Source organism: Zea mays, chromosome 2 (assembly GCF_902167145.1).
Source record: "Zea mays cultivar B73 chromosome 2, Zm-B73-REFERENCE-NAM-5.0, whole genome shotgun sequence".
NCBI classification, from domain to species: domain Eukaryota; kingdom Viridiplantae; phylum Streptophyta; class Magnoliopsida; order Poales; family Poaceae; genus Zea; species Zea mays.
The window spans coordinates 210866600-210937312 of NC_050097.1; the positions used below are offsets into that span (position 1 = coordinate 210866600).

Below are 70713 nucleotides of genomic sequence, written 5' to 3' on the forward strand. Positions count from 1 at the left end.
TCTCCAGCACGGCTTGATCATCTTTATACAACGTCACCTTTCATTTCTACAGAAACGAAATGGCATCAGGTAGGATCACAAAAGGGTTGCACGAGAACTCTCTCGAACACCATCTTGTTTCTATTATGCCATAGGGCTCAGACCATGCCCGTAAGCAGAAATAAGCGAAAAAGATAAGCTTTCTTAGGCTGCGCTTCCATCCAGAAGCAGAACACTTCTTTCACCGGACTGGGAATGTTGTTCCATCCGAAAACATGCCTCAAACAACTCCAAGCAAAATTAGGCAAGGTACAATGAAAGAATATATGATCAATTGTTTCCCGCTTTTTGGCATAATGAACATAGATCGCAGTCCTTCCATCTTTTTTTAAGTGTCACGCCTGTCTAAACTTTCTAGTTGTATAATTGCCAAAAAAAGACTTAACTCGCAAGGGCATCTTGGACTTCCAAATATTTTTGTATATATCTTTTCTAATCCCCCATCAGTTATAAACCTATATAGAGATTGAGTATTGAAAGTCCTAGATTTGTGTAGGACCCATATCACCTCATCTCTCCCATGAGTGAGTATTTGATCGTTAAACTCAGTTACAAAATCATAACAAACCTGGAAATTAGCCACCATCAGGTCCCGCATGGGATCAGTGTCCCACTCCCCGTCCTCACAGTAGTCCACAACCCAAACATTTTTGTCCCTGCAAATGTTAAAGAATCTAGGATCTTTTATTTTTAAGGGCACATCCCTGAGCTAGGTGTCCGTCCAAAATAGGGTACCTTCCTCATTCATAACTTTATTAACGGCACCCCATTTGAACAAGTGTTTAACTTTGTGCAACCCTTTCCAAAATTGAGATGTGCCTCTAGCAGTTGACAGAAAAAAGTTTCCTTTGGTCATGTATTTCGCTTTGATAAGTTTGAACCAAGTATCCTCGGACCCCTGAGACATTTTCCATATCCATTTTACTAACAAGCATTCATTCATCATTCTGCTGTCTAGAATGCCTAGACCACCTTAGTCTTTCGACCTAGTCACCATCTCCCATTTGGTCATGTGGTACCACCTTTTCTTTTCATCTCCTTGCCAAAAGAAATTAGATCCAATCGAATTTATTTTATGATGACACTCTTTAGGAAGAAGATAAAAACCTATGGAATACATAGATAGACTACTAAGATAAGAGTTAGTTAGAATCAATCTCCCACCAACGGAGAGGTACTTGCTCTTCCATGGGTCCAACCTTTTCCTCATTTTCACCAAAATAGGATCCGAAACTACCGAGTTAATAGCGTGGTCAAAGATAGGGGTACTCAGATATTTCATAAGAAAGGATCCCAAGGAAAAATCAAGCATATTGACCATCTCTTCTCCATCTTGGTGACCTGCTCCAAACACGTAAACCCCGTTTTTATGAAAAATTATTTTTAGACTTGATAACCATTCAAAGCAATATAGAAGTAATTTCAAATTTAAAATTGATTTTCCTGTCCCATCGATCATAATCACTGTATCATCCGCGTATTGAATATGCGAGATACCTCATGGTAGAACATCAGCTAAAACACCAGAAATGTGGCCTTTGGAAACCCCTGCATCTAGAAGCACAGTAAGGGCGTCAGCCACCAAATTAAATAGGAGAGGAGAGAGCGGTCGCCCTGCCTAAGGCCCCTAAAAGTCTTGAAATATTTACTCCTCTCCCATTTATGTTAACACACACTTTCCCATTCTCTAGTATTTTCATAACCATATTGATCCATTTGTCAGGGAACTTCTTAGATTTTAAAACCTCAGCTAAAACTTCCATCTAACTTTGTCATAGGCTTTCTCAAAATCAATCTTTAAAACCAGACCTTTTTTTATTTCAAATCGTGTATGACCTCGTGTAGTCCCACCACGGCACCACCCCTTCCAGTATATTCTTGTTTTTTATGAAGCCCGTCTGATTGCCTATATTTTTTACAATTTAAAAATGTAATATTTATGTTATTAATTAACCTATATCTTTTCAGACTAGTTGTTTGTTGCTTGACGCGTTGACGGTCACACTAACAACTCCCTAAGTCTACTCTGTAAAAGTTCTTGTCACCTTTATGATCTTGCGCATTTTTTGAATCTTAGAAAAGAATGCAACAAATAGTGTGTGGACCATTCGTGTTACTAGCTGCTTTTGACCGCCCTGGCACGGTTGATCATGGTCATGGGTGAGCCAAGTTCTCAGGAGCGTGCTAAAGTTCGAAGTTCTTAGCGACACTGTTTCGACGCCATAGCCTTTCTAGTTGTGTTTTTGCCATGTCTTGTTTTTTAAGCCTATTTAACTGCACGCATATATTAGATAGATATGAGTATAGTCCAGTGACGAAGCTAAAGCAAACTTAAAGTGGTTGCACTTGTCTTTCTATGAATGCATAAATATTTGTTGTACCAATGCATAAAGATTTGTTGTACTAATACATATATGATGAGATTTTGATCAAATCTATAGATTTTTGCATTTATTTGGGGTGCATTTGCATCCCCTATGAACAACATGTCAACATAGCTCCGCTCCTTGTGGCTGGTACGGTCAAACAAGATCTTAGGGCATGTTTGGTTCCTTACCTCAATTGCCACACTTTGCCTAACTTTTTTGTCTAAGGTTAGTTATTCAATTTGGATGACTAACCTTAGGCAAAGTGTGACACATTTAGCCACAAACCAAACATGCCTTAATGTATTGGTCTATATCACTTGATTGTGTAAAACTCGCTAGTATACAAAACACTTTTTAAAAACGGTTAGAACAAATTTATGGAGGCACTAGAATTGAGATTCTACTAGGAACGTTGGTAACATGACTTGTTTCTAGAAATTATTTTAGGAACAATTAGTAATGTGACCACTCAAAAAAAATCATTTTCAGAAATTTAATACCGCCGACCGAAAGAAGCAATAGTTTCAAATTCTGAAACAAACCCACTAGCTAAAAAAAGATGAACCTACAATCTTGAATCATATACAAGAATGACCCGTGCTTCAAAATGCCATAATATCATCGTTCAAGGGAAGTTTCTATTCTCGTTGCATGATTCTTGTGACACCAATGGCTCCGGACAGAGCTATCGCCCTATCACGTATAACTCACTCTCCTCTGTCCGCTTCCCAGTGGCGGGCCCCACGCCCACGAACTGGTCCGATGTCACCGTCTTATCTTTTCTTTTGCCCGCTCCCGATCCCGATCCGACGGCCGAGACGCCCTCTCCCAGGCCGCCGAAGCCATCCTGCACGAGGCCCCTCCGATCCCAAACGGACGGCCCCGGAGCTGTTCAAATCCCATCCACGTCAGGTCAAAGGCGAGACCGCGTGCCCGCTCGCCGCGCGTCAGGCGTGTCGTGGGCTCGTGGCCCCAGCGCCGCTCGCCGGTCACGTGACCGCCCCCACGTCCCTGCGCCGGTTGCATCTGGGCCGTCCGTTACGGACCGGACGGTGTTTGGACGGACCAGGGGCTGGCGGGTGGGCCCATCATGGCGACGCGGGAGCGCTGACCGTCCGGAGGAGCGTGTCCGTGACGGCGTGAGGTGGGGCAGTAACGGTCGCCGTCGGGGGAGGGGGGTATATAATGCGCGCCACTTGGGGCTTCCCTTTTTCTCTTCAAGATATATAATTATTATTCGCAGCAAAGAGGGGCACAAGCAAGAGAAGGATTAGGACACAAACGCTAGAGAGAGAGAGAGAGAGGTGGTGGCCGGTGGGACGTCCGTGGTGGTGGTGGAGTTAGATCGGCTGTGCTTGTTCCTCGCTCCTCGCTGGTTCAGAGGAGGTGAGAGCTCTAGTCCTCTTTCCTCGCTGGATTCTGTGCTTGCTGTCGCGCTTCTGGTTTTGATTCCTGCTGAGTTTTCATTTTGGGGGAATTTTTTGGGGACTGTTTGATCAGCTTGGGAGGGTGGAGATTTGGGATTTTTTGCGCTACTGCGAGTTGAGAGATGCGAGCATCGGGTAGCAGATGGGCTCATTCGGCCAATTCGGCTGCCGCGGCGACGGAGCGCGCGATGGGACGGACGGTGGTGGGCCCATCCGTGATCCGGCGAAGCAGTGGTTGCGCGACTGAGAACGGAGCTGAGGATGGGGTTAGGGTTCGGCGGGAGGGAGAGCTGGAAATGGGTCACGAGGACTGCTGTCGATTTTTGACGTGCGTAGTCGGTGAATTGGCGCTAATTCTGCATCGTTTCGTACTTCACTTGGTATAACTGCGCTGAATGCTTTTTTCTGTGTTTAGCTTGGCGTGTGGTTCACCTGATAGAAATGAAATCTAACTTGTGGACTTAGGGAATCATACAGTAGCTTGCCTCTGTAGTAACATGTACTTGATTCTGAATGACAAATAATTTCCGCTGATGGGACTGAAACTTAGTATCCATCTACGTGCTTGATTAGGACATGGCTTAGAAAATGTCATCTTTCACCTGAGTAGTCAATTTGACTTACCGTCGATGACAATTTATGCAAGACTTGGTTCGCTGAGTAAAGTAACCCATGGGATTGTGAAGAACATACCGAGGTTCTTCTTGGATACGGGGGGATTTTAACTATGATTTTAGCATTGTCAAACATGGTCCAGGATCCTACAGGTTTCGTACCTTCTTACTGGACAGAGTAGAGACTATGCTAATTGGCTTCTTGTTTTAGTGACGAAGTTGACGTTGATTCTGCTCGGTTGATTGGTCAAACTTCTTGCTGGGAGTTCTTTCTTGGGAATTCAGAGTGGAGAAATTGACCGGCAGTCAAACAACAGAGTTGGTCAACCTCCTTCAACAAATAGAGAATCTTAGAGGTTGCTTAAGTTTGGTCTAGAGGGTCGATTATCAAATAGCGTAGTAAATCATTTTCCACCAACTAGAGAGTGTTTAAGTTTGTTTACTTATGATCGGAGCAGTCATGGTTGTGCTGAAGTAGGTGCAAGATGTTTTGTGATATTTGGTCTCTACTCTCTAGACTCCCTTGTTAGGTTGGATTTCTTCTATGTGATGATACTTCTTTTTCCTGAGAATATGACAAATTGGTACTTAAAACCACCCTTCGTTTCTTGTGTTCCTCTGTAAAATCTAGTTTGATGCTCTGTTGCTTGATTTTAGCATTCTGTATATACAAAAAAATTAATTATAAGGATGCTTTGATTATGAGCGTAGAATGGTGGATCCACTGGCTGGAAAGCAGTTGGGATATTTTGCAAACAAGGTCCTGGCTGCTTGGCCCTTGTAGTTGCATGATACAGATTGATGATCTAATTAAATAGGGTGGCTATCTCAGTAACATGAGAATTCCCGAGATACAAATGTATTTTACAATGATGGCCCATTAAGATTTTTTCTATATTATCAAAACAGATTTACTGTTCCTCCTCTGCTAGCACTTAATTAGTGCAACATGATATGTAGGTACCTGTTTGGAACTATCTGTATGAGTGCATGTGCCTGTAGTAGTATAGTCCTATACTTTTTCGAAAATTTATTGTTTATTAGTACATTTGACTGATCTGCTTCTAGCATATTGGGCGCAAGGAAACACTGAACTTGTCATTTAAGCTCATTTCATATATTCTGATTATTGTCATGGAGGATAACTTCTTGGTAATAGCTATTAAAGGTCTATCGATTTTGCTGATATACCTAGCAATAGTTCAGAGATTCCAACCTAATATGCCCTGTTACATCTTTTGCATGAAAACCACATAACCTGCTATCTGCATGCTGATGGTGTGGTTTTACTTGATCACCTGAAGCAGTAGTAGATCATGAATTGTCTTGTATGGAGGATTTTGGGAATTTGATGCTGCATATGATTTTATTAAGCTATGCTAGTTGTTTGCACTTTTTGTTGTTTTTTGTCTGCACCTTCTTTTCATTTTTGGGTTTATATTTTTGAAGTTGAACTGCTAGACCAAAATGTTCTTATTTGAAATATAAGTTGCTCATACTATCTTATCTTCTGCTGTGTACAGGTCATGATCAACTAATGCCTATTCATTTATTATGGACTTGCACCAGTTGTTAAAGTACAGATTAACTGGTGCTAACGTCTACTACGAATTTCCTACAGAGAACAACTTAGCAAACACTCCTTGGCCAGCTAGTCCACTGAAGTCTGAGTTCAGCAGCTCATCATACACTCCTCTTTCATCCCAGCTTGAGTGTGATAATTTGTCTGCACTCAGCAATACTCCAGATAACCAGAGCTCCACAGAAACCATTTCAGCACAATCAATATCACCACTGGAAGTAGACAGCTCATACAAACAGGCAGCTATCCTTCGGGAGAACACCCAAGTGAGACCTGATCCATTGTACACAACATCAAGGCATAATATGCAACACGCTTTACGAGAAATAGAGACTGTTCTGATGGCACCTGATGCTGATGATGCAGCTACTAGCACCAAGCATGAATTTGAGGAACATAAACCTGCTCAGCTGATGAGGCAGCGGTCAAGGACATGGAGTCATGAATCTAGGCAGCCATCACCAGGAGTTGTACGGACACAACTTGCATCTGGATACCCCACAGCAAGCTATGAGTTCCGCCCAGAGAAACGGCTAAGGGAGTTAAGGGAGGATCCGCAGAGCATGGTGAAGCAGCTATTAACCAAGTGTGCTGAAGCATTAAGTGAGGAGAGGATAGAGGAGTTCCTTAACCTTGTTCAGCAAGCTCGTGGAGTTGTATCAATTACTGGGGAGCCAATCCAGCGGTTAGGTGCTTACCTCCTTGAGGGTTTGGTTGCTAGACATGCAAACTCAGGTACAAACATATATCGTGCCCTGAAGTGCCGTGAGCCAGAGAGTAATGAACTCTTGTCTTACATGAAGATTTTGTATAACATCTGTCCGTACTTGAAGTTTGGCTATATGGCTGCCAATGGGGCAATTGCAGAGGCATTAAGAAATGAGGACAGGATCCATATTATTGATTTCCAGATTGCCCAAGGGACACAGTGGATAACACTGATACAAGCGCTAGCTGCAAGGCCTGGGGGTCCACCACACGTGCGGATCACTGGAATAGATGACCCAGTGTCAGAGTATGCCCGTGGTGAAGGTCTGGACCTTGTAGGGAAGATGTTGAAAAGCATGTCTGAGGAATTCAGGATACCTTTGGAGTTTACCCCTCTGCCCGGTATTTATGCAACTCAAGTTACAAAAGAAATGCTGGACATTAGGTCAGGCGAAGCACTTGCTGTCAACTTCACTCTGCAGCTGCACCACACCCCGGATGAGAGCGTGGACGTGAACAACCCACGGGACGGGCTACTCCGGATGGTGAAAGGCCTGTCTCCGAAGGTGACCACGCTTGTGGAGCAGGAGTCGCACACCAACACGACCCCGTTCTTGATGCGGTTCACCGAGACCTTGGACTACTATTCGGCCATGTTCGAGTCAATCGACACGAACCTGCCACGGGACAACAAGGAGCGGATCAACGTGGAGCAGCACTGTCTTGCCAAGGACATCGTGAACATCATCGCCTGCGAGGGGAAGGACCGGGTGGAGCGTCACGAGCTCCTGGGCAAATGGCGGTCGAGGCTGACCATGGCCGGGTTCAGACCATACCCGCTGAGCTCGTACGTGAACTCGGTGATCAGGAAGCTCCTTGCCTGCTACTCGGACAAGTACACCCTGGAAGAGAAGGATGGCGCGATGCTGCTCGGCTGGAAGAACAGGAAGTTGATATCTGCTTCTGCTTGGCACTGACAGTAACGTTTTCAGAAGACCGGAAGTACACGTCAACTCTTACATATATATATGTATGTATGCATAATGAATTACCTGGTCTGCTTTCCGCAAAAAAGGACGCCCTTTGTTGTACATGTACATGATGCTGTACCCTTAGTTTTCCTGAAGTGCAGACCAGAGAAGAGAACATTGACATTAGATTGTAGCTGCTAAGCTGTATGGTAATTACAGTTTTCTTTTGCTCTCATGTATTCACCCCTGTCATGGACTTCTCCAAGCGTATTCTTAGCTAATCAGCATGCATACATGCTGAGATGCTTCTTAGTCTTTCTTTCATGCTCTTGAGCGTGCAATGATGTCAACAAGTTAACATGCCCTGATGCCCCTCCGAGGGAAGATGGATCTCAAGTCTTCCATCTGCGAGATCCAAGTTTGGGCAGGCAAAGTGTGCTGATTTTTATCATCTGACTGTGAACCATCATCATCGTTGAAAAGGTGGAGCGCATAGGCACCATTCCATTCATCTCTCTTTCTAGTTTCTACAGAGACAATGTCAATACGCTCCGGTGCTGAGACGAGGTACCGGACAAATCCGGCGTTTGCCGACACACAATTGGTCATTTTATATCGTACGCTGCTGAAGAAGCTGAACCTGGCGATGGAGCGTCCCAAACCAAGCGACAAAGCTAAGGCTCTCTGCTTGGCACAACAGACAAACGACGCAACTCCAGAGTCTGAGCTTCGCTTTCGCTTAGCTTATCCGAGACCGAGAATGAGTGTTTCCCTGAGCACGGGACGCGTAAGGTTTACGTTGGCAGTTGGCACGAACATTGTACGGCCGACAAGGCCCCCACAGCCACGCAACCATGCTATGATTATTCCTTCTCTCTTTCTCGCTAGGCCATGACCCCTCGCGTATTCTGACAAACAAAAGTTGAAAGCGAATGTTTCTTTTTTCAGAAAAGTATTAAGAATCAATGAAAGGATTAGCTGATAAAAAGGGATTCCACGATAAAAAAAGGATGTGATTCGAGGTTGCTTCTGCAAGACAGCTGAGCGTCGTAGGGGGCGCTTAAGGTCCGTTCTGGTCGGCGACACGTACCTCGCTGATCAGGATTGTGCCGGCGACGAGCGGGTGAAGAAAATTATAATTTGACTTTTAATTTACAATCTTTCGTCTCGCTTGATAACGTCTAATGATATTATCATCGGTGAGACAAAAAAGAAATAAGAAATAGTAACTAAATAATAATAAGTATCGGTCCCCATCCTATTTCCCATCTTGTTCTTCACAAACACAATTGCAGAGTGTTGAACACCAAATTTAACACGCTCGGACGGTCCGGCTTTATGTACCGGGAGATCCGCAAGTGTATCTGGGATGGTACGCGATTAGATTAATTTAGACTAGAGCCCTTATCACTTACGTGGTTATTCTAATAACCCACGAGAAAACTGTTGGGATCTGCCTAAGAACTGCTCCAGATCACCCCTGTATATATGAAGACGTACGACCGATTAAGAACACACAATCCAATCGAACCAATCTATTTATATTATTTATCTTCATGCCTTAGGTCAAGATGTAGCGTAGCTCTAGTTATAGTTTCTCAATCTCAATCTCCACCTCTTTTCGGCTCTACATCGTCTAGACACGCTTTGGGTGGTCTACCGATCTCGATGCAACCTTATTATCTCTTCTCTCCGACGGGGCCCGTCTTGAGAGGCGATAGCAAGCTTCTAGACAAACCCCACTATGCCATCACGAACGGTTCGTCGCCTACACACGGACGATTAGTGTACCTGCACAGAAGAGTGTAGTTATCTGCTCTAGGTTCAGTGAAAACCCACGGATCGTTCGGTGCCTTAATACAGACAGTCTGATGACATATTGTGGACCATCCGACATCTCGCAAAGCTAACCTCTAGGTTTTACATGTCGCTTCACTCTAGGGTTTGTTAGTATCTGACCTAAAATGACACCAACATACTTTTTGGCGACTGCGCTAGAGATGAGTAAGTTTAGATCTATTAAATTCGGCCGCAAATGGTTGATTCCAAGGATCACAACGATGTCTTGTTGATCCCAAAGCAACACTACAATATCTCCTCCCCAACGGGGTCCCTTCCAGGAGACAAGATCTAAACTCATAGATATCACGGACAGTCCACCGCCGACAAGCGGACAGTCCGCTTACCTGCAGATAGGGCTATATGAAATACTCGTGGCTCGTTGGCTTCCTCGGTTCGTGGTCAGCTCGACTCGACTCGTTTGAATTTTTTCATGAGCTTAGTTGACATCCTAACTCTATTTGTTAATGAGTCTGCGTGAAATTGATAAGTGATGAGTTGTGTTAATCTGGTGTTGCATTGATGTGATATGTGAAACCATGAGTATAATTACTATTTTATGTTGTTAAATTGGTTTGTAATTAACTAAAAATTGGTTTATAATTATTATTTATGTTGTGGCTCGCAAGATAAACGAGACAGCTCGAGCTCGTAAACGAGTCGAACCATCTCGTTAGCTTAATGAGCCAACTCGAACTTGACTGAGTCGAGCCGAGTTGGCTCGATATCCAACCCTACCTGTAGAGAACAGTGTAGTTACCTGCTCCACGGTGGATGGTCTGGTGCCTAACTGCGGACCGTCTGGTACCCTACTATGGACGGTCTGGTGACCTATCGCGGACCGCCAGGCATCTCGCAGAGCCGACCATAAGGTCTTGCACGCGTGAAGGCCATAGAGATTTGAAAGGATCACGATGCCCAAGAGGGGGGTGAATTGGGCTTTTCTAAAATTCAACACTAATTAAAAGCTAAGCAAGAGCTAAGCAAGAGCCCAACTTCACCCCAGCAACTAGTACTAAGATAACAATACTAGAAATACAATAATGCTAAGACAATACTTCAAATACTTGCTAAACAAATACACAATGTAAAGTGCTTGAATTAAGTGCAGAATGTAAAGTAAGGTTTAGAAGACTCCTCCAATTTTTCCCGAGGTATCGAAGAGTCGGCACTCTCCACTAGTCCTCATTGGAGCACCCGCGCAAGGGTATCGCTCCCCCTTGGTCCTCGCAAGAACCAAGTGCTCACTACGAGATGATCCTTTGCCACTCCGGCGCGGTGGATCCCTCGAGACCGCTTACAAACTTGAGTCGGGTCACCAACAAGATCTTCACGGTGATCACCAAGCTCCCAACGCCACCAAGCCGTCTAGGTGATGCCGATCACCAAGAGTAACAAGCCGTAGACTTTCGCTTGACCAAGAGAAGCCTAATGCAAGTGGTGTGTGCTCTAGGTGGCTCTCGCTAGCGCTAATGAGGAACAACCGCGGATTAAGATTCTTTAATCTCCTCACTAGGCTTTTGGTGCTTGCAATGCTCTAGCAATGTGCTGGAATAAATGTGGGGTGCAAGACATTGAATATGGTGGGTGGAAGGGGTATAAATAGCCCTCACCCACCAGCTAGCCGTTACAGGCATCTCACTGCGCACTGGCGCACCAGACAGTCCGGTGCGCCACCGGTGCGCCAACGGTCGTTTCCAACGGCTAGTTCTGACAGTTAGCCGTTGGACTCATGGCACACCGGACAGTGAACAGCCACTGTCCGGTGCACACCGGACAGTCCGGTGCACAGTCCGGTGCGCTGTCCGGTGCGCCACTAAAATTCAACTCTGAAACCTGCGCTCTCGGGTTTCTGCGTGGGAAAGCCTCTTCCCCGGGCCAGCCTGGCCCCACCTGGCAGAGGGTGCACCGGACAGTCCGGTGCACACCGGACAGTCCTGTGCCCCAGGGCCAGAAACCCTAACTCTTGTTTTTCAGCTAATTTTCAAATCGGTTTTCGTTCTAACTTGTGAGTGAGTTCTATAGTGACTAGCACTGTATGTGAGTGTGATTGTGCACCAACACTACACTAGAACTCTCTTGGTCAAACTACTCATCGACAACCCCTCTTTATAGTACGGCTAAAAGAGAATAAAAGACCTAACTAAATCACGAGTGTCCACATCTCCTTGACACTCGGACTCCGTAGTCCACCTTTTGTTTCGTCGTTTTAGCCGTCGCTTCGAGTTCTTATCTCCGGGATTGTTTTCACCGTTGTAGTACTTCTACCTGTCATGTGACCTAACTTACCATTTGTCTCTGCAAAACACACGTTAGTCACACATAACATTACGTTGTCATTAATCACTAAAACCAACCAGGGGCCTAGATGCTTTCAATCTCCCCCTTTTTGGTGATTGATGACAACCCTACAAGATTTGTGAGAGTAGTTTGTTTTGAAGTTTCTGTCAATAGAAAGGATGGTTAGTTATACTCAGTAATCTTTGACAGAAAGAACGTGTACCATAATAATAAGAGTGAGCGCATACACATCATAAGATTCTTGTTCATATAAAAGTGAAGTTAAATCAATGAATCAAGAACTAGAAGACTGGTGATAAAATATAAGGTGAAAACATAATACACACAGTCAATCATAAGCAACGAGAGTATATATAGAGTTTGTGAGCCAAAAGCACCCAGCTAGTACAGAGAGTAACAAGCACATATATTACATCAAAATGACTCTCTACTAACTCTCTAACTCCCCCTAGCTCTCACAACTCATATCTCTCCCCCTTTGGCGTCAAACACCAAAAGGGAGCCCGAACCTAAACATCTGAAGCGGGAGGAGGCGGCGGAGGCGCATCCGGTCGCGGTCGAGGCAGCAGAGCGAACGCCGGCGGGGGGTCAGAGTCAGTCTCAGATCCAGGATCTGTGGTAGAAGTTGGAGCTGGTACTGACTCGGACTGAGGCCGCGCTGCAGGAGCTGCCGGAACAGAAGTGGTCACAGATACTGCCACATCAGTAGTGGTAACAGCAGATGCTGGTGGCACTGGCGGCTGAGGGCAGACAGAGCTGAGAACCGGTGATGTGAAAGCCAGAGTGACCGGCCGGAGCGGAGAAGAAGGACCAACAGTAGGAATAGGGGGTCCTGACTGAATCGCTGGCACAACAGGAGCCTGAAGCGGAGGAGGTGGAGCAGACTGAACCGGAGGAACTGAGACACCAGACTGCTGTAGCATAAGAGCCATGAATGCCCTGCTCTCAGCCTGATCCTGGAGTAGCTACTGCTGAAGCGAATCCTGCCTGTCCTGTATGGTCTGAAACATCGAGAGCATCCTCTCGGATAACCGGGTCTGCTCGGCTGCCAGGTGAGCCTGTTGCTGAGTGAGAGACTGGAGAATCGAAGCAATAGCAGGGTCAATAGCCGGAGGGGCAGCAGGGGCAGCACTAGAACTCCCAGCCTCATGATCATGTGAGCGTGGAGGCATAGGAGGCGGAGGCGGAGGAGGAACCCCAAAATCATCATCATCATCATCATCATCATCATCAACTGTTGTATCCTGAGCGTCGAACTGACGAAGAGCAGCATCCTCGGCCTAAGAGTCAAAAACAAGAGCAGAAGATGGCACAGGAGCCTCAGGCGCAGGACGGTAGGATCCAAAAACAAGGCGTGAGGCCTCAAGTGTGCCCTGAAACTGTGGAGGTCGAATCAGCTGCGCAAAGATGTGGCACAAGTAGTGAGCATATGGCAACTGTCGACGAGCACGAATGCCATCCAAAACGGTGTCCTCGATCTCACAAATAAGGAAATCCACGACGTCAAACTCAGAGTGAGAGACCAGGGCACCAAGGAGCTAGAGCTGGATATGTGTGGTAGCCTCCCGGTATCCCATCCTCGGCAGAAGAGTCCGTCTGATAAGCTCAAATAAGTACTTGGCTGCTGTAGTAAAATCTGCCGGTGAACGTCGCGACCCATCTGAGAAGGGCGGGCGGAACAGAGCCGCGACGTGAGCTGTACCCGGAGCCACACCGCTGTGAGGGCGACGAGGAGGGTCAGAGGTGCCGTAGCAGAGGCTGTGAAGTGGAGTCGTCGACTCGGGAAATCCAAAGAGCTGGCGAATCTGACTGGCAGTAATGGTGACATCCTCTCGCTCAAAACGAAACCTCATCCAGTGATTATCCGGGTCTATCCATACAGACGCGTAGAAGACTCGGACCCACTCCTCAACATACCTGTCGCTGGTAGTCAAAAGGGTCAGAAGGCCAGACAGATATGTGAGGCGCGCCTCAGAGTCAGCACCGGCGGCAAGCAGAAAAGCTGGAAGATCCAAAAGCCGGTGCACTCGCAGAGCAATCTGTGCAGACAACTGTGCCCTGAAGAAGGACTCCTGAATACGGGTGCTGAATAGGTCAACTGCTACAGGGTCCCTCTGAGCCGGTAACCAAGACTCTACGGGTACGTATCTGAACCTACGTACCCGTGCCGCTGTAGCACGCTGAAGGTAAAAAAGTCTGGGATCCGCAGCAAGGGGTCGTACCTCAGTCTCATCGCGCTCCCGAAATCGAGGTGGAGGGATAGGAGGAGCTGAAGCGGGAGCGGGAGGAGGAGCAGTGGAAGCTGGTGTAGTGGAGGTAGCGGGTATGGCTGTGCTGGTGGATGGTGCAACAGGGGTGACGGAAGCAGGCAGAGTGGGTGGTGGAGTGGAAGCAATGGTGTGAGTGGAGGAGCGAGGCCGGGAGGCGAGACGACGAACACGGTATGCAATCTGATCTGACGGAGTCTGTGGTTGATCTCCAAGCTCGGCCTGCACAGCGGCTGCTGCTGCTGCCGCTGCACGGGCTGCTCTGTCCATACGCCGCTTCTTGCGGCCTTCCTGCTGCTCCAAGTGAACTGTCTTGCCCTTGACCTGCCTGGAGGGGCGACGAGGATCCTCATCATCGCCTCCCCCTAGCGCCGACACATTCTTCGTGCACGGCATCCTGACCTGATGACTGCAAATGAGAGATAGAGACTAAGCACAGATAGATAATATCCGATAGAATATCAAAGGATGAGATGACTACCTGGAAAGCTCACACGAGAGGTGACGATCCAGGCAGGACAGGAGATGGCACACATGCAATCAAGGTCACTAAAATGAGAGAAGAGGTGAGCACGTATTAGTCACATAGTCATAAGTATATGAAATGTGAATAAATACATACACAGAGAAATATGGCACAGAAAACAAGAGATGAGACGATCGAGAGGTCAAACGACGTGAAAACGGCGTTTGAACGAGAAAAAGTGCCATAGGAGGTTTGAAATTCGAATTGAGGCACGAAATGACATGGAATTGAGCAGATACTTCACGAATAGGTTTATATAGGTGAATATGAGTGAAGTGTGTGTTTGGTTTGAATTTAGGCGAATAAAATGAGATTTGGGCACTCGGCTCGGAAACGATCGCTCGAAACGGGGAATTGAGTGAAATTGAAGCCTGGAATATCGGATTGGTGTGAAATTTGGCAAATATGTTACTGGAGGTGTTGTGAAGGTGCCTGAAAATTTTGGGTTCAATTGGAGCATTTTTGGCTGGTTTGGGCATTTCACCGAACACGTGGTGTGCGAGGATTTAGGGTTTTAGGGAAATGACTATTTGAGGTGAGAAAACCCTCCCGAAGGAGCTAGGAACCTGCAGGAATGTTCAAGGCACACAGAGACACACATACCACAACTTGGTTTCACAAGAATTCACAGAGATTTGGAATTGGCACACAGGGGTGGTGCACTGCCTCATTGTCAGAGAAATAGAGAGATAGAGATGACAGAGGGAGAGGAGAGCTGCTCACCGAGCGAGGGAGAAGGGACGAGCGCAGGCACAGGGTTGCCGGAGGACAGATCGCCGGAGAGGAGGGATGATCGCCGGCGAGGGGGAGCAATCGCAGAGAACAGAGAGCACAGAGGGAGAAAAGAGCCTCTAGCTCGGTCTCGGGCTGGAGGTCGTTTTTTAAAACGCTATATGGGCGCACCGGACAGTCTACAGTGCCTGTCCGGTGCACACCGGACAGCGCACAGTAGCTGTCCGGTGAACCACCGGACAACGCACGCGAGAAAGGAGTTTTAGCGCGCGACAGCCGGTGCACCGGACTGTCCGGTGAGCCGAGACAGAGGGGAAATTTTGGATTTTTGAATTTTTCTATCTAGTTCCCAACCAAACCAAATCCCAACTTATAATCACACAAAATAACACTTGTTGGGACAGGTATTGGCACCCTCATATATTTTCTCATATTTTTCAAAATATTTTGCCATAGGCTAGATAATTTTTAGAGAAAATAGGCAAATGGTGAAATTTGCATTTTGGCCTTGCACTAGGGGTCTTCATGAGTGATTTGAGTGTTGAATACTCCCCCTAAGTGCAGTACCTCATGCATATTTCAAGAACCAACAATGGCATAAAAAGTAAGAATTTAAGTGCTAAAAGCTTAAAAACTTAAGACTTGTCAAGTTTGATCCGAGTTAAGCTTTTTCACTCGCTTTGTTGGCGGTTATCTCAACTAGGTTAGACAAGCCCTAGATGCAATACAAGAAATTTAAACATGCAATGCAAGCTTGACAACACCATTTGACATCTTACATAAAATTTCTGAGATCAAGAATATTTAGTTTATTTCTCAACATGCAAAAGCGGGTCTTATCAAGTGGCTTAGTGAAAATATCCGCTAATTGATCTTCCGACCTCACTCCTTCTAAAATGATATCTCCTTTAGCAACATGATCTCTAAGGAAGTGATGACGGATATCAATGTGCTTGGTGCGAGAGTGTTGAACAGGGTTATTAGCAATTTTAACAACACTCTCATTATCACACAACAAAGGTACCTTTTCTAGAACTACGCCATAGTCTAGAAGGGTTTGTTTCATATATAAAATTTGTGTGCAACAAGCACCTGCGACAATGTATTCCGCTTCGGCAGTTGACAAGGCAACACTGTTTTGCTTTTTGGATGTCCATGAAACTAGTGATCTACCAAGCAGATGGCATCCCCCAGAAGTACTTTTCCTATCAATTTTGCAACCGGCATAATCCGAATCGGAATAGCTAATTAAATCAAAAGTAGCTCCTTTGGGATACCACAGACCAACGCTTGTGGTGTGCCTGAGATACCTAAAAATTCTCTTAACAACGCGAAGATGAGCTTTCTTAGGATTAGATTGAAATCTAGCACACATGTAGACACTAAACATAATATCGGGCCTAGATGCGGTAAGGTACAATAAACTACCAATCATAGAACGGTAGAGAGTTTGATTAACCGGATTACCTCCCTCATCTAAGTCGAGATGTCCATTTGTAGGCATGGGGGTCTTGATTGGTTTGCACTTCTCCATGTTGAACCTTTTCAACAAGTCTTTGGTATACTTCTCTTGTGAGAGAAAGTTACCATCTTTCATTTGCTTGACTTGAAAGCCGAGGAAGTACGTTAGCTCACCAATCATTGACATCTCGAACTCCTTCGACATCAACTCACCAAATTCCTTGCAATGATAGTCATTTGTCGAGCCAAAGATTATATCATCAACATATACTTGACAAATGAAAATATCACCGTTATATTTCTTTGTGAATAGAGTTGTGTCGACGGTCCCGATCTTGAAGCCCTTTTCGATGAGGAAGTTGCGAAGGCGCTCATACCAAGCCCTTGGAGCTTGCTTTAGCCCATATAGCGCCTTGGACAACCTGTAAGCATGGTTAGGATATCTAGGGTCTTCAAATCCAGGCAGTTGCTCAACATATACAAGTTCATTTATGAAGCCATTTTAAAATGCAATTTTTACATCCATTTGATAAAGTTTTATATCATAGCATGATGCATATGCAAGTAGGATACTGATGGCTTCCAGTCGAGCAACCGGTGCAAAGGTCTCTCCAAAATCTAAGCCTTCAACTTGAGAGAATCCCTTTGCAACAAGTCTTGCCTTGTTTCTTACAATCACACCTTGATCATCTTGTTTGTTTCTGAACACCCACTTTGTTCCAATGATTCTTGCATCTTGTGGGGGCTTCTCCAGGGTCCAAACTTCGTTACAGGTGAAGTTGTTAAGTTCTTCATGCATGGCATTCACCCAGTCCGGATCATGTAGCGCCTCATCTATACAAGTAGGCTCAACACAAGAAACAAAGGAGTGATGTTCAATAAAAGAAGCATGTCTATGTGATCGAGTAATAACCCCTTGTGAAGGACTCCCGATGATTTGGTTTTGAGGATGAGCTTGAAGTAGTGATGAGTTTCTCCTGTCAACCACTTGGGAAGAAGATCCTGGAGCATCAACATCTTCGGCTTGTACCCTTGCTTGTTCATGAGAGACAAATGTATCTTCATTTGCATGCCTCTCATCTTTTTCATCATCTTGTGGTACATTTGATGAAGAAGGCTTGTCAATGATTTGCACCTCTTCTTCATCTTCTTTTGGTTTGATAGCTCCAATAGGCATGTTCTTCATTGCTTCCCTAAGTGGCTCATCACCTACATCATCAAGATTTTCAAGTGCTCCTTGGGGGCCATTAGTCTCATCAAATTCCACATCATATGTTTCTTCTACCACGCCAGTGGCATGGTTGAATACTCGATATGCTTTGGACTTTAATGAATAACCCAAAAGAAAACCAATATCACAACGTCTTTGAAACTTCCCTAGGTGATGGCATTTCTTGTAGATGTAGCATTTGCACCCAAACACCCGGAAGAAGGAGACGTCTGGCTTTTTCCCATTTAGCAGTTCATAGGGAGTCTTCGCAAGTAGCCGGTGAGGAAATAGCCTGTTTGATGCATAACAAGCAGTGTTGACAGCTTCAGCCCAAAACCTCTCCGATGTGTTATACTCATCAATCATTGTTCTTGCAAGAGTGATCAAGGTCCTATTTTTTCTTTCAACAACTCCATTTTGTTGAGGTGTGTATGTGGCAGATACTTCATGCTTGATCCCAATTTCATCACAGTACTCATGAATGTTGGTGTTGTCAAATTCTTTGCCATTGTCACTTCTAATCTTCTTGATCTTGCAATCAAATTCATTTTGTGCTTTCTTGGCAAACTTCTTGAATATAGATGCAACTTCAGATTTGTCATGGAGAAAGAACACCCAAGTGTATCTTGAGAAGTCATCAACAATCACTAGACAGTAGAGGTTGCCACCGGCACTTACATAATTTGTAGGTCCAAATAAATCCATATGAAGTAGTTCCAGTGGCCTTGATGTTGACATGAAAGCTTTAGTAGGATGTGTATTAGCAACTTGCTTTCCAGCTTGACATGCACTACATGGCTTGTCTTTTTCAAACACCACATCCTTTAATCCTCTAACCATGTCCTTTTTAATACCTTCTTGAGTGTGCTCATCCCAACATGTGCAAGCCTCCTATGCCAGAGCCATCCAAGTGAAGCTTTGGTGAAGAGGCAAGTTCTTAAGTCTGCATCTTCTGAAGTGAAATCCACTAAGTAGAGGTTGTTGTACCTAAATCCTTTGAACACCATTGATTCATCATACATCTTTGTTACAATAACCTCTGTTGGAGTGAATAAGCATTGAAGTCCAAGATCACAGAGTTGACCCACTGATAATAAATTGAAGCTTAAAGCCTTAAAGGTGCAACTAAGAGAACATTTGATATTGATAAATCATTTGAGATTGCCACCTTGCCAAGTCCTCGCACTTTCCTTTTGAATTGTCTCCAAATGTGATTTTATCTTGTCCATCAACATTCTCATCAAGTGAGGTGAACATCCGTGGGTTGCCTGTCATATGTTGTGTGCATCCACTGTCAATAACCCAATGGCTCCCACCGGTCTTGTAGTTCACCTTCCGTTCACCTCTAGCCATGAGGCATAGGTGAGAAGTCGATGATGGCGATGGTGGTGGTGAAGAGAAGTCCCCGACGATGGCGGCAACTTTTTCATCATTCTCTTCTTCACTTGAAGAAGATCCACTTGATGATTCAATGTCGGTGAGCCAGTCACCAACAATATATGCCTTTCCATTCTTCTTCTTGTGGAACCTCTTTTGCTTTCCATCCTTCCTCTTGAAGAATTTCTTTTCCTTCTTTTCATCATCGCTGTCATCTTCTTTCTTGCCCTTGAACTTATTCTTCTTGGGCTTGTTACATTGATGAGCAAGATGACCGAGCTCACCACAGTTGTAGCAGTCCATCTCAGAAATGGGTTTTCTTTTGTTGGAAAAGAATTTCTTCTTTCTTGAATCAAATTTGATGCTTTCTCTATTTAGCTTCTTCAACATCTTGGTGGTCTTCCTTACCATCAAGGCAATGTTTGCATCAAGGTCATCATCACTTGAGGATTCTTCCTCAACTTGTATTTTTGCTTTTCCTTTTCTTTCATGATTTGCTTTGAGAGCCAAATCCTTTCTTTTGGAAGATGATTCTTCTTTGTCGTTGATGTGCATGTACATCTCATGGGCATTGATCTTTCCCAAAATCTGTGTAGGTGTGGTAACTGAAAGATCCATTTGATGTAGCACAGTGACAATGTGTCCATATTTGTCTATTGGGAGGACACTGAGAATCTTCCTCACAACATCCGGTTGTGAGATTTGAGTAAGCCCCAATCCATTAACTTCCTCTACAAGAATATTGAGACGTGAGTACATAGCATTTTCATTTTCATTAGCAAGCATTTCAAAAGAATTTAACTTTCTCATGGCTATGTGATATCTCTCCTCACGCTCACTTCTAGTTCCTTCGTGTAGAGCACAAATGTCCATCCATAAATCATGAGCATTTTTATGATTTCTTACTCTATTGAACACATCTTTGCAAAGGCCTCTAAAAAGGGTGTTTTTGGCCTTAGCATTCCATTTCTTATAATTGAACTCATCACCTACAAGATTTGTGGGATCTCTAGGTTCGGGGAATCCTTGTGTGGCGGCTTTATAGACACCAATGTCTATAGCCTCTAAATATGCTTCCATACGAATTTTCCAATAAGGAAAATCGTCACCGTAAAAAACGGGAGGAGGTCCATCCCCACCGGACATCGTAACTCTAGCGGTTAAGCTAATCTACGAGCAACCTGGCTTTGATACCAATTGAAAGGATCACGATGCCCAAGAGGGGGGGTGAATTGGGCTTTTCTAAAAATCAACACTAATTAAAAGCTAAGCAAGAGCCCAACTTCACCCCAACAACTAGTACTAAGATAACAATACTAGAAATACAATAATGCTAAGACAATACTTCAAATACTTGCTAAACAAATACATAATGTAAAGTGCTTGAATTAAGTGCGGAATGTAAAGCAAGGTTTAGAAGACTCCTCCAAATTTTCCCGAGGTATCGAAGAGTTGGCACTCTCCACTAGTCCTCGTTGGAGCACCCGCGCAAGGGTATCGCTCTCCCTTGGTCATCGCAAGAACCAAGTGCTCACTACGAGATGATCCTTTGCCACTCCGGCGCGGTGGATCCCTCGAGACTGCTTACAAACTTGAGTCGGGTCACCAACAAGATCTTCACGGTGATCACCGAGCTCCCAACGCCACCAAGCCGTCTAGGTGATGCCGATCACCAAGAGTAACAAGCCGTAGACTTTCGCTTGACCAAGAGAAGCCTAATGCAAGTGGTGTGTGCTCTAGGTGGCTCTCGCTAGCGCTAATGAGGAACAACCGCGGATTAAGATTCTCTAATCTCCTCACTAGGCTTTTGGTGCTTGCAATGCTCTAGCAATGTGCTGGAATAAATGTGGGGTGCAAGACATTGAATATGGTGGGTGGAAGGGGTATAAATAGCCCTCACCCACCAGCTAGCCGTTACAGGCATCTCACTGCGCACTGGCGCACCGGACAGTCCGGTGCGCCACCGGTGCGCCACCGGTGCACCAACGGTCGTTTCCAACGGCTAGTTCTGACAGTTAGCCGTTGGACTCATGGCACACCGGACAGTGAACAGTCACTGTCTGGTGCACACCGGACAGTCTGGTGCACTGTCCGGTGCGCTGTCCGGTGCGCCACTAAAATTCAACTCTGAAACCTGCGCTCTCGGGTTTCTGCGTGGGAAAGCCTCTTCCCCGGGCCAGCCTGGCCCCACCTGGCAGAGGGTGCACCGGACAGTCCGGTGCACACCAGACAGTCCGGTGCCCCAGGGCCAGAAACCCTAACTCTTGTTTTTCAGCTGATTTTCAAATCGGTTTTCGTTCTAACTTGTGAGTGAGTTCTATAGTGACACCTAGCACTGTATGTGAGTGTGATTGTGCACCAACACTACACTAAAACTCTCTTGGTCAAACTACTCATCGACAACCCCTCTTTATAGTACGGCTAAAAGAGAATAAAAGACCTAACTAAATCACGAGTGTCCACATCTCCTTGACACTCGGACTCCGTAGTCCTTCACCTTTTGTTTCGTCGTTTTAGCCGTCGCTTCGAGTTCTTATCTTCGGGATTGTTTTCACCGTTGTAGTACTTCTACCTGTCATGCGACCTAACTTATCATTTGTCTCTGCAAAACACACGTTAGTCACATATAACATTATGTTGTCATTAATCACTAAAACCAACCAGGGGCCTAAATGCTTTCAAGATTGTTAGTATTTGGCCTAAAAACAACACTGAGAATACTATGTCCACACTAGTTGCTGCAAACGATATAACTAGCACCGATTTAAGAAGTTCGTAGACAATGTCGTATTTGGTGCATTCTTTATTTCAACAAGCATAACATATAGCTCCACATGATTTTCACTTTTCTGAACTTGACAGCCATACACATATCTTGAACAAAGTGTGTAAGTTGAAAGGGGAGATGATGCATCTCTATGTTTGAGAAATCATTAAGATAAAATCCAACAAGCTTGACCAACTTTTTTTTGTCATCTGCAGCAAATGAATCAATAGAAATTACTAATGTCATACAAAGGAGCAAGTATGTCTTTACCTCATCAAATCTATCATTCAATTCTCTAAGTTGACTCTCAATGACACTCAAGAACGTAACAACATGAAACTAAAGTAGATTCTTGGTTTTTCTAAAGAAGCTCTTATCCCTTCCAACCGATCTATAATCACCGCTTATGTCTACCATTTTGATGCGATGCTTGGTGCAAAAGGAATTAACATCATTAAGGAACTCTTCCCACCCCTTATCCTCCATCAAATGTTGAAGTTGAATCTTTGTAAATTCAATAAATTTCACATCATTAACTATATCTTGGTCTTTCTTTTGTAAAGCATGGGTTAAGTCATTCATGTACCAAAAATAGTTAGAAGCAAATGTGCCATGAAAACAAAATCAAATGTGTACAACATTGTTTGAACTTGGGTACACCCTACTCCTTGAGAGTGATCTTTTCCAACTTTAATGGGTACTCATTGGATTGAAGGGTACAAAGAGATAACATGCATAACATTTTTGTAGTGGGATCCCCAACGAGTATCTCGAGGCCTACCCAAACCGATCTCTTGGTTTAAACCCTTTTCGGTTTCAATGGCACCCAACTCTAATACTTCTACAATCCTTTGATCTTGCTCCACCCAAGGCATCTATATCTTCTTACATGAGTTTCCAATAATAAGAGTCTTAATTGCTCAAAACCCAAACATAGTCTTGATTTCCCTTAGCAACAACCACAAGAGTTAATTGGAGTTGATGTGCAAAGCAATGAACATAATAAGGACTCTCATTCATGACTGTTTGTTTCAAACCATTGACATTACCTTTCATGTTACTAGACCCATATACCCTTATCCACGAACCATAGACAAGCTCAATGAATGATCCATCACCAAATCAATTATTGCAGATTTAAATGTCAAGGGGTAGTGTTTTCAAAATGTACAACTCCAAGAAATCTTTCAACAACCCTTCTTTATATCAACACAACGCAAACAAAGAGACTATTGCTCTTTTTTGGTAAACACCACTAGACTCATCAACAAGTATTGCAAAATATTCACGACCAATCTCTTCCATGATAAGGATACTAGTTTCTTTATGACAACAACTGATTATATCCTTTTGTACTGGAGGGGAAGTCAATTTACAAATCTTCAAAGCATTCTTCAAAACAACATTCCCAGCCTCTACAAAATCTTCTGCTAGCCAATTCAAAAGTCCAAGAAAGTTTCCTTTATTCAATGAATATTCACTCTCATCATGTCCACGAACTACCAAACCCTAACACAAAAGAAAACATTTAAGTGATTAGATTGATAGCTCGAAGATCCTGATTTCGATAAAAAACCCTTTGTGACACAATTATCTCTAACTTTGATTAAGACACTTAGGTGATTAGCTTGATATGCTAGGAGATAAACAATGACAAAGTTTGCTTTCTTAGCAAAAAAATGAGTTTATGAATTCTAAATGAACTTTCAAAATTGCCCCTGTTTGGTCGTACAAAAAAGTGTTAAACTTAGTCAACCATGTTCTGAACTTTGTAAGGCTCTTCTCCTATGCATAGACTCAAACTCTTGTTTTGGCACCGAAGCTTGTTGCATAGCAACAATGGAGAACGTGGAGCATCAAAACCCTGCATTGTCGATGGAGTTCTCGAACTTAAGCAAAACTGAAGAAATGATTGTTTTCACTAGTTCATTCAAACTTCAAAGCACCAAACAATCTAACAAACAACCATACTATTATACTAAGCGCAAACAAGCACTTGACCACAAATGTGCATATTTTAGGCACATTAGTAAAATCGTTATATAGCCCTCAAAAAGATATTAAGCAATTAAAGTAATTAAGGCTTTGGTCATTTTTAAATATTTTCTTCACAATTTTCAAATATAAACCAAAAACAGCTTTTGTTCAAAAGTTTATTTAGAGATGTTTAAACATAAAAAAATAAGACAGGTTGACATCACACACGTTTACTTTATTCAAAAGGTTATTTCAATAAACATTCATGCGATTTTCTGGTCCCAAACTTTAAAAAGTGACCACATGTGATCAAGATATACTTAATTTGATGAAAAACACACGAACAATACTACCTACATTGTCATCCTCAAACTTCTCATTTTTACGAGCCCCTTTTTCTTGTGCCCTTAACCAAAAGATTATGAGAAGAAAACAAATGGGCCCATAACAATATCTGTCGTTTATTTGTTCCTTCACATGCTAAATTGGCCTGGCCCGGCAGCTTATCAACAAACCAGCCCAACTGAACTAGGCACCATCAGGCTATGCTTGACCAAGTTCCAGGCCTAATCCACATGATGCTTGTGCCGTTGCGCGTACTGATCGCAATCGAAGAAGGGCCGCGTCGTAAAAGCTCCCACGCAAGTACACAACACAGTACTTCAGAAACAGGACGCGGGCTCGACGACACACCGATCAGGCGCGCCGAAGCAGCGTCCGCAGCCGACGGTCATCTCCCGGCGCCGGTCGCGGCCATGTCGAAGAAGAAGGCGGTCACGACGATGACGCTCAAAGACTTCCACGGCGGCTCCATCCCCTCCGAGCTCCCGCTCCCCTCCGCCCCCGGCGTGTAAGTTCTCGCCAAACCCTATCCCCCTATCCCTCCGTTCCCTCCTCTTTCCGATGTGAACTGACCAGGTTCGTCTCGTTTGCCGCAGCACCCCGCGCCCCGCGGATCGCACCGTCGCCTCCGCATCCCCCGTCGCAGCCGCGGTCGCACGGCCACGCGTACCGGTCGCTTCGCCTGCCGCCGCTGCGGCGGCAGCCGCGATGCCTTCCTTCCTCACAAACCCGTCCCGAATCGGCCGTCACTTCGACGAGGACGAGCGCACCCCCTTCGAGCCCACCACGCCACGCCGTCCCGCGCCGTCCCCAACGTCGTTCGCACCCGCTCCCGTGGTGGCGCCCACCAGATCAGGTCCGGGGAACGCATGGGGCCCGAAGAAGGAGGCCTCTTCGGCGCCTTCCCCTGTGGGTCATGCTCCTGCCTCCGCCGGCGACCAGATCTGGTCCGCGACACGCATCGCCCAGGCGAGCGCAGTGGAGAAGGTAATCTCCGGAAGATGGCACCCGCCGAAGCCCACGTCTCCGCCGGCGCCGGTGTCAGTTCCGGTGTTGGAGACTCCCGTGGCCCCGCCAGAGATTGAGAGGCCTAGGTCCGTTGGGGTGAGAGAGCTGGATAGTGGGGTGGAGAGGGGCGCCGCACCAGTGAGACCCGCGTCACATGAAGGAAGGATTGGGGAAGGGAGAGCTGGGGAGGTGCCAGAGAGACCCAAGTTGAAGCTGCTTCCTCGGTCCAAGCCAATTGAGGATCCTGAACAGCGTCCTACCTATGTCGAAGCGAAGCAGGTGGTTATGATTTGTTCTTTCCATGTCTCATGTCTGTGTGTGTTGGTCATGGCAAATTTAGTTGCTATGTCGTTCATGCAATAGCGACAAACCAGAGTACTGCAACGGTATTTGTCTGCTAGATATACCTCTATGCAAATTTATTGCATTTTTTACTGCCTCGTCATGGTTTCTTTATTTCTATTAAATTGGTAATAGGTATGGAAGCTTTCATGATGATACTGAAAATCTAAATGTTTTTTTGTTGGTGATGCGATCATGATTGTATAGGTGCACCAGGTCCAGGTTACTGCTGGCCTCATGAAGGCTGAGGATAACCATGATCTGCACCAGAATGCAAGGGCTACTGAAACAGGAGTTTTGGGAGCAGATGCTGAGAGCAGGGTAGCAGAGCGACCACGGCTGAATCTGAAGCCTCGTTCCTATGTAACAGGACAGTCTGATGAAATTGCTGTCAAGGAAAGGTATGTGCTGTAATCTACTGACCGTCGTATGTACAGTAAGTGCAAACATGTCCAAACTCATATTGCCTGACATTCTAATCCCAACTTGTGTATAAGTCTCTGGTATGTGACCTTTGGTTACTCCATGCTCATTCAGTTTCATGACCCTGAATGCATCTGTTACGCAATTTAGCATGCTTGCTGCATTGCTTTGGAGTCTGGAACCATATATGTTCAAAGATAAAAACAACACCAACTATGCCCTCCAGGGTCAGTGTTTCTGCATACCTTTTTCCTTATGCTTCTACATAGGTAACATTTAATTGACTGTTGTAGGGGTGGTTTTGTTGTCTTTATGATTAGATGGTGCTGTTCACCTTAAATTTTGTCAAATGTTGCATCACTGCAGTCACCAACCATACATGGAAAAGTTTTAGTGAAGTCTATGGAGCAAACAATTTAATATTTCATTCTATCAATTAAAAAAGTATGGTTTTGCTTCGGATGAGATCTCCATAAACAATGGACAAGTGTAAAGGAGAATATTGATGGTTGGAATGAGTGGTGGTAGCAGAATGATGTCTACATTCATTGAATGTAGGTAACGGCACCTCAATTTTTTTTTGAATATGCGGGAACTTGGATCTTTGTTTCCACAATTTATTAGTGATGCTTATGTTTGACAAGAATTAGGTTTGGGACCGATATATTTAAGTATTGTGTATGATATATGTAGTGTCAAATAAAATTTACTATTATTTTGACTTCTTTTTGTTACTTCAAATGCCCTAGGCCATCTCTCTTTGGTGGTGCTCGCCCCAGGGAACAAGTATGTATTCTGTGCCTTTTTAGTGATATGGTATTTATTCTTTTTTTATTTCTGTCTCAATCAAAATCTGATATTGTTCTTTTATAAACTCAGGTTCTCAAAGAACGTGGAGTGGATGTTTTGGCCAGTGATCTCGAGAAGACTTCACCAGTTGGCAGGTTGTTATATGTTGTGATGCATCATGTTAACATTGATAGATGCATTTCAGTTGTGGCAGGGCATAAGTTCTGATTTATTTATTGGATCTTGATATCAAAGGGTGTTAGAGCATCTTCAAGAGTTCCTAAAAAGACAATTGGTAAATCAATGAATTCTCTATGTGGTTAAAAAAAGTTGGGTTCCTCCAATTGTTTCCAAAAATCTTTCTTTTAAGAGATATAAGGAATTTTTTTGTATCAGAAATCCCGGACTATTTACAGATCACCCATTAACTTTAATATTTTCTTTCGTTCTTGTACATTTGCATTGTGAACCCTGTCCTTACTCTTACAGTTCCCCACATCCTTCCACCTCCAGATTGGCTGATTGACACGTTCGTGTATATTTGGGCACGATTGGGTCGATTTCCCCACGTGTGGAAAGATTGGGAGTTGTTGGAGATAGTTTTTTTTTTCAATTTTACCAAAAAATTAAGGTTGGAAGTGGGTTTTGGAAGCTCTTGGAGATGCACATAGATGGTAGTTTGTTATTACTACATGAAGAAACAATAAACAAATATAAGATAACTCCATGGTTTAAAAGTCGTCGCCTAGGCGTCGCCTAGGCGACGCCTAGGCGTCCAGGCGGGGAAATCTTCTAGGCGTCGGCGCCGCCCAGAGGAAATCGTGTATGGCGTCCGCCTTGGCGAGGTAGGCGTCCGCCTTGGCGTCGTAGGCGTCTGGGCGACGCCTTTTCCTCCCTGGGCGACGCCTTATCTCGTTTTGGGCTTTAGGGTTTTGGCGGCTAGGCGCGCGTTCTGTTTTGGGCCTGTTCCACTGTGCGCGCGCGGCAAAAATACATTGTGCGTGCGCGGCGCCGCGGCTGCTCCTTCGCGCGCAAATCTCTCTGCGCTCTCTCCCTGCTGCTCCTCTCTCCCTGCGCGCGGCGGCTGCTCCTCTCTCCCTGCGCGCGGCGGCTGCTCTGCGCGCGGCGGCTGCTGCGTTCTCCCTGCGCGCGCGCGGCTGCTGCGTGCTCCCAGCGCGCGGCTCCCTGCTACCAGCGCGCGGCTGCTGCTCTCTGCGCGTGGTCTTGCGGCTCCCTGCTCCTTGCCGCAGTGCTAGCTGCTGCTGCTGGTAAGTCCTAGTGTCGGCTTACTCCTCCCCTCCTCAAAATGATGTTTCTCATCCCCTCCTCCCCTGCTTCCCCTGGTTTCAGACTGCGCAACGAGTAGGTTTCTGTCAAGTGTCAAGACTGCAGCGACTAGCGACAAGCCGACAACATAATGTCTTCTCGAAATGAAGCTCCATCTTCTGTGGCTGGTGAGTACGATCCGAAGAGCGATCCTACCCGGAAGCCACGGAAGTCTACTGATCCAGGGTGGAAGTATGGATTTTGGCCAGATCTTCAAAATAAAGATAAGGTGGAATGCACCCTATGTGGCCAGGTTGTTAGTGGAGGGATAAAGAGGTTAAAGCAACATTTGGCAGGGGCATATGGAGATGCAAAGTTATGTCCCAAGGCTACCAGTGGAATAAGGAAGGAGATGACAAGTTATTTGGAGGCAAACAAGAGAAAAAGACCAATGTTTCTAGATGAAGATGAAGAAGATGATGAAGTGGTGGAGGTGGCAGCAGCAGATGGGACGAATGATACATCTGCTGTGGAGTCTCAAGCATCCAAGGTGCAGCCTAGTTCTGGTACAGCAGCCAAAAAAAGACAATCGACCTTGCAATTTAAGGCAAACAGTAAAGCACAGCAAAAGACAGCCAAGTCCGTAGTTGAGATGTTGCGGAAAACACCAGAGGAGGTGGTGGATGAGAGACTTTCAGGCTCTTATCAGCCCACAATCTTGGCTAGTGCAAAAAGCAAGGAGGACAAACACTATGTGGACATGCAGTGGGCTTTGTTCTTCTATGAGTGCGGTGTACCTTTCAATGCCGCAGCAGCTAGGCAGTTTCAGATTGCAATTGAGGCCACAGCACAGTTTGGTTCAGGGTATAAGCCCCCAACACCTTACCAACTAGGCGAGCCATTGCTACAAGAGGCTGTGAAGACAACAAATACAATGAGGGAGGAACATGAGCGTGCATGGAAACACTATGGTTGCACACTCATGTCTGATGGATGGTCTGATAGGAGGGGACGCCATCTCATTAACTTCTTAGTGAACAGCCCAGAGGGCACTTATTTTTTAGAGTCCGTTGATGCATCTAGTGAAGTACATGATGCATACATGCTTGCTGATTTGCTTGAGAAAAAAGTTGATGAGATTGGGAGAGACAAGGTTGTACAAGTTGTTACTGATAATGGTGCCAATTACAAAGCTGCAGGCAAGCTTCTAATGGAGAGGATTCCTACTTTATTTTGGAGTCCATGTGCTGCACATTGCTTGGACCTAATGTTGGAGGACATAGGAAACTTGAAGGAATTCAAGAAACCAATTGCACGTGCAAGGCGTGTGACAACTTTCATATACCGACACGGGAGAATTCTTGCTGCCATGAGAGAGAAAACTGGTGGGGCTGATCTTGTGAGGCCTGCAGCCACTCGTTTTGCTACTTCCTTTCTCACATTGAAGAGCTTGTACAAGCACAAGGATGCTTTGAAGGCTTTATTTGCAAGCACAGCTTGGACTGATAACAGATTGTCAAAGACTAGTGCTGGATTGGATGTGTATAACATTGTCTTCTCCACACAGTTTTGGAATTCAGTAGAAGATTGCCTTAGAGCTTCGGGGCCACTACTTATTGTACTTAGGGTGGTAGATGGAGATGAGAGGCCAGCTATGCCAGAGGTCCAAGCATTGATGAAATGTGCAAAGGAAAAGATCAATCAAAGCTTTGCTGTCCAAAGCAAGAAGACTTTACTCAAGAAAATCATAACTATAATTGAACGGCGTTGGGAGAAACAAATGGATCACCCATTGTATGGGGCTGCAATGTATTTGAACCCAGGAAAGTTGCATCCTCTCATAAGAAATGATGATGATGCTACTGTTGGTCAGCTAAGAGGTTGCTTTCTTGATGTGCTTGCAAGAATGGTAGATGATGAGGAAACTAGAGACAAGATCAATTCTCAAGCAATGGATTACGAGTTTCTTAGAGGAGCAGCTTTTTCAAATAAGATGACCAAAGATAACCTACAAACTATGACCCCACGTAAGTGTTTGTGGCTGTTACTAGTTTACTACTTACTAGTTGTTGCTAGTAGCTTGCTAAATTGTTGTGATGTTATTGCAGTTGAGTGGTGGCGTTCGTATGGTGGTCGTGCTATTGAGTTACAGAGATTTGCTAGACGTTTGGTGAGTCTTTGTGCGTCTTCATCAGGTTGTGAACGCAATTGGAGTACCTTTGAATTTGTAAGTTATTATGTGTGCCTCCTCAAGTCCTCATCCACCTACTTGGCTACTTTTGTATCCAATATTTCGGGATTAAATGACCAAGTGTTTTCTCTTTTCTTATTTTGTAGATCCATACAAAGAAAAGAAACCGATTGTTGCATAAGAGGTTGAATTCTATTGTCTTCATTTCCTACAACAGAAAGATGAAAGCTAGGTTCCAAAAACTACGCCAGAAGAAGGGGAAAAACTTTGATCCATTGGTTCATGAGGACTTCAACTGGGACAATGAGTGGGCTGATTCTTTGCATGTAGTCCCTGAAGGTGGGCGTGGGTGTGAGTGTGACCTTACATGGGACCTTGTGGATAATGCCATTGGAGCATCGCAAGCACTTCGTGGCCGAAACTTACCAAGAAGGGCCCATAATGTGTATTCAAGAAGAAATTCTGTTGCTGCACAAAACATGTCAGAGGCTGAAGAGGAAGATGAAGATGAAAATGAAGATGTTCCACATGACGATGCAGAAATCACAGATTGTGAAGATGAATCTAATGGTGGCAATGCTGGTGAAGAAGGGGAGGCACCCAATATCCCAGGAGAGTTTGATGATGATTTTTGAGCGACGAGAGACAGGGAGAGTAGCTATTGCTAGATTGCATTAGCAATTTAGCATATTTGCTGCATTACTAACTGCAGCTAGTTACTATTAATTATGCCATTACAAACTATCTATGTGGCTATTTCAGATTTGGACATTTGGTATTGTGTTGTTTTAAATTTTGTGACTTGTTGTTGTTTGTGGCTGTTACTAGTTTACTACTTACTAGTTGTTGCTAGTAGCTTGCTAAATTGTTGTGATGTTATCTACTAAGGCGTCGCCTAGGCGCCCGCCTAAGTCGCCTAGGCGGTCAGGCGGTGGCTGGGCGCCTAGTTCCGCCTAGCCGCCTTTTAAACCATGGATAACTCATCTCTATTAGGTAAGTGCATGGATTTCTGATAATTGAGTGAGTGACACTAATAATATTTGAGTAATGCTTAAGAATCTTTCGGGGCTTCTGTGCATTATGCCAAGAGTTAACTGTTCTATTAGAAAAAAGAATGATCGTGTTGTATTCTTATTACAGAAATTCATTAGGTTTCATTTCATGAACCATGAAATGGGGCTGATGAGAAAAAATGTAATGCTTGATGTGCAACCTTACCAGATTTTTCTTGTTTTATTTTATTCCACCATGGTTGAAACCGAATTTCATTACTGGAAGCAACGAAATTGCAAGTCTGATAGTACATATTACATGAAGTACTAAATGAAATGAGTGCCATCTCCTCTGGACACCTAGGGTCTAGCCAGGATGGCAACAAAAAACCACAGCTAAAAGTATTTTTTCTTGAAGAGGTTACTGGAGAACAGCATAAGTTTAACTGGTGTTACATTTACTTAATTGTCTCTGTCATTTGTAGGCCTAAAGGCGAATTTGCAAAGGTTGAGCAGAAGGTTGAAGCTATGTCCATTAACCCTTCTGTTGAAAGACATGAGAGTTTTGCAGCTGGTCATAGAGGCCCAAGGAATGGTGATAAGAAAGATCATAAGTGGAATACTGACAGGGCTGATGCATATAGGCTTACTCGTCGAGAGGACAACAGGAGGGTTGCTAGAGATATGGAGAAGCCACAGGAGCAACCACGCCCAGAGCCTGAGACCTGGCGTAAGCCGGTGGAGCCTCCAAAGCTAGAGGTTGCAACACCTCGTTTTGGGAAAGCAGCAACCGCGTTGGAGCTCGCCCAGGCCTTCTCAACGTCTATGTCTGATACTGCACCACAGAGCCGGTTGACCAGTGCTCCCAGTCCAAGAGTTCCTCCTAGCCCAGGGGCTAGTAGGGATCAGTCTGGCTTTTCAAGGCTCACTGACAGCAGGACGTTACACTCGGGCCCTTCCCAGCGAAAGATAAATGGCTACTGATCGCTTGGCACACATATTACATGTGCCACGATGATAGCCCAGGCATCATGGCCTCGATGAAGCGCCCAGCTGTATCTTCATACTCAACTGTCCCTGCGTGGAGAAGTCCAGTTGTTGCTCTGTCCAATGGTGGTACGCGAGGGTCTCTAATCTCATTGCTGGCAAGCAAAAGGCTCCTCTCCCATAAGTTTCTGGTCAGTGATTTATAACTGACGGTTCGTTTCCTCTCTTGATAACGAGAGATGTGAATTTGTGAACTGTTTCTGCTTATGTTCGCCAGCCACTATTTATTGCTGGGGAATAATTGCAGCTGCCTGCGCACCGTAGTTGGTTGCACTTGCAGACGCCGCAAAATTGGGATTTTATCGTGCTAGTTTTGTTTTTTTTTTTTGCCAGAAGAAACTATTGATACTTTGTAGTCTTGTTTACTTTACGGTGATATTATGATTAGAGGATAGGACCTTCGTTCTTGGTTGTCTATTTGGTACAATCCTCGATTGGATCACTGAAATTTCGCTGGATTACGACTGGAACAGAGAAATTATGTTTGAAAATCCTGTGCAATTGGTGCCATCCAAATGGGACTCTGAAGACTTGTTTTTCGGTTTTTTGTTTGGTATCGCGTAGGCCTGTAATGGGTTCAGTTCGACCTGTTTGTGAATACGCTCCGCCCCTCAAATCTAGTGACAGGTAGAAGCGGGTCGACCCTGAAGGAAACAGGAGCAATCTGGATGATTCATTTTGAATTGCCCAATTTGCTTTAAAAAAGGAGGTGAAACTGGGAAGTCTAGATTCCAGTAGTTGTGGAAGTAGTCACGCTGGACGCCGTAGAAAAACCAAGCGGAGCAAATTTTATAGCAAACCTTCCAGCGCAAGTAGCCCATGTTCGCAGCTAGCTTAGCCTCTCCGCTCCGGCGTGATCCATCCATCAGGTCGTATGTGGCCGAGCTGAGTGGGAAACAAAAAGGCCAGGAAGGGGAGGAACATCTGCTGGCTGCTGCGTCGTTTCACGTTCGACCTGACGAGCGGCCGGCACACACAAACGTGTTCGGTTCCCTGTTTTGACACGACGACATCCATCCAACCGCCCATCACGCGTAACAAATCTAAAATAGTACTCCCTTCTTATTTATTTATTTGCTATGTTTTAGTAAAAAATTAAACTACCGTGCAACAAATGTTCGAGAACGAAAGTATTATTTTGATTTATATCAAAATCTATATATAATTTTGTCATCGTAACTAGTGAATAAATTTACCCGTAAATAATGGAACCTATACTTTATGATGCGTTCATCTAAACGACAGACGGGGGAGGCGTTTGTGGAGACCAGCAAGCAGCAGCAGCCTTTTTTTTCCGACATGAGTGATGGCTTTGCGCTTCGTGGCCTTTGCAGGCGAAATTGATTGCAGGAGAAAGGGGGGAAAAGAGAGGCAGAGGGCCTGTTTTGTCACGGCTAGGCAGTCAGCATATTCCTTCCCTTGGTAAGTCCTGCTGCGCCACTCTTAATACGAACACCATCATGAGAGAAGCAATTGGAAGCGTGGCCAGATCACCCGCCCGCATGTGCACTGCTCAATCCTAGTTTAACCTTTGTTTTACCTTCTCAAAAGAGCATCCAAAAAGATCCAGGAAGAAACAAATAAAAGTCCAGTCAGCCCCCCCCACCACCCCGGCCTGGAAAGGGGCTCGAATGCCCATGGGCCCATGGCCCATGCCTTTCTTTCTTTCTTTTAAGCCCTGCATGCATGCAGATCAGAGCTGCGGCTGCGGGCCTGCGGCCCCGCCCTTGCCCTTGCCCTTGCCCTTGCTTTCTAAACAAACACCTGTTACAGTACAGCCAGTGGTGCATCGCGAGCTAGGAGCGAGCCCAACCGAGCCACTCTTTCGAGCTCGCGAGATGAGCTCCCGAGACGGGTGATCTACAAATCAATTGTCCCGCTGATACCTCACCTGCCTGCCATGCTCCTTGGATGCTCCTGTGGCCGCCTGCCCGCCTCGCCTTCATCCGCTTGTGCGGGAAGGCCGGGAACGGAAAAAAAAACAAACAGTGCAGTGGGACGGCACTAGCGTCTCGTGCATTGCATGTACGTTTTGGCTTTGAGATCAGCTCACAGCTCAGCAACAGCAGCAAGCGTATCATATTCATATCTTCCCCACGCCATGGGCGGCGAACCGAATCCATAGGCATAGGACGCCCAACAGCGGCCACCGCGAATTGTTCCGTGGACCGCTCTATGTCTCTATCCCCGGCCGGCGGCAGGGTGGGTGGCGACGACAGTACAGTACAGTAGCGAGCAGCGGAGCTACAGGAAGGCAGGCCGGCCACAGAGGACAGTACTGCATGAGACAATTGTCCGGGTGTTTACTGCCACCCTCCGACGGGCGGGGCGCGTGTCCGGATGCTTCGAATTCCCGCGGCGTTCCCTGTCGCCCGCTCACACCCTCCGATCAGCCCGGGCGACGGGTGTTTATTGAACCTCAACAGCTATTTTTATTAGCTAACTATTAGCTTTAGAGGGTTTTTGGTACGGAGCCTCAGTATAACAATATATAAGTATGTCAAATAAAGTAGTTTGTGGTCTCATACATGCATCTCTGGAAGATGATGCATGAAGCTGTAGTTTTATCCCTGTTGCCAGCTAGTTGTAATAAATGAGACAAACGCACTTGCCAATTGCCATGCGCTGTTTTGTAAATTGGACCAGGACGAATAGTCTTCTTTTTTGCTTTTTTGCTTTTAGAAGAAAGATGATGCTTGTTTGGCTGTAACCAACTCAGATAACAGGTTTGTCTCTATCTACCTACGTTGATTATATTTTAAAATGTCTTCTCTGGTCTGAAACAACAGGATGACCATTAAAGAGGACATTTTTGTTCCTTAAATAAAAAAAACCCAAGCGAAACCAATTGAAGAGAGAATCTGACGCAGGGGAATCAGACAGTCTCGACGACCAACTCCAATCTCAACAGTCGACGCATAAATTAATAATCCAATTTCTGTCTCTACCTATCTACTACCGTCTCTCTCTCTCACACACACACACAATAGTCCACTCTTCTTCACCATTCACCAACACCAAAGTCACCAACCCACCCCGGTGTTCCTGTAACTGTAAGAAATCCAAAACCCACACACCCCTTCTTCTCTCTCCCACCATCTTTTTGTTGCCCATGCCTTTGCTGCGGGAGAAGGACAGGGACTACCGCAGCCAGCACAGGCATAGCACCCGAGTGGCCAGGCATACGTGCAACTGTGCAAAGAGGAGGCAGTGGCAGTGGGAGCCTGGGCTGGGAGGAGAAAAATCAGGAACCAGTCTTACATATTCTCCCCAAAGCTTCCCCCCTGCAAGCTCCACAGCACGGCAGAGGGCGCGAGCACCAACTTTGCGTCCATTAACTGCTCAGAGCCTCAGAGCATCAGGTGCGCTTCAGCGTCTAGCCATTTGGCGGCTTGGGCTTTCTGCGTGGGTGCCGCATCCTCTCCCTCCCACCTTTGCTTCCATTCCATCCCCATCACCGCAGCCTTTTTTTTTTGCCTCGCATCATCGCCATGTTGCTTTAAAGTTCAAAACTTGCGGGGTTGGGGAGGAACGGAGTCTTAAGATGAGCGGTGTCGGTGTCGTCCTTAAGGTGGACGTCAACGGCGAGGAGCTCTTCTTCGTTGATAAGGTGCGGTGCGGTGCGGCTCCCTCTTAGCTTGTGTTCACGTTCTTGCTTCCTCTTCCTCCTCCATGGATGATTATGCCATTTTAAGGTCTCTTCTTGCTCTGCTCTCAACTCTGGTGTGTTTATGTTTCTCTCCATACACGGCGGCGGCGGCATGATGATGTCGATGCTTTTGGTTTTGGTGCTGTACTCTTTCCCAGATTGGCAGCTTGCTGCCCACAGCCTAGCGGCCGGCTCTCTCTATTTTTGGACTCACTGTTGTCTAGCCGCTTGTTTCTTGTGGACACCTTACCTTAGCCTTGGGGGATGAGTGATGCTTGGCAGCTTGCCATATCATATCCTGCTGGAATCGAACCGGCTTCTGATTCTTCCTTCTTGTAGTTTACCTTGGCATCGTCTTCCCCAATTCGGTCGCGTCCAACCCTTCCTCTCTGGCCTTATTCCGACGTTTTCCTCTTGATTTGTACCCCCGTCGCAGGTTTCCGAGACGTGTGCGGCTTGTCACACTCACACCCCGATGGTTGGTTCCCTGCCAGTCTCCGACTGCTAGTTCCTATTTCGCCTCATGGCTTGAAAATCCTTGCCTTGTCTGTCGTCCCATCACTTCTAGCCTGCCGTTTTGTGGGTCAAGACATCGATAGCATGTTTGTCACACGCCACCCTGATATTTCCACTCATTATTATGCTAACCTGCAACCATGCTTCCACATAATTTGTGTCGACGAATCACTCAGATTCATCACCCTGCACTTTTTTTTGTTCTTGTTTCTGTTCCTCTGGAATTTTACTGACCGCGCTGTTTCTGAGAGGTGGCGGGAAGGGCAGAGCAGCACGTCGCGACTCTTTTTCTTTACACACAGTGATGTGAAGCTGTGTCCGTTTCCCCATCGCTGTCATCAATGAGCTCGCACCATGCCTGGTCCTTCCGTTCATATTAATGGCGTAACTGTACCGAGCATTTCCCGCACCCGCTAACGTTCTTCTCCGTCCTCCCGCTCCATTCCTCCACTGCTGGGCGTTAATGGCGTAAACAGCTGCCTATAGCTCATCTTCTTGGCCGTTTTCTATGCGAGGTTTAATGCCCGTTTGGTCACTACGACTTCCCCCCAGGCCCCCATTGAAGAAGCTTGCTACACTCTGCTCCGCAAAGAGAGAGACCTGATCTTCTTGGCGTCGGTGTTTAATTTGGATTCTTGCAAGTGGGTGGCGTCTCGCGTTCTTGCGGGCTTGTGCTTCTTTAATGCGCTGACGCTTCTTGTCCTGAATTGCCGTTGCGTTTTTTGGATACGAATTGCCGGACGTTCTTGCGCGTTTCTGCGGTAGGATCAGGAGGCTGGTGGTCGCCGGCGCAGCGTCTGCGAGGCGGCATCCGAGGCCGAGGGTACCACTGCACGGATTCCCCGGTGGCCCCGAGGCGTTCGAGCTCGTCGCGAGGTTCTGCTACGCTGACGGCGGACGCGGCGGGGCGGTGACCGCGGCCAACGCGTGCGCGCTGCGGTGCGCGGCGGAGTTCCTGGACATGGCGGCGGCCGCAGACGCGCCCGCGCCCGAGGCCGCGTCCACGGCCGCGCCGAGCCTGGTGCGGATGACGGAGAAGGCGCTCGAGGAGATGCCGCACTGGCCGTGGCACGCCGTCGTGGACGCCGTGAAGCAGTGCCAGCGCCGCCTGCTCCCGCTCGCGGACTCCACCGGCGCGTTCGACGCGGCCGTGGCCGCGCTGGTGTCCCAGATGGCCGTGCCCCCGCCGGCCGGGGACGCCACGCCCACGGGCTCCTCGCCGGAGAGCACGGCGTTCCGCTTCTCGTGCGACACCAAGAGCAGCGGCCTAAGCCTGCGCGGCGGGTCCTGCGTCAGCCGCACCTGGTGGTTCGAGGACCTCGTCGCGCTCGCCCCCGCCACGGTGGAGCGCGTCGCCTCGGCGCTCGTGGCCAGGGGCACCGACCACGGCGTCGTCGCCCGGTTCCTCTTCTACTACCTCAAGTGCCGCATCGCCGGCGCGAGCGCCGACGACAAGAAGGCGATGCTGGAGGCGTCGGTCGCCGTCATGGCCAGCCTCGACCGGAGCGCGGTCTCCTTCAAGGGCCTCTTCGGCATCCTGAGGGTGGCCGCGCCGCTGAGGCTAGCCGACGCGTGCCAGGACCGGCTCGTCGCCATGATCGGCCGCAAGCTGGACCACGCGACGCTCGATAACCTGCTCGTCCCAGCGCCGCCAGGGACGGCCAGCCTGTACGACGTGAGTCTGGTGCTCAGGTTCTTGGCCGCGTTCCTCCGCGGCGGCGCCAGCGACGAGCCGGCGAAGCTGAAGAAGGTGGGCGGGCTCACGGACCTGTACCTGGCCGAGGTCGCTCCGGACCCGTCCCTTCGCCCGGCCAAGTTCCTGGATCTCGCTACCGCGCTACCGGCTCCGGCGAGGGACTGCCACGACGCGCTGTATCGCGCCATCGACGTTTATTTCCAGGTAATTTACTAGTACTAACTACGTAACATTCCATTCCGACAACGTCCTAATTTCGACAGCATTTCACATTTACTTCGCATTAACTCTGCTTAGATTAGACAACAATTACTACTGCGCATTAATTGCCAGCATGTCAGTGCTTCCTCTGAATCCTATATATTCCTATGTATGCATGTTCTCTGAACCAATTGATTGGCCAGCAAGATAGAAATGACCGTTTACTGCTAGTATCATATTAATGTTCATCGTGTCAGGTTCACGGGCGACTGACGGACGAGGAGAAGATGAACATCTGCAGGGGGCTCAGCTACGAGAAGCTATCGCCGGAATGCTGCAAGCACATGTTGCGGAACGGCGAGTTCCCGACCACGGCGGCGGTGCAAGCGCTGGCATCGCAGCACACGGTGTTGAAGAGCGTCGTGCTGCGCGAACCGGGCCAACTGAAGTCCGTGTCGCCATCCCCTACCGCTTCCACGGGAAAGCGCCGCGACGGCTATGACGACGACAATGGCGGCGGCGAGAACGACGGGCAGGTGATCCTGTACGCGAGACGGCTGGACCTGTCGGTGGAGAACCAGAACCTGCGGTCGCTCCTTGACGGGATGCACTGGCGGGTGGTGGAGCTGGAGAAGGTGTGCAGCCGGATGAAGACGCGGATGAGCAAGATGAAGCAGGCCAGGAGAGGCGGCGGCGGCCGCACCGCCAGGTCGCTCCCTAGGATGTGTTCTTGATCCAGCTCGCCCTGCCACTAGCGCTTAGCGGTGATCGCAACACTGTACCATAGCGACGATGTACATACTCTAGTTGCTAGGAATCAATCAAAAGCGGATCGCAGCTGGGATCTGTCCGGACATGCGCTGCGCGGCCGGCCGATCCGGCGCCGGCGGGAGCCACAGCATCCACAAGATGCGCTAGCTATGGTAGCATTAATAACTAACTGCTCGCACCGATCCCACCTACGTCACCTCATCCCCAGTCCCCCACCCTAGCTGCCGCGCCGCCGCCGCTGCTCTTCTGGTGTGCTGTAGCTGTAGACTGTAGAGCTTGCCGGACTGCATCCGTGCGTGCGTTCTCGCACTCGCAGGCAGAGCATTATTGCATTGGCATGCCATGCCATTATGCCAAGCCAGAACCGTACGGGGCCTGGCCGGCCGTGCAGCGCCACCGTGACGACGAAGCATGAATGAATGAACCGGTAGCTCCATCCTGCATCTGCACTGCACTGCACGGGCGCTCTGCGAGCCCTGCTGGTCGGTACGATACGAACCACACGTTGTACGTCTACAGAGTACGGGCTTTGGCCGCCATTGTTAACCCTTTTGAAATGCCAAAATTTTCCTAGACTGCTACTAGTGGCTTCGAGATTCTCGTCACACTAGTGGCTTGCGGGTGACGTAAACTGTGGCGGATCCCATTCCCGTGCGTGCCCATGCACATGCAGGTTGACATCGGAATTAGCGGTCCTCAGACCGTGGGATTCCTTTAACCATCAATCAAATCTATACTACCTATTAAGGCTCTAAGGGGTAGGCTGCCTCCCCTGGTTCTGCCTTCCATGAATCTACGCCGTCCATCTATATCATCAAATCTACACCGTCCGTCCGTGCGCTTCGTCGCCCCGCCTGATCCGCCAACATCCCACGTCCGTTCGTGCGCCCCGACCCCCCGCCTCACCGGCTCACCCGCCCCCGCTCAAACCGCGCTCGCTCGCCCACCCTGCAACCCTAGCCTCCGCTCCCCTCTTCCTCGACACCACACACACGGGCGCGGGCGTGGAGACCGACCACCACGGCACCACCTCCTCCTCCGGTTGCCTCCGGCCTCGCCATCCCTCTGTCCTCATCCCCGCGCCCCCGCCCACGCTCGCCCGTGATCCTCGCAAACAACGCTTGGACGCGCCGGTGAGGTGGACGAGAGGCGGAGTCGGCGGCGGCGGCGATGGCGGGCGGCGGCGATGGCGGGCGGCGGCGGGGAGCGAGACGCGGACGAGGAGACGTGGAACCAGATGATGCAGAACCTATTCGGAGACCAGTCGGAGGAAGAGGACGATGCGGACGACGACGTCGTCGATGAGGACGACGGCCAGCAGCAACAGCTGCAGTCACCCCCGCACCACCACCACGAGATAGAGGACGACGCCGATGAAGACGGCGACGACGCCCGCAGCGACGCGCCTGCCCGCCACGGCGGATACCACTCGGTAAGCCTGCCCGTCTCCTTCCCCGCCGCGATTCCGATTCGCCTCGACAGCTTTGCTGTTCCCCGTCGAACCTGCCTGGGGCTGGGCAGGGCTTAGGTTTTCGGATTCGTTCGTGGGACTCGGGGATGCAGTTTTTTTTTGTACGGGGAGTTGTACAGTCGGTGCGGAATTGTTAGAATTATGCTGAGATTTGGAGACGCGCTTGATTTTGTTTTATTGTGTACATGCAGAGAGAGGTTGATGAATCCATGAATTTGTTTGCCTTATATTGACTCCAAGTCCAGTCCTCTGTTCTACTAAACCCAAACACTAGAAAAAAATTGGAGTTTCAGGTTCACAAGGTCTAGACACGTGCTTCATTGCATTTACAGGAGTATAGCACATGTTTTCTCTGTCATGTTTTGCTTTACAAGTTTCATTGCTACTCAGTTGGGTTTAGGAAAACTGTAGTTTAGTTGATTTCTGCAAGCGCACCAACCTGTGAGTTACTAAACTGTAAATCTATTTACATTTTTGGGAAATTTTGAGCGATATCAATTGATCTTAACAACACCGGACCTATTCTGCTGAGAATTTGGGCCACCGTGCTGTTCCCCGTCCTCATCCGCGCGCCCCCGCCCACGCTCGCCCGTGATCTCCGCCGCCGCGTCTTCACCACCCTCACTCGTGATCTCCGCCGCCGTCCGCACTTGGGTCAGGTCAGATCTGCGTTTGGTGGCCATCCCCATCTTCATCCTCTTCCGCGCGCCCACGCCCACTCTTCATCCTATTTCCGACATGGGGGAGGACGACAAGGTCATTGTCGAGCGTTGTGCCAGGGAACGGAGTCGCCCACTGACAGCTCCTCACCACCGACAGGAAGCAGCTCGTGGAGATGCTCAAGCGGTCACCCTATTTCCTCTCCACCCACGTCCACCTCTAGGTCCGCGCGGGCGACCAATCCAACGAGGCACCGTTCTCCCCATCAAGGTAACCTAGATTTTCTCCTATTCCCACCAAATACTGCATCGGTTACCTACATCGCACATGGAAATAGGAGCAACTTCTTTGGGTTTGGTCGGCTGAGAGCTGGTGGTGTGCTAACCTTGTGTAGTCATGATTTCTGATGATGAGAGACACTGATGAAATATTCGACAAAAAGTTGTACTCATTTTCTACTGTCATCATCTCATTAAGGTGATTGCAATGTACAGGGTTTCATGACAAATGCTGTGAAAAGACAGATGAGACTTCAATATCTTCTGCTCAGCTAAGCCCGCTTGGTACATATTCACTACGCCTTTTAATTTTAATGATATACATTGCTTACAGATACATTGCTTACAGATACATTGCTTACATATCTAATGTCTTTTATGGGACATCTTAGCCACTACGACCAAGACGACCCTAACCTCACAATGACGTGTTGTTGTTCTAAAAAATGCATCCAAAACAGTTTCTTCTTTATAGTTTGTAGACATTAGGTGGCTATACACTTTCTGTCTTGATTATACAATGAAGCCTTTAGCCAATCTTATGGTACTTGTGAGACTAATAAAAGGTGGCTATGTTTTATGTAGATAAAACATAGTACCAAACATTAATGGCTTCAAGGCTAGCAAATGTTCGAGGACACTTGATCTGCACCAATGAGGTACAACCTTGCACTTTCCAAGTATGGATCAATATTTCATTCAGCAATTAAATAGCATGAATGTGTAGTTGACATTTTTTCTCCTTTTATTAGTCTCATGAACTCTCAATTCTTATTAGTGGTACTTGTGAGTGAAGTGCCTCCCTTCGTTTATATTTGCGGAGCAAGTTAAATCCCACGATTTTTTGTTGACGCAGGTTCCTGGATCTGAACAAGCCTGGCACAAAAATTAGGAAAATAACAAAGCACGGTTGGGATGGGGATGGGACGATTCTGATATGAATGATTGAATTGCCGCTCATCTTACCTGACAGATCGGTAAATATCTCTCGCTCATTGGTACCGTTCTTTATTAGACGTGCAGGTACCGTTCTTTATTAGATCAGTTTTATATATACGATGATATTACTTTTTTGCATGTCTGGTCTTCTGCCATTGGTTTTGGTTTAGGGAAGAGATGCTCTAATACTTGATGTCAAACATAGCTTGAAACTCTACATTACCAAGATGCACTAAGATGGCTCCTTGCATAGATGTGTAATTCTACAAATGTTCTTCTTTTGGACTCTTGAATGATAAGCCCAGCGCGGTGGTGAGAAGTCTTTTCACTGAGCCAAAGGTCCTGGTTTGACGCTGCCTCCTTGCAAAAATGCAGGGGTAAGGCTTGCCTCAATTTTTCTTCTTCCTGAGACCCTACTCATGTGGGAGCCACCAACACTGGGTCTGTCATTTTTTTTGGCCTTTTGTCCAAGCCTTTAGAACAGGATTTTCTATTTTAGTATCATGATATTGCTTGATCGTGGGATATTTCACTATGCCCTATTGTTGTTATAAGTATGATCTTGACATGGCATAACTACATCCTCAAGTCATCTATTGGATCTCTCGCTATGCATTTGAGTTAGTTGAGTATGATCTTGGCAAAGCATAACAACATGGCATAACTACATACCATATATCTTCTTTTAGCCAGGAATGGTGTCTTACTGTATCTTTGCTTGCTTCATGTGTTTGTCAGCAACATGCTTTATTCCATGGTAGAATATCAGAATGTTGTTTTCAAACAAATAATGCAATAATTACACATTTAATGCTTAGTTATGGCGATGGAATCCCAAACAGAGGCACTCGGCCAGTTAGCAACTGATGATTTATTAGAAGAAAAGGTAAAAATAAACATTTACAAACCAATATAAATACTTGCCTTGTGCTAATATCACATGACTGTCTCTATTTATTGGTGAACAGTTAGCACTGCTTGAGACTTCATCTGTTGATGATGATCTTTCACAACTGAAAAAGGAATTGTCTGGAAGCTCTTTGGTATGTATTGTTATCTGGGTTATCAAATTAGAATTCTAACGATTGAAGCTAATGAGATACCTGCTGTCTATTTATTTCAGTAAATATTCATTCTAGCTGCTGACCTTTCATCTGATGATTTATTTCAGTAACAGTTAACAATTGAAGCTAATGCGATATCTGCTTGTTCACAAAATAGAACAACATGATGTTATTTTGGTGCACATTTACTGGATATATTTTTGTTCTAAAAAAAGACATTGATTAAATGTATAGAGTATGGATTACAATCTGTAGACAGCCAGCAAATTTTTTGTCCTTCTAGAATAGTTTACTCTATCCATCTTCTATAGTCCCCATTGATTCAGAGTTACTTTTGTTGTTTTGGTCAATCCCCATGAGGTGGAGTTCACCTTTAGAATTTATTCCTTTTGAGTTCTTCATGTTATACTGGGTCATAACCTAATGCCTATTCATATTTCAGGACATGGGAGAACCTGGAACAGCTGTGGAGGTTCGAGCATTTACTACATTTTCCCTTAAAAATATTACAAACCTTATTTGGTCTCCTTCAGTCTACTGAAGTGTAACGACCTGTAGTTAATTGAAGCTCATTTCTTCCCCTGAGATGATTTCCCCTTTTCTATCATAACCTTGGTTATTTATCTGTCACACTAACATTGCTATCAGAATGCTACTATTTGTACAAATAGAAGATATAATGCGGACTACACTACCTGGGCTTATTTCATCGCCTTTGCTATAACTCAGGGGCACATTATGGAAGGTGATCCTGAACTTATTGATGATTCTGAGTTTTATCAACAACTTCTCAAGTAGTTCCTTGAGTCATGTGATAGAGGGGCATCAGGTTAGTTCATTTTAACTATTGAACTTATTATTATTTATTTACACACAGTTGTATTCGATCCCGAATCCGATTGAAATACATTAGGGTAGGATACAGGATGACATACTATCCATCTATATCCGTCCGTTTTCACCCTAGAATTTATTTATATATCAACATGCATACTGAAACATGGTTCATCCTTGATCTTTGTTCTAACTGAATTGATGGTCTCTGGCCACAATATAACTATGGGGGCTGACCAACATGAGGCATTGAGGCAGACCAACAAATCAACATAAATAAGGTGCTAGCTTCTCAAACTTTTTTTAGAATGAGATATATGAACTGTATGTCATGTCAGTGTGATTAATTTTGCCATGTTACAGATCATAGTGTTGACACCAATACTCGAGAAATACTAGAAATCCCTGTACTGTGGTTTTTCTTCAACCTGCTTTGGTGGCAGGGTGCCATTTTAGGAGCATATGAGGTGGCTGATTCTGACTCCCACTGAATAAAGCTCAGTATCTGCTAAGAACTACTCCCATTATGCTTACACAGAAATGCTTCTGATATAATTAATAGCATCAATCCCCTGCAGTATCTGGTACCGCATTACAAGACTTGTTATGGTTACAAATTATGACTGCAAGTCCCTTATAACCTAGGGCGAAAGTGGAATATAGAAAGAGCTAATCTCTCAATATAACCAGTAGCTGGTGTTTACATCAGCAACATGTTCTCAGTTGACATGGATTTGGAATTTTGGATAGTGTATAATTATGTAATTTTGGTTTGCATATATTCAAGACTGCAACTAGCACAGTGCATATAACTTACTCGGTCCTAATGGTAATTTCAAAAGCTTGGTATATTTATAAGGAAAAATTCAGAATTTCATCTCGACCTTGAAAAATGTGCAAAATATCATAGCTTGTAGACTGTTATTTAGAGCTCAATTAGTACAATGCATGTGCGTTGCGACGGCACACAATTATATTTGATACCCATAAAAAATAAGTGAACATATGGTCCATATATCAGATATTAAACTGATAAGAACAAATATTACACCTTATCTTAGTCAAAAGGCCGAGAAAGGTATAGGTCGCTCGGTCGCTCGTCCTCCTCCATCTAGCGAATTGGTACTATGTGGGAGCGTTGCACTGCGAGTGGCGGCTTCCTATCATATTGGGCTTGGGTGGTTTCTCAAGGCCCATCTGTACTGTAACGACTCATTGTTAGGTGAGAAGTGGGGAAGAATAATAGACCTATGCGCTTCGCACGAGACGCTCGACGCACGAAACTGATGCTTTAATAGAGTAGAGATTAAACGATTTCTTACAAAGTTTTGATTTACTGATTCTGTTCAATAAGTTTTTCTATTTTTCCAACAGATTGTGAGTAGGATTAAGAAAGAGTGCCCTAATGTACCCCTTGTGTTGTATATAAATGGAAATGGAGGTTTGCTTGAGCGCATGAAGAACACAGGAGTTGATGTTATTGGGCTTGACTGGACAGTGGACATGACTGATGGAAGGAGGCGCCTTGGTAATGGCATTAGTGTACAAGGGAATGTTGATCCAGCATTTTTGTTCTCACCATTACCAGTACTGACTGATGAAATTCATAGGTTAGTAAAGGCTCAAAGATTTCCATTTAATTTATGTTATTTTGTGTTTTTGCTTAATGCTCATATGCAATTCATTAATGAGATCACCTCAAGTGCTGCTTGAGCAGTATATTATACATCTTCATGTCAGGTACGATTGGTTGCCTGCACTATGATAAACCTGCATTACACCCTATGCAGCATAACCTTAGCCTTTATAACTGCATGCAATGAGGTGTGTTTTGGTTTGATTGTCTACCTTTTTCATCGTTGGAGACTGTCTGGTTGCTTGCATGGAGTTGGATGCAGTCACCTCTTTGTTACTGTGGTTGGCCTAAACTCTATCACCTCATTCATTCTTCAACCTCTGTCTCCCTCATCTTTTCTGACTTCCTACGTTATACAACATGAACTACATCATTGCCACCTCCGTCCCACAAAATCCAAAGCGGCAGGCCTTGTCCTTTTGCTCTCTCTGCCCCTCCTGCTAATCACAAATCGTCTCCTTGGAAAACACCGATGCGAGCACTGAAGTCAGGCGGCAGGCACCGGCATGACACTGACCAGCCGAACACCGATGAGTGGCAAGTTGGGGGACGAGGAGCGAGGATATCAGCCGTTGCGGTGAAGGTCGTGGGAGGTGAGCCTCACTTAGTCACTTAGAAGGGTGGCTTGTGCAGGCCTGCTGCCTGCAGCCGGTATGTTGCATATGTAAGTCCAACCATCCAAACAAAGGCCACCTGCACTACGGTGCTGTGGATAGATCCTTTATGAACCACCAATCATCCCGGTCCTGTATTTGTGTTACACCATCGTAACGTGATCTTCTCAGTAGTTATCAATCTTTGATCATGCTGTACACTTTGCAAAGCTTATTTCTGATGCAAACCTTCAGTTGTGCAGTTCTTCACTAAGCCTAAGGATCACAAGGTACTGATCTTTTCCCTACAAACCCGAGTTGTTTTAGTTCCATTTATATTTATTTTGGTTTGGTCTTGGGTCATCAGTTAAGTTCCTGAACTAATGGCTATTTTTTGGTTTTGGATATTTCGGTTTCAATCTTGATTATTTTGGTTTGGTCTTGGGTCATCAGTTAAGTATACATAGGCCTACCTATGAACAGGAGATCACAATGTGTTCACTTACTATTGTAATAGCCATCCATGGTTCAGCCTCAATAGGTGACTTTTGTTATTATTAGTAGTAGAGATTTACGAGCTTTTTTTATATCTTCTGGATCATTATTTGGCTATTTTGAATCTAAAGTTCCTGAATCATGGGCAAGAAGCAATTTCACTGTACATGTCAGTTAACCAATATCTGATCCAATGATGTAATGTTTTAATTTTGGATGATGCTTTTGCTAATTTTTCTTGAATGTGACAAAGTGATTTTGCAGTGCTTTATTATTGAGTAATGAACATGCATGAAGCTAAAGCCTTGAGATGTCAATCATATATTTGTATGTTTTGGGCAGTAGAATTTGCATAGTTGCTGGCTTGAAGATAATGGTACCTGGTTTACCTCACATTAATCCAAACTCACTATCCCCCAATCTTGTTGCAAATGTTGCAGTGTGACTCATCGGAACCTGATTTATGTGATTCGGGATGCAATGGTGTGCAGATGACGTGTCCTTCAGTCATCTCCAAGGCTGGTGGCCTTGAAAGAGAGAAGGATTACCGTTACACTGGGAGTGATGGTAAATGCAAGTTTGACAAGTCTAAGATTATTGCTTCAATTCAGAACTTCAGTGTTGTGTCTGTGGATGAGGGTCAAAATGTTGCTAACCTCATATAACATGGGCCACTGGCAAGTAAGTAAAAGATAAAGAATCTGTTGAAATACATAGAATAGTCAATATCAAACAATAAAATAAACTTCAGTAATCGTTGTGAATTAATATTTCATTGAATGATTTATATTCTATCGCGATGCACGACACTCTACTATCATATATAGAATTAATGGTTGTAATGTGCTGGTGAAATACTTCGATTAAAATAACAATATAACACATATTTGTACATAATTTGCTGTACGTTCCCCCGTTGCAACGCACGGTCACTCACCTAGTACTAATTAATACCGATAGCATGTCCTGTCCTGGACTGCTGCCTGTGTTTGTGAAACTGTGGGCAGGAGAATCAAAACACATTTGTCCCTGTCCTCACTTGGTGCTCGTCAGGTCAAACGGAGCAGGGCCATGGGGGCAAGCACAGTAGCAGTAACCGATGTGCTTTGGAATCCACCTCGGTTTGTTTCCCCCTCGCCTAGCCTCGCCGCTGCTTCTTGCTTGTGTCGTGAGCAAAGCCCGAGGCATCGGGCAGAAAGAAAAAAAAACAAATTTTCGAATCAATTCATGCCAAACTGCTGCCCTCGCTCTGCATGCTTTCACCATTTCGCCACCGACCTGATTGATTCTCTCTGCGAGAGTGGCAATCCAGCACTGTGTTAAAGCTGGGAAAGTTGTCTATCAGCTACGGTCACGATTCAGGGGTACAAGTCCTGGTAATTTCATGAGGGCAGCAATGGTCAAGGAACCGACTGCAAGGATATTTGTAGTCAGCAGTTGACTATAAGGCCCTGTTTGTTTCATTAGAATTGAATTCCATTTTAATAATTATAATTTAGATAAAACTAATTAAGTTCATATATTTATATATATAATATATTTGTATATTACTCTAAATCATATAAGAGAGATAGTTATATACTACATTTATGTTATAGTGAAGCAAGTAGAAGAGTGAGCTATAAATTGTACATCGAGAAAATAGCATGTAAATCTATAGAATCAATTTCCATCTCTCACCCCATGAATTTAAGATAGACTTATATGATAACTTTGGAAAGTGTGGAATGTCACATTTTAAAAAAATAGCCTATTCTATTAGTAAGATTCCAATTTTCAAAATGAAAGGAAACAAACGGGACCTAATATTAAACTTGCTAATCCACATCACATGTTGACGCACGTCAATACCTCTTCGACTTCATTTTCCGCATCATCCACGTCACAAGTAGCATTACCATTACCAGGGCACCGCAACATCCATGATTTTCTTCCACGGAAACGAAAATATCCAGATTTTCTTCCACGGAAACGAAAATACTTAAACAACACCAGTAGCCCCATCTGTTAAAAAAACACAAGTAGCCCCATTCCTAGCGATATGGTTTCAATTGGGCACGATATGCAATTTTCTTATCTACAAAATTTTCAGCTGCTATCTGTTCAATATTACAAATACGAGCAGGCAAGAAAGATGATACAACATAACTCATTCCACCATTGCCACGTCAAAGTTCGCAATTGCTGTGGCAGAAAAAGGCTCAGGCGAAAAACAACAAAGGAATCAGACAAAAGGGGGGGAAGCGAAAATCACGGAAATCAGTTTAACTTATGATAGATTGCCATCCTTTGCGGTCTGGGGTAACCATTACAACACAGGCTCATAGGTTCGACACATCATTCGCATCCCAAACTCAAACTTCATAATTCATTCAAACACAGCAATGGAGCCCACCTACAAACTAAAGTAACACTGGAGCAAACGTCCCTGACACCGCAAAAAAAGCACAGTTTGTGGCTTGATACCTTAAATCTCCTGGACAGTCAGACCTGCCAAAGGGGGGGGGGAATCGTAATCAGCGAATGTGGATTTGGTTGAGCAATAATTTCCCAGCCAAATTGTATGCACAGCAAATCATAGAGGCATTAACACAGGAAAGGAATAATTGATCTGAGATCTCGGTATGATGATGCAAATCATGTACTACTTCAAGATTATAACAAACAAACAGGATATCCTTAGTATTTATTCTGAACAATTTATAATAAAAAACGTCTATGGATATGCACAGTGACAATTGTAACCATGAGGTGCCATTGTTTGGCATGTGCATAGTTTAGTTGAAACATCTCTGGACATCACAACATGTAGGGCCAAATATGATTCGCCCATTTTATTCCCAAGCAGTGATATCCTATTCATGTATTAGTACCATGGAAAAATGATAACAGCAAACCATAAAGAATCAAGAAGGGATGTTTGCCTCTAATTGTGAAAGAATCTCCGAATATCCAGAAGAATAACTGAATAGTGAATATCCAGACCATCCCCTAATTTATGACAGATTTAAGTGAATAACAGAATGTCCATACTATATGCTCTAGTTTATGACTGCTAGTCTATCTATCTAGAATAAGTGAATAACTGAATGTCCAGAGTATCCTCTAATTATCACTTGTAGATGTGTGACCAAAATGTTTCAGACAAAAATGAAAAATCGGGCTAAATCAAAATTCGCATGGCGCGTAGATAGGACAACTAGTCAAGATTGAATAGATCATAAATGTTTTTTTCTAACTAGATCATTCTCACACAACAGCAACACGGTCTACAACCTTCAGTAACCAGTAACCAATCACCACACAGCAATTGCGAACCGCCCAATGCGGGACCGGGATCCGGAAGGTCCAATAGATCAAATAAAAAAGAGCAGTAGTCGATGGATGTAGCATGTAGGGGGTAGGGACTATGGAGCACGGACCTGGCGGGAGCGACTGCTTGAGCTTGTTGGCCTTGTCGGCGTCGTGGACGCAGAGGGTGTAGAGGTACCTGGAGCAGCGCACCTTGAACTTGACGGCGTCCTTGGCCCGCTTGATCCGCACCGACCGTGCGTCCTTCCGCCGCGCAGTCAGCAGGAAGTCCTTGATCTCGTGGATCTGCTTCGGCTGCCGACGAAACAAGAGGGAAACACGAACAAGTTAGAAATTTGCGCCGTCCACCACCGCTCAGACGGGCGTCCAACCGTCAAGAGGGGGGAGGGGGGGAGGATCTCACCATGGTGGTAGCCCGGGCGGAAGACACTGCGACGCGAACCCGAAGATTAGAGATGAGAGCCCGAGACGATGGCGGCGGATATAGGAGAGTGCGTTAAGGTTAGGGTTTGAAGATGGAATTTTGAAGCCAGATCGCCTTAAATGGGCCGTAACCTCAGGCCCAGCTTTACTTCGCTTCCAGTTGGGCCATGCCTAAAGCTTTGGGGTCTTCTTCGGCCATTCCTAATAGCATCTATCGACATTTTCTTTCTAAAAAAGTAATTTATTTTTTAAAATACATGTTTTAGAGCTTAACCGTTAGATTTTAATTTGTTTTTAATGATCTAAACACTTTAAATGATGTACTATCTCGATTTTTAAATAGTTGACACCGAGTAGTTCATTGTGAACTAAATTTTTTTGATTTTTGGACACTATTTCGAGAACCTTATTGGAGATGCTCTAAAGCTATGGAATTTTCTTGGATCATGTCGTGTATATACTTTTGATAAAAATTAGTATCGCAACTAATTTGATTAATTATGAATGCATAATAATATAACCATATTTGAATATCTTGGTAGAACAAACATCCCGATTATCCACCCACCAAAGGGTATGAAATGTAACATAATTAATACCAGGAGAGCATATTTCACTTGTTACTAAAACACCCAAACTGCTGCCAAATATGCTCAGCTAAGTCAATTCTTAGTTGGATTGGTGCTGGTTAAGCACATATAATACCATTTGTCTGGAATACACTTGTGAAGAAATCAGCAATTCCATCATTGATGGTCGGTGGTAGAACAACTGATATCCCTGAAGCTTTGTTTGGATCAAAATATGAAATTGACATGTCTTTCTCGTCCTCAATTGTCATGTTGTGCAGTATGATGCAAGATTATATGATTTTCCTTAACGGGGCGTTTGGATCCCTTCATTTTAGAGGAATTAGAATTCACTCAATAAAATAACTTATTTACTTTGGAATTTGACATTCCACCACTTTCTAAAGTTCAGATATAAGCCTATCTCAAATTCATGGGGTGGAGAATGGGAAATGATTTTATGCATTACTAGAATTGGTTTCTAATCTATAACTTACATAACATTTTTCGTCTCACTCCTCTATAGTAAAAATGTAGCACATAAATATCTCTGACATGTTGCTAATAATAGTATACAAATATATTTTGCATAAAACCGAATTAGTTTAATTGATATATGCATAAATTACTATTATTAGAATGGAATTCAATTCCAACGATCCGCGTAAGAGTTCCTCGCTAGTAGTAAAATTGACGATAATAGACGTTGAAGACTCTTACTGCTGCTCATATAGTATAGTTAGATCTACCACTTGTCAGATATCCTGACTGTTGTGACACCTAGCTTAGCTTCAGCTAGGTAGGTGAAATTTACGCCATTTGTTGTGTATCAACCGGCACCTGGCGGCATATCTTCATTTCATGAATATGACGCTTTGACTGGTACGAAGGCACTTTTTTGGAATTGCTTGTTAAATAAACACCCTGGCATCTAAGTTTTTTAGTTGATGCAGTGCATGTTTTGTTATGCTCAGATACTAATTAGTTAACTCACTTGAAAAAAACTCAGGTTTCTACGAAAAGGGAGCCCTTGGTCATTTTTGCATGCGGAGCCATAAGCTGATGTTCATCAACTATCAGCATGTGTACTTTGGAGCTGCTAATGCATTGCTGGGAATTTACATCACTGCAAATACTATCTGAGTGTCATGGACTCACTGAAGATGTTACCCTCCTCTGGCTCGGAACAAAATCTGACTTCATTGCAATTCTTGTTGAGAGAACGAAACCGGTGTGCTAGATGGCATGCTTATCCTTTTGTTCTGTCAGGTTTTCATCCTTTTGTTATGCAAATGAATAAGCAATTTTCCATCCTACTAGGTTTTCGGTCTTGCTTGAATTTTACTAGATAGAGACATAGAATATGGAAATAGACAATATTACTATTTTGTAAATTTTAATATGTGCTCTATATGCAATTAGTTTAATTAATCCTGCTTCTTTCTACCCGCTAATTTAAATCAACAAAGTCAAATCGTTATCTGATGTGTATTTACTTGATTTCAATAAGAATTATTGATTTTTAGATTTATCGTAGCATTAGCACTGGCACTTCCTAGTTGTAATAAAAAGCACAGAGCAAGCATTCCATCTCATGTCTTTTTTTCTGTCTCTGGTATGACAACGATGTAAAAAAGCTTGATGTCATAGGATCTACGTCATTCGTCTTGTCATCAAGAGTGGTGACAATGGAAAAAAAAACACTTTGTTTTGTTTTAGGAAAGACCATTTGTGAAGTTTACCGTGAAGGTACCAAAGGTCCAAAACTTGTTGGTTAACAACATCGAGGTCTGGTTTGATCGACAGGGCCAGCCGCACTGAGGATCTGATGGATCTGCGTTGCTAAAATGTTGCAACAAAACCACGCATAACACTTATGAGCTTTTATGTGCGCGCTGCTAGTGTTCTAACAATTTATTATACACGACACACATTTTAAAACGCACTTTGCGTGCTCATTTTATTCTTCTCAACATTGATATATCAGAATAAAAGACATAAGGAGTTTGACAATTCCTACGTACTCGTGCCCTGCAGTGGTACACTGCTTGTTTAATCCAAGATGATTATAGCTAGCCAAAATCCTAAAAAAAAACTCCCATACATCGATCCGATCCGATGCATGCCGGTCAAGTAGGCGGCCGCCGGCGGCCGGCCGACTAGTTGGAGTTGCCGCAGCCGCTGCAGCCGCATTTCTCCTGCACGAGGTTGCACCTGCCGCCGCTGTCGCACTTGAAGCTGGAGCAGCAGGTGGTCGTCACGCATGTCCCAGGGCTCGACCTGGAGCAGCACCGGCACTGCAGGCAGCTGGGCGACCCCGCCATTATTGTGGCGGCGGCGCCGGAGATCGCCACCGCCAGCTGCTTCGCCGGCATCTGCACCGGCACCATGTCGTCCAACGCGGAACCTAACAGTATATATACACACATGTTGGCATGTTATTGAAACGAGGGCGACGGCGCCGTGCAATGCAAGAACCGTGTGAATGTGTGTGATGCATGCATGCATGCATGCGCATGTGTACCTCGAACTATTGGGGTGGCCAAGAGGAGGAGGACGACGGCGACGAGGGAGGCGGCCATCTTGAAGCTAAGCGCCATGGCTGGTGGTCGGTCCTTCTCAAAGAACAAAAGGAGAAGATGGTCACTCGATCGATCGGTTGCTTGTGAGATTTGCTATGCTGTTGCCTGTTGATGAGTCTCGTCCGTCTATATATAATGTAATATAGAATGCAAATATAGTAACGGAAGATTTGTATTCTGTACGAGCAGGATTCGAAGCAGTCTTTAATGTTTGTGCGATAAATTTGTCCTGCTAAAACGGAAACTAATTAACTGGCCGGCGTCGGATAATAAGGAAACTAATTTGTGTATCGCATTTGTCCGTTCATGAGTATATCTGTTTTCTGCGTGTGTTTATGTATTGCCCGGTTGCCCCTATTGAGATTATTCGAATTTTATAGAAAAAAATTCCTTAGATGCCATTATATTTTATACACATCCCTTGTGTGCCAATGAATGAGATTTTAAGTATATATATTTTTTGTGTATATAATATATGTGGATTCAGTGGCACGCAAGAGAATTTCTATAATTTTCAATGACATACAAGGGACTGTCCCAATTTTGTATGTTTAATCATGGCGAGTAATAGGTGCTTAAGAAATTTTATATACCAGGCTTTTATTGCAGTTTTAGAGCAAATCAGTGTGCTGCCACTATTCACTGCGACAATTTTGACCCCTCACTAGTTCACTGTGATCTGTCTTTGTGAATCCAATGTTGCTAGCATACATGCAAGCAAGTTTCAGATGACTACTTAAAACTGATTTAATGACTAGGGAATTGTAGGGGGGGATATGGAGAGAAATGGCCTTACTATTCATTTAAGGGCTAATTTGGGAAATTCCAATTTTTCAAGTGATTTCCATTTTTTCCATGTGAAATAGTTCACTTTCCCTTGAAAAAAAATGAGAAACTTTTGAAAAAATGGTGTTGTCAAACTAACCCTAAATAGCAAACAGATTCATTCCTATAACCCATGGATTCCCCGCAATTCTCGGGTCACCAAACTATGTTTTTTTAGAAGCTCAGTGGATCATTGGTGACGTTTGATGATTCGTAATGGGCTTCATTTGAGGCAGAAGAGGCAGAGAAAATGACTTCCTTCCCCATTGTTATTGGGACGCCACTTCAGGCTCAAACACAATTGAGCCCAGCGATGTAGCTTGGGCCGGCCATCTATTTACTTTGTCTGTGAGTTTAGTGGGCCTAAAGTTATGAGAGCAACTCCACCAAACCCACTCTCTTCATTTTCTTAAAGCCATCTGCAGTGGTTTGAGAAAACTGAATCTAAATTTTTTTAAGGGCTTATTCGGTTAGAGGTGGATTGCGAGAGATTGAAGGAGATTAAATCCCCTCCTATACAGGGTTGGATACAAATTTAAATATGAGGGATTAAATCCCCTTCCAATCCCCCTCAAATCACCTCAAACCGAACAACCCCTTAGTAGACAATTGCTGCAGCAGATCGAGAAAACTCAGTGCCCATTGTTGAGAAAAATCCATTCAATGACATCCAAACTTATACTGATCCCTTTAATACAATTATAATTTATAGCTTCCCTTAAATACCATCACATTTTAATTTAAATCCCTTGAATCTCATCGCCGTTAGCATTTAAATGTTTTAAACCTGAATTGACGATATTGGAGGGATTTAGTTTAAATGGAACTAACAACGATGACATTAAAGAGATTAAAATTTAAATTTGATGGTATTGAAGTGATTCTATAAATTTTAGTGGCGTTTGAAGGATTACTATAAGTTTAGATGACATTGAAGAGATTTTCTCTTATTTTTATTTGGGTATAACGCATCTATTGTTAGGATTTATGGGCTTGGCCCAATTAAGAAATTCAAATAAATCCCAGAAAATCTCAAAAGCCCATACAAGAGGATGGCTAGAGGATAGGTGGAACCATTAACACCATATTGCTAGCTCTAGTGGAGTAGAGCTAGCTTAAATATGGAAGCCACACTCACTCACCAAGTCATGGATGAGAGGAGAGAGTGTGGAGAGCCACACGCGCGCGCGCGCTCGCTCGCCTGGCCGGGCCGAAGGGCGCGGGCGCACGACATGCGCGTGAATGGTCCGCCGAAATCCGGCCCCTCGCCTTGCGGGGGCGCGACTACCTTTTGCCGTTTGATTTTTTGGTTTCTTGGCTGTTACGCTTATCCTAACCGATCGCTATAAAATCTCAACTGATTGCGAGATTTTCGTGGGCGGATAAGCACGGGGGGTCGCGGGCTTGGCCCTATAAAAGGAGCCCGGCAGCCAGCCTCCAAATCATCCCAGATCTCAGTTCGCTTTCGCCTCTCTTCATAGCTGAGCCGCCTTTTTGTTCCCTTCGTCCCGACCGCAGAGGTGCATCTGCGATTAGGAGAGCAGGTCTCCGGAACCCTTCGTCTTCTAGATCCTGCACCGGGAGAGGGCGAATAAGGTTTTTGGGAAGCGTCTTCACGCGACTGCTCGTGATCTGCTGACCTCGTCGACCCTGCTGATTTCGCTACTTCGACATCGTCGACCCTGCTGATTCCGGCGCGTGCCATCTATCAGTAAGTCTAATCAGTACGCATCATCTGATTTGGCTTGTTATTTCAGTTCTTATGATTTGGTCATGATTTATATTCGGAATTTAAACTGGAATTTGTCTAATTATTCAACAATCCAAAAACCTTATTGTAGACAATTTCCTAGTTTTTCTATGGCTGCTTTTGCCGATGCGCTCAAGCCAGAAAAGTTCAATGGTATGCACTTTAAGAGATGGCAAGTCAAGGCCACGCTCTGGCTTACTGCTATGAATGTCTTCCGTGTTAGTAAAGGCAGACCTGAGGGTCCACTGACTCCTGAACAGGAGAAAGAGTACGACCATGCCAATACTATGTTCACGGGAGCTGTTCTTAGCGCCCTTGTTGACCGTCTGGTTGATGCGAATATGCAGTACACAGACGGGAAAGAGTTGTGGGATGCACTTACTACTAAGTATGGTGCATCAGATGCTAGCAGTGACCTGTATATCATGGAGAGCTTTCATGATTATAAGATGGTTGATAATCGCTCTATTGTAGAGCAAGCTCATGAAATACAGTGTATAGCCAAGGAGCTCGACCACCTTAAGATAGTCCTTCCTGACCGATTTGTGGCTGGGTGCATTATTGCAAAGTTGCCTTCTACATGGAGGAACTTCGCCACAGCTCTGAAACATAAGAGACAGGAGATATCAGTTGAAAATCTGATAGCGTCTCTGGATGTTGAGGAGAAAGCTCGGGCTAAGGACACGGGATCTAAAGGAGGCGAGGGCCACTCCAGCGCCAACATGGTTCAGAAGAACCACAACAAGGGCAAAGGGAAGCCAAAATCTAACAAGCCCAATAAAACTACCAACTTCAAGAAGAAGAAGAACAAGGCTGAATTGACATGTTTCGCATGTGGCGAGGCGGGTCATTTTGCCAAGGATTGTCCTGATCGAGCGGATCGGCGTGGCAAAAAGGGCAATGTCAACACAGTGATCGCTAGCAATGAGGAAGACAAAGGGTATGGTAATCTACCTTTCATCTTCTCAATATTTCAATCACCTAGTTGGTGGCTTGATACTAGTGCTAATGTTCATGTGTGTTCTGACATTAACTTGTTCTCTTCTTATCAGGGCGCCCGGGATTCTTCCGTGCTAATGGGGAATGGGTCACATGCTTCTGTTCATGGCACTGGCACGGTGGATCTGAAGTTTACTTCGGGAAAGATCGTGCAGCTGAAGAACGTGCATCATGTCCCTTCTATACACAAGAATCTCGTTAGCGGAACCCTTCTATGTAGAGATGGGTTCAAGGTAGTTTTGGAGTCCAATAAATTAGTTGTGTCCAAGTCTGGACAATTTATTGGTAAAGGCTATGATTGCGGAGGCTTGTTCCGCTTTTCTTTGTTAGATTTCAATAATAAGTCTGTGAACCATATTTGTGCTAATGTTGATGATCTTGCGAGTATTTGGCATTCTCGTTTGTGTCATATTAATTTTAGCTCTATGTCTCGGCTTGCAACCATGAGTTTAATTCCGAATATCACCATAGTCAAAGGTTCTAAGTGCCATAGTTGTGTGCAGTCGAAGCAACCTCGAAAGCCTCATAAGGCTGCTGAGGAGAGACACCTGGCACCGCTAGAACTCATACATTCTGATCTTTGTGAGATGAATGGTGTGTTGACAAAAGGTGGTAAGAGATACTTCATGACATTGATTGATGATGCGTCTAGATTTTGCTATGTATACTTGCTAAAAACTAAAGATGAGGCTTTAGACTACTTTAAAATCTATAAGGCTGAGGTTGAAAACCAACTAGAGAGAAAGATCAAACGTCTTAGATCAGATCGTGGTGGCGAGTTCTTTCCCAAAGTCTTTGACGATTTCTGTGCAGAACATGGCATTATTCATGAGAGGACTCCTCCCTATTCACCCGAGTCAAACGGGATTGCTGAAAGGAAAAACCGTACGTTGACTGACCTGGTGAATGCCATGTTAGACACTTGTGGTTTATCTAAGGCATGGTGGGGGGAGGCAGTCCTTACTTCATGTCATGTTCTGAATAGAATTCCTATGGGCAAAGAAGAGAAAACCCCTTATGAGAAGTGGGTCGGGAGAAAACCATCACTTTCATACTTGCGCACTTGGGGGTGCATGGCGAAAGTCAATGTACCAATTAATAAAAAGCGCAAGCTTGGTCCAAGGACAGTGGATTGTGTCTTTCTTGGATATGCTTCGTGTAGCATAGCATATAGATTTTTAGTAGTTAAATCTGAAGTTCCTGATGTGTATGTTGATACTATTATGGAATCACGTGATGCTACTTTCTTTGAACATATATTTCCAATGAAAGACATTCATAGCAATTCTAGATACTCTTCTGAGATAACTCCTGAACATAGTACACCTATTGAGAGTTTTGAACAGCCACATGAAATTGTCCTAGAGGAGGATGACAATGATGCTCCTAAAAGGAGCAAGAGACAAAGGGTTGAAAAATCCTTTGCTAATGATTTCATTGTGTACCTTGTGGACGATACTCCTACTACCATTGCAGAAGCATTTGCATCTCCAGATGCAGATGATTGGAAAGAAGCAGTTCATAATGAGATGGACTCTATTCTTTCAAATGGTACGTGGGAAGTCACTGATCGACCCTATGGATGCAAACCTGTGGGTTGTAAGTGGGTGTTTAAAAAGAAGCTCAAGCCTGATGGTACAATTGAAAAGTACAAGGCTAGGCTTGTGGCTAAAGGCTATACTCAGAAAGAAGGAGAAGACTTCTTTGATACTTACTCACCTGTTGCTAGAATGACCACTATTCGAGTACTACTTTCTTTGGCTGCCATGGTCTCCTTGTTCATCAGATGGATGTAAAGATAGCTTTTCTTAATGGAGAGCTGGACGAGGAAATCTATATGGAACAGCCTGATGGATTTGTAGTAAAGGGTCAAGAAAGCAAGGTGTGCAAGTTATTGAAATCTTTGTATGGTCTGAAGCAAGCACCAAAGCAGTGGCATGAGAAGTTTGACACGACTCTAACGTCTGCAGGCTTTGCCATTAATGAGGCAGACAGGTGTGTATATTATCGCTGTGGTGGGGGCGAAGGAGTTATATTGTGCTTATATGTTGATGATATATTGATATTTGGCACAAACATTGATGTGATCAATGAAGTCAAGTCTTTTCTATCAAAGAGTTTTGATATGAAAGATCTGGGAGAAGCTGATGTGATTCTAAACATCAAGCTGATTAAGGCAGATGGTGGGATTACTCTCTCACAATCTCACTATGTTGAAAAGGTTTTGAAGCGATTTGGCTTCTCTGAGTGCAAACCTTCTCCAACACCTTATGATCCCAGTGTGACACTGCGAAAGAACAAGAGAATTAGTTTAGACCAATTGAGATACTCTCAGATTGTCGGTTCACTCATGTATCTTGCTGGTGCAACAAGGCCCGATATCTCGTTTGCTGTGAGCAAATTGAGCAGGTTCATGTCAAACCCCGGGACTGATCATTGGCATGCACTTGAGCGGGTTATGCGCTACCTGCAAGGTACAATGAGTTATGGAATTCACTATTCTGGTCAGCATGCGGTACTTGAAGGATATAGTGATTCGAACTGGATATCTGATGCAGACGAGCTTTATGCCACCAGTGGTTATGTCTTTACTATTGGTGGAGGTGCGGTATCATGGAGGTCTTGCAAGCAGACCATTTTGACGAGGTCAACCATGGAAGCCGAGCTAGCTGCACTTGACACATCAACCGTTGAGGCAGAATGGTTGCGTGAACTCTTGATGGACTTGCCGGTGGTTGAAAAACCAATACCAGCTATCCTTATGAACTGTGACAATCAGACAGTGATTGCTAAAGTGACGAGTTCTAAGGATAATGGAAAGTCATCAAGACATGTCAAAAGACGATTGAAGTCTGTCAGAAAGTTGAGAAACTCCGGAGTTATAAGTGTGACTTATATTTCAACAGATAAAAATCTGGCAGATCCTTTTACCAAGGGACTACCACGTAATGTGATAGAAATCGCATCGAGAGAGATGGGTATGAGACCCGAATAAAGTTGCCATGGTGGAAACTGAGAGCACCTAGAGGGGGGGGTGAATAGGTGATCCTGTAAAAACTTCAAACTTAAGCCACAAAAACTTGTTAAGTGTTAGCACGATTATTGCCAAGTGGCTAAGGTGAAGTCTCAACAATCTCAACAAAACACAGTACAACAAGAGAATCAAGCACAGAGTGACACAGTGGTTTATCCCGTGGTTCGGCCAAGACCAACGCTTGCCTACTCCACGTTGTGGCGTCCCAACGTACGAGGGTTGCAATCAACCCCTCTCAAGCGGTCCAAAGACCCACTTGAATACCACGGTGTTTTGTTTTCCTTTCACTATCCCGTTTGCAAGGAATCTCCACAAATTGGAGTCTCTTGCCCTTACAAGTATATGATCACAAATGAAACACAGAGTAAGGGAGGGAAGCAACACACACAAATCCACAGCAAAAGCGCACACACACGGCCAAGAATCGAGCTCACAAGACTATCTCAGAGTTCTCACTTAGAACAGAGCTCGAATCACTTAGAGACACAAACGAATGCGCAGAGACTTAGTGTGGATGATCAAGAATGCTCAAAGGTTGCTTGTGTGTCTCCTCCATGCGCCTAGGGGCTCCTTTTATAGCCTCAAGGCAGCTAGGAGCCGTTGAGAGCAAATCCGGAAGGCCATCTTTGCCTTCTGTCGTCGGGGGCACCGGACAGTCCGGTGCACACCGGACACTGTCCGGTGCCCGATTTGTTTCCTTAAACGGCGAAGACGACCGTTGCAGACCGTTGGCAGATCTGGCTCTGTTGGCGCACCGGACATGTCCGGTGCACACCGGACAGTCCGGTGCCGTCTTCCGACCGTTGGCTCGGCCACGTGTCCCGCGCGGATTGCGCGGCCGACCGTTGGCCCTGGCCGACCGTTGGCTCACCGGACAGTCCGGTGCACACCGGACAGTCCGGTGAATTTTAGCCGAAGTCGCCGGAGAAAAACCCGAGAGCGGCCTCTTCGAGTCGCGCCAGCCTGGCGCACCGGACACTGTCCGGTGCACACCGGACAGTCCGGTGCTCCAGACCGAGCTGGGTCTTGGCAGCACACAGCCAAGTCCCTTCTCCTTTTCTCTATTCTTCTTCTTTCTGTTTCTAACACTTAGACAAATATATTAGTACTTAAAACCAATGTACTAAGGCTTAGAAACATACCTTTACTTCATGATTTTCACCTTGTTCATCCATGTACATAAATTCACATTTAGGCCCTTGTGTTTGCACTCAATCACCAAAATACTTAGAAATGGCCCAAGGGCACATTTCCCTTTCAATCTCCCCCTTTTTGGTGATTTATGCCAACACAACATAAAGCAAGTGGAACAAGTGCAAAATCACTTCAAATAAAAACTCAAATTGGTTTTGATTCAATTTTGGCATATATGGATCATCCTTTGCCACCACTTGGTTTGTTTTTGCAAATCAAACTCAAATCTCTATCTATAAGTCAAACACACATATTGAAGCATAAAGAGAGTCATTTCAAAAGAATTTGACCACGGATTTCAAAAACTCCCCCTTTTTCCCATAATCAACACTTCTTCCCACAAGAAGCCAACTTTTGAAAATAGAGACAATAAGAGACAATAAAAGCTTTTGACAAAACAAAAACTCTATTCTACTATTTTCAAAATCTCTCAAGTGGTAGCTGATCCATTTATCGCTTTGGCCTTTATTTTCTCCCCCTTTGGCATCAAGCACCAAAACGGGATCAATCTTGGCCTTTTAACCCCATTGCCTCACCAAAGTCTTCAATTAAGAGCAAATGGCAATAAGATTTCATGAGATGAACTTGGAATTAGTTACCCTCTCATCGGAGTGCAGTGGAAGTCTCTCATGGTCCAAGTCCACCTTTTCCCTTTCAATCCTCCTTCGAGACTAAATCAAGCAAACTCAAGCAAATGGTTAGTCTCAAAGGGTCAAGTTGTAACATATCTCCCCCTAAACATGTGCATCACTTTGCAACGGACTTGTGAGGTCCAGGGAGTGTTGGTACAACTTGAGCACCACAATAAGCAACAAAATGCAGAATGAACCTGATCAAATGCATAAACACATGTATGCTATAATTCAATCCAAGTTCCGCGAATCTAAGACATTTAGCTCACTACGCAGCCTGCAAAAGGTCTTCTCATCTAGAGGCTTGGTAAAGATATCGGCTAGCTGGTTCTCGGTGCTAACATGAAACACTTCGATATCTCCCTTTTGCTGGTGGTCTCTCAAAAAGTGATGCCGGATGTCTATGTGCTTTGTGCGGCTGTGCTCAACAGGATTCTCCGCCATGCGGATAGCACTCTCATTGTCACATAGGAGTGGGACTTTGCTCAGATTGTAGCCAAAGTCCCGGAGGGTTTGCCTCATCCAAAGTAGTTGCGCGCAACACTGTCCTGCGGCAACATACTCGGCCTCAGCGGTGGATAGGGCAACGGATGTTTGTTTCTTAGAGTTCCATGACACCAGGGACCTTCCTAAGAATTGGCACGTCCCCGATGTACTCTTCCTATCGACCTTACATCCAGCATAGTCGGAGTCTGAGTATCCAACTAAGTCAAAGGTAGACCCCTTTGGATACCAGAGCCCGAAGCAAGGCGTAGCAACCAAATATCTAAGAATTCGCTTCACCGCCACTAAGTGACACTCCTTAGGATCGGATTGAAATCTAGCACACATGCATACGCTAAGCATAATATCCGGTCTACTAGCACATAAGTAAAGCAAAGAACCTATCATTGACCGGTATGCTTTTTGATCAACGGACTTACCTCCTTTGTTGAGGTCGGTGTGTCCGTCGGTCCCCATCGGAGTCTTTGCGGGCTTGGCGTCCTTCATCCCAAACCGCTTTAGCAGATCTTGCGTGTACTTCGTTTGGGAGATGAAGGTGCCGTCCTTGAGTTGCTTCACTTGGAACCCAAGGAAGTAGTTCAACTCGCCCATCATCGACATCTCGAATTTCTGCGTCATCACCCTGCTAAACTCTTCACAAGACTTTTGGTTAGTAGAACCAAATATTATGTCATCGACATAAATTTGGCACACAAACAAATCACCATTACAAGTCTTAGTAAAAAGAGTTGGATCGGCTTTCCCAACCTTGAAAGCATTAGCAATTAAGAAATCTCTAAGGCATTCATACCATGCTCTTGGGGCTTGCTTAAGTCCATAGAGCGCCTTAGAGAGCTTACACACATGGTCGGGGTACCGTTCATCCTCGAAGCCAGGGGGTTGCTCCACGTACACCTCCTCCTTGATTGGCCCGTTGAGGAAGGCGCTCTTCACATCCATTTGAAACAACCTGAAAGAATGGTGAGCGGCATATGCTAGCAAGATACGAATTGATTCTAGCCTAGCCACAGGAGCAAAAGTCTCCTCGAAATCCAAACCTGCGACTTGGGCATAACCTTTTGCCACAAGTCGAGCCTTGTTCCTCGTCACCACCCCGTGCTCGTCCTGTTTGTTGCGGAACACCCACTTGGTTCCCACAACATTTTGCTTCGGACGAGGCACCAGTGTCCAAACTTCATTGCGCTTGAAGTTGTTTAACTCCTCTTGCATGGCCAACACCCAGTCCGGATCTAGCAAGGCCTCTTCTACCCTGAAAGGCTCAATAGAAGAGACAAAGGAGTAATGCTCACAAAAATTAACTAATCGAGATCGAGTAGTTACTCCCTTGCTGATGTCACCCAGAATTTGGTCGACGGGATGATCCCTTTGAATCATCGCTCGAACTTGAGTTGGAGGTGCCGGTTGCGCTTCTTCCTCTATCACTTGATCATCTTGTGCTCCCCCTTGATCACACGCCTCCTTATGATGAACCTGTTCATCGTCTTGAGTCGGGGGATGCACCATAATTGAGGAAGAGGGTTGATCTTGCTCATCTTGTTCCTGTGGCCGCACTTCTCCAATCGCCATGGTTCGTATAGCGGCCGTCGGAACATCTTCTTCATCTACATCATCACAATCAACAACTTGCTCTCTTGGAGAGCCATTAGTCTCATCAAATACAACGTCGCTAGAGACTTCAACCAAACCCGATGATTTGTTGAAGACTCTATACGCCTTTGTATTTGAGTCATAACCTAACAAAAACCCTTCTACAGCTTTGGGAGCAAACTTAGAATTTCTACCCTTCTTCACTAGAATGTAGCATTTACTCCCAAATACACGAAAGTACGATACATTGGGTTTGTTACCGGTTAGAAGCTCATACGACGTCTTCTTGAGGAGGCGATGAAGGTAGACCCTGTTGATGGCGTGGCAAGCAGTGTTCACGGCTTCCGTCCAAAAGCACTCGGGGGTCTTGAACTCTCCTAGCATCGTCCTCGCCATGTCAATGAGCGTCCTGTTCTTCCTCTCTACCACACCATTTTGCTGTGGTGTGTAGGGAGCGGAGAACTCGTGCTTGATCCCTTCCTCTTCAAGGAACTCCTCCACTTGAGAGTTCTTGAACTCGGACCCGTTGTCGCTTCTTATCTTTTTCACTTTGAGCTCAAACTCATTTTGAGCTCTCCTGAGGAAGCGTTTGAGGGTCCCTTGGGTTTCAGACTTATCCTGCAAAAAGAACACCCAAGTGAAGCGGGAAAAATCATCAACAATAACTAAACCATACTTACTTCCCCCTATGCTTAGATAGGCGACGGGTCCGAAGAGGTCCATATGCAGTAGCTCCAGGGGTCTTGACGTGGTCATCACATTCTTGCTGTGATGCGCTCCTCCCACCTGTTTACCTGCCTGACAAGCTGCACAAGGTCTATCTTTTTCGAAATGTACATTTGTTAGACCTATCACATGTTCTCCCTTTAGAAGCTTGTGGAGGTTCTTCATCCCCACATGTGCTAAGCGGCGATGCCATAGCCAGCCCATGCAAGTCTTAGCCATTAAGCATGCATCTAGACCGGCCTCTTCTTTTGCAAAATCAACTAAATAAAGTTTGCCGTCTAGTACACCCTTAAAAGCTAGTGAACCATCACATCTTCTAACGACAGACACATCTACATTTGTAAATAAACAATTATATCCCATTTGACATAATTGACTGACAGATAGCAAATTATATCCAAGACTCTCCACTAAGAATACATTTGATATAGAATGCTCATTTGAAATTGCAATTTTACCTAGCCCTTTTACCTTGCCTTGATTCCCATCACCGAATATAATTGAATCTTGGGAATCCTTATTTTTGACGTAGGAGGTGAACATCTTCTTCTCCCCCGTCATATGGTTTGTGCATCCGCTGTCAATAATCCAGCTTGAACCCCCGGATGCATAAACCTGCAAGGCAAATTTAGGCTTGGGTCTTAGGTACCCAACTCATGTTGGGTCCTGCAAGGTTAGCACAAATGTCCTTAGGGACCCAAATGCGAGTCCTGTCTCCCTTGTATTTTGCCCCTAACTTCCTAGCAACTATTTTCCTATCCTTTCTACAGATAGCAAAGGAAGTGTTTAAAGCACAATAAATTATAGAAGGTTCATTCACTGCTTTCCTAGGAGCATGAATAACATTCTTTCTAGGCACATGAGCAATATTTCTCCTAGGCATATCCCTATCATGCTTATAAGAAGAACTAGAGGCAAACATGGCATGAGAATCATAAACATGTGAATCAAAATCATTATAAGCATTTCTAGCATTTCTTCTATCATAATACATAAAAGCATGGTTCTTTTTAGCATTACTAGCCATAGGGGCCTTCCCTTTCTCCTTGACGAAGATGGGAGCCTTATGGCTTGTTAAGTTCTTGGCCTCTCTCTTGAAGCCAAGACCATCCTTAATTGAGGGGTGTCTACCAACCGTATAGGCATCCCTTGCAAATTTTATTTTATCAACTTCATTCTTGCTAGTCTTAAGTTGGGCATTAAGACTAGCCACTTCCTTATTTAATTTGGAAATTAAAACTAGATGTTCACTACAGGCATCAACATCGAAATCCTTACACCTAGTGCAAATCTTAACATGTTCTACACAAGAATTAGATTTATTTGCTACTTCTAACTTAGCATTTAAATCATTGTTAAAACCTTGTAAAGTAGAAATGGTTTCATGACAAGTAGATAGTTCATAAGAAAGCATTTCATTTCTTTTTACTTCTAAAGCATATGATTTTTGTGCCTCTACAAATTTATCATGTTCATCATACAATAAATCCTCCTGCTTTTCTAAAAGCCTATCCTTTTCATTCAATGCATCAATCAATTCATTGATTTTATCTATCTTAGATCTATCTAAGCCCTTGAACAAGCATGAATAATCTATGTCATCATCACTAGACTCACTATCACTAGAAGAAGCATAAGTGGAGTCTTGAGTACTCACCTTCTTCTCCCTTGCCATAAGACATGTGAGACGCTCGTTGGGGAAGAGAGCCGATTTGTTGAAGGCAGTGGCGGCGAGTCCTTCGTTGTCGGAGTCGGAGGAGGAGCAATCCGAGTCCCACTCCTTTCCTAGATGCGCCTCGCCCTTTGCCTTCTTGTATTGCTTCTTCTTTTCTCTTTTGTTCCCCTTTTCCTGGTCACTTTCATTATCGGGACAGTTAGCGATAAAATGACCAAGCTTACCGCATTTGAAGCATGAGCGCTTCCCCTTGGTCTTGGTCTTGCTTGGCTGCCCCTTGCGACCATTTAGCGCCGTCTTGAATCTCTTGATGATGAGAGCCATCTCTTCATCGTTGAGTCCGGCCGCCTCAATTTGTGCCACCTTGCTAGGTAGCGCCTCCTTGCTTCGTGTTGCCTTGAGAGCGAGAGGTTGCGGCTCGTTGATCGGACCATTCAAGGCGTCGTCCACATATCTCGCCTCCTTGATCATCATTCGCCCGCTAACAAATTTCCCAAGAACTTCTTCGGGCGACATCTTGGTGTACCTGGGATTTTCACGTATATTGTTCACCAAGTGAGGATCAAGAACGGTAAATGACCTGAGCATTAGGCGGACGACGTCGTGATCCGTCCAACGCGTGCTTCCGTAGCTCCTTATCTTGTTGATAAGGGTCTTAAGCCGGTTGTAAGTTTGAGTTGGCTCTTCTCCCCTTATCATGGCGAATCGTCCAAGCTCGCCCTCCACCAACTCCATCTTGGTGAGCATGGTGATGTCGTTCCCCTCGTGAGAGATCTTGAGGGTGTCCCATATCTGCTTGGCATTGTCCAAGCCGCTCACCTTATTGTACTCTTCCCTGCACAAAGATGCTAAGAGAACAGTAGTAGCTTGTGCATTTTTATGAATTTGTTCATTGATAAACATAGGGCTATCCGAGCTATCAAATTTCATTCCATTCTCTACAATCTCCCATATGCTTGGATGGAGAGAGAATAAATGACTACGCATTTTGTGACTCCAAAATCCGTAGTCCTCCCCATCAAAATGTGGAGGTTTACCAAGAGGAATGGAAAGCAAATGCGAATTCGAACTATGTGGAATACGAGAATAATCAAATGAAAAGTTCGAATTAACCGGTTTCCTTTGTTTGTCGTGGTCGTCGTCCTTTTGGGAAGAAGAGGACTCATCGCTGTCGTAGTAGACGATCTCCTTGATGCGTCTTGTCTTCTTCTTCTTCCCATCTCTTCGCTTGTGGCCCGAGCCCGAGTCATTGGACTTGTCATCCCTTGGCTCGTTGACGAAGGACTCCTTCTCCTTGTCGTTGATCACAATTCCCTTCCCCTTAGGATCCATCTCTTCGGGCGGTTAGTCCCTTTCTTGAAGAGAACGGCTCCGATACCAATTGAGAGCACCTAGAGGGGGGGTGAATAGGTGATCCTGTAAAAACTTCAAACTTAAGCCACAAAAACTTGTTAAGTGTTAGCACGATTATTGCCAAGTGGCTAAGGTGAAGTCTCAACAATCTCAACAAAACACAGTACAACAAGAGAATCAAGCACAGAGTGACACAGTGGTTTATCCCGTGGTTCGGCCAAGACCAACGCTTGCCTACTCCACGTTGTGGCGTCCCAACGTACGAGGGTTGCAATCAACCCCTCTCAAGCGGTCCAAAGACCCACTTGAATACCACGGTGTTTTGTTTTCCTTTCACTATCCCGTTTGCAAGGAATCTCCACAAATTGGAGTCTCTTGCCCTTACAAGTATATGATCACAAATGAAACACAGAGTAAGGGAGGGAAGCAACACACACAAATCCACAGCAAAAGCGCACACACACGGCCAAGAATCGAGCTCACAAGACTATCTCAGAGTTCTCACTTAGAACAGAGCTCGAATCACTTAGAGACACAAACGAATGCGCAGAGACTTAGTGTGGATGATCAAGAATGCTCAAAGGTTGCTTGTGTGTCTCCTCCATGCGCCTAGGGGCTCCTTTTATAGCCTCAAGGCAGCTAGGAGCCGTTGAGAGCAAATCCGGAAGGCCATCTTTGCCTTCTGTCGTCGGGGGCACCGGACAGTCCGGTGCACACCGGACACTGTCCGGTGCCCGATTTGTTTCCTTAAACGGCGAAGACGACCGTTGCAGACCGTTGGCAGATCTGGCTCTGTTGGCGCACCGGACATGTCCGGTGCACACCGGACAGTCCGGTGCCGTCTTCCGACCGTTGGCTCGGCCACGTGTCCCGCGCGGATTGCGCGGCCGACCGTTGGCCCTGGCCGACCGTTGGCTCACCGGACAGTCCGGTGCACACCGGACAGTCCGGTGAATTTTAGCCGAAGTCGCCGGAGAAAAACCCGAGAGCGGCCTCTTCGAGTCGCGCCAGCCTGGCGCACCGGACACTGTCCGGTGCACACCGGACAGTCCGGTGCTCCAGACCGAGCTGGGTCTTGGCAGCACACAGCCAAGTCCCTTCTCCTTTTCTCTATTCTTCTTCTTTCTGTTTCTAACACTTAGACAAATATATTAGTACTTAAAACCAATGTACTAAGGCTTAGAAACATACCTTTACTTCATGATTTTCACCTTGTTCATCCATGTACATAAATTCACATTTAGGCCCTTGTGTTTGCACTCAATCACCAAAATACTTAGAAATGGCCCAAGGGCACATTTCCCTTTCAGAAACCCAGTCTATGTGATCGGAGATCCCGTGAATTAGGTCCTGGGAAGAACAAGCCATTGGTGAACTGAGGAGAGTAACTTTTGACCCTCTCTAAGTAAAGATGCAATACTCTCAAATGCTGTAAGGCAGGATGGCTTTGTGCCTTAATGTGTTCTGTTGGCTTGTATTAGCGAAGATGTTGTCCTGCAGAACATTCTTTGAAAGAACACACCTATATGAGTTAGACTGTCTAACGTCGCAGTCTATGAGATTTGGGTAATCTCTAGTAAACTCATGAAGAGACCTTGGAGTACGACGTATATGCTCCACCCGAGAAGGGGACTACTGGTAGCCAAGTACTGGTCAGGACTTCAAGTGAAACCCATTCACGCAAAACTTGCAATTCAAGGCATAGTCCATTGTCCAAGTTGTGGGTTGGTGTAGCTTGGAGTTCTAGGCGGAAGTTCAACTTAACAGTCTCTGCTGAAAAACTAGTATATTAAACAGTAGTGAACAGTAGCGAAAACTGCAGATGGGCATTTGAGATCTGGTGGGGGATTGTTAGGATTTATGGGCTTGGCCCAATTAAGAAATTCAAATAAATCCCAGAAAATCTCAAAAGCCCATACAAGAGGATGACTAGAGGATAGGTGGAACCATTAACACCATATTGCTAGCTCTAGTGGAGTAGAGCTAGCTTAAATATGGAAGCCACACTCACTCACCAAGTCATGGATGAGAGGAGAGAGTGTGGAGAGCCACACGCGCGCGCGCTCGCTCGCCTCGCCTGGCCTGGCCTGGCCTGGCCTGGCCTGGCCTGGCCTGGCCTGGCCTGGCCTGGGCGGGGCGGGGCGAAGGGCGCGGGCGCACGACATGCGCGTGAATGGT

General features: G+C 45.3%; 5 protein-coding genes and 1 pseudogene across 13 annotated transcripts; 3 read left to right on the top strand and 3 right to left on the bottom strand.

Annotated features, from left to right (window-relative positions):
- The first annotated feature begins 3655 nt into the window (after positions 1 to 3655).
- Positions 3656 to 7948, top strand: LOC100273879 (uncharacterized). Its single transcript, NM_001148273.1, has 2 exons — positions 3656 to 3794; positions 5973 to 7948. The coding sequence occupies exon 2, from the start codon at positions 6004 to 6006 to the stop codon at positions 7714 to 7716; it is 1713 nt and encodes a 570-aa protein (NP_001141745.1). The 5' UTR covers positions 3656 to 3794; positions 5973 to 6003; the 3' UTR covers positions 7717 to 7948.
- A 16792-nt stretch (positions 7949 to 24740) lies between these two features.
- On the top strand, positions 24741 to 33076 carry LOC100383319 (uncharacterized). Of its 6 annotated transcripts, none has more exons than XM_008670182.3 (7): positions 24741 to 25017; positions 25106 to 25796; positions 26067 to 26260; positions 26397 to 26509; positions 27032 to 27068; positions 27162 to 27226; positions 32006 to 33058. In XM_008670182.3, the coding sequence occupies exons 1-7, from the start codon at positions 24743 to 24745 to the stop codon at positions 32275 to 32277; spliced, it is 1647 nt and encodes a 548-aa protein (XP_008668404.2). In that variant the 5' UTR covers positions 24741 to 24742; the 3' UTR covers positions 32278 to 33058. The 6 variants fall into 6 exon arrangements, with proteins under 6 accessions (XP_008668404.2, NP_001169448.1, XP_035820821.1 ...); XM_035964928.1 differs by lacking the exons at positions 24741 to 25017; positions 26397 to 26509 and adding exons at positions 28422 to 30364; positions 30446 to 30564 and having other exon boundaries at positions 25322 to 25796; positions 27162 to 28339; positions 30675 to 33058; NM_001175977.2 differs by lacking the exon at positions 26397 to 26509 and having other exon boundaries at positions 24761 to 25017; positions 32006 to 33076.
- A 2551-nt stretch (positions 33077 to 35627) lies between these two features.
- Positions 35628 to 39591, top strand: LOC103157008 (putative phototropic-responsive NPH3 family protein). 4 transcript variants are annotated; one of them, XM_023301560.2, is made up of 3 exons: positions 35628 to 35929; positions 37504 to 38632; positions 38887 to 39591. In XM_023301560.2, exons 2-3 carry the CDS (start codon positions 37694 to 37696, stop codon positions 39361 to 39363), a joined length of 1416 nt encoding a protein of 471 aa, XP_023157328.1. In that variant the 5' UTR covers positions 35628 to 35929; positions 37504 to 37693; the 3' UTR covers positions 39364 to 39591. The 4 variants fall into 4 exon arrangements, with proteins under 4 accessions (XP_023157328.1, XP_008668596.1, XP_008668598.1 ...); XM_008670374.4 differs by having other exon boundaries at positions 35691 to 36177; positions 37498 to 38632; XM_008670376.4 differs by having other exon boundaries at positions 35691 to 36177.
- A 5989-nt stretch (positions 39592 to 45580) lies between these two features.
- On the bottom strand, positions 45581 to 45728 carry LOC111590956 (uncharacterized; annotated as a pseudogene).
- A 3883-nt stretch (positions 45729 to 49611) lies between these two features.
- On the bottom strand, positions 49612 to 51199 carry LOC100280770 (60S ribosomal protein L38-like). The gene is made up of 3 exons (NM_001153692.2): positions 51086 to 51199; positions 50793 to 50976; positions 49612 to 49860 (listed from the first exon to the last, which is right to left on the bottom strand). The coding sequence occupies exons 1-3, from the start codon at positions 51086 to 51088 to the stop codon at positions 49838 to 49840; spliced, it is 210 nt and encodes a 69-aa protein (NP_001147164.1). The 5' UTR covers positions 51089 to 51199; the 3' UTR covers positions 49612 to 49837.
- A 2408-nt stretch (positions 51200 to 53607) lies between these two features.
- On the bottom strand, positions 53608 to 54345 carry LOC103647739 (uncharacterized). The gene is made up of 2 exons (XM_008672255.3): positions 54199 to 54345; positions 53608 to 54081 (listed from the first exon to the last, which is right to left on the bottom strand). Exons 1-2 carry the CDS (start codon positions 54272 to 54274, stop codon positions 53834 to 53836), a joined length of 324 nt encoding a protein of 107 aa, XP_008670477.1. The 5' UTR covers positions 54275 to 54345; the 3' UTR covers positions 53608 to 53833.
- Positions 54346 to 70713: the final 16368 nt, after the last annotated feature.

Bases quoted from the DNA above. Each gene is read 5' to 3' on its own strand.
- LOC103647739 (XM_008672255.3), bottom strand. From the start codon at position 54,274: ATGGCGCTTAGCTTCAAGATGGCCGCCTCCCTCGTCGCCGTCGTCCTC. The intron at 54,082-54,198 runs GTACACATGCGC...ATATACTGTTAG, and splicing joins GGCCACCCCAATAGTTCGAG to GTTCCGCGTTGGACGACATG.
- LOC103157008 (XM_023301560.2), top strand. From the start codon at position 37,694: ATGGCGGCGGCCGCAGACGCGCCCGCGCCCGAGGCCGCGTCCACGGCC. The intron at 38,633-38,886 runs GTAATTTACTAG...TCATCGTGTCAG, and splicing joins CCATCGACGTTTATTTCCAG to GTTCACGGGCGACTGACGGA.
- LOC100273879 (NM_001148273.1), top strand. From the start codon at position 6,004: ATGGACTTGCACCAGTTGTTAAAGTACAGATTAACTGGTGCTAACGTC.
- LOC100280770 (NM_001153692.2), bottom strand. The intron at 49,861-50,792 runs GTCCGTGCTCCA...CCCCTTTGGCAG, and splicing joins CAAGCAGTCGCTCCCGCCAG to GTCTGACTGTCCAGGAGATT.
- LOC100383319 (XM_035964927.1), top strand. From the start codon at position 28,489: ATGTCTTCTCGAAATGAAGCTCCATCTTCTGTGGCTGGTGAGTACGAT. The intron at 30,565-30,674 runs GTAAGTTATTAT...CTTATTTTGTAG, and splicing joins ATTGGAGTACCTTTGAATTT to ATCCATACAAAGAAAAGAAA.